Raw genomic sequence first — 72,089 nt, forward strand, 5'->3', positions numbered from 1 at the left:
TTGCTCATAATCTGGGTAAGGAGTGAGAACTCTAGAGTCCAGCTGGACAGACTTGAATTCCAGTCAGCCCTTTATCAGATTCTTAACCTTTCTGACCATCACATTCTTTACTCATAAGTGGGTTTAATAATAATACCCACCCAATACGGTTGTTGTGCAGCTTAATCATGACAATATTTATTAAGCAGAGAAAGCACTCAGTAAATGCAAGTATTATTGTTTCATTCACTAAACATATAGTAAGCGCCTACTGGGTGCCTGATATTGTGCTAAGAAGACAAAATAAGATGAAGTTCCTGTCCGAAGGCACTCCCAGAACAATGGAGAAGACAAATAAGAAAAGAGACTCTGAGAATCCAATGTGATGTGTGTGTGGTAGAAAAAAGAGCAAAGAAACCTGGTGGGAAACCAGGCAGAAGAATTGCTTTTGGGTATATGTGGTGTCAGCAGACACCTGCTTGAGATGAGTCTTAGCAACTGGGAATGGGGCCAGGAGGAAGAGGGAACAGCATGGGTAGAAGCTGAGATGCATGAATGATCCTGCTGTGTGCCAGGGACTCAGGTGTCCAAAGTGCCTTGGCAGGAAGGGTGAGGAGGGGAGAGGTGAGAGATGTACCTGAACAGGTGGGCAGGGGTTGAATCTCGGCATGCCATTCACTCATTCATTCATTCATGCATTCATTCATTCAATGAATATGTATTGAGCACCTATTATGTGCCTGGCAGATGCTGGAGATATAACAGGGAACAGACAAAAACTCCCTGCCTTACATTCTGGTAGTGGAGACAGACAATAAAGAGAATAAATAAGTAAAATTATGAATAAATAAGTAAAATTATAGTAAATAAGATGGTGATAAGTGATAAGCAGAAAGATAAAGGAGGGAAAGGGGTTAAAAGATCCCGTGTGTGTGTGTGTGTGTGTGTGTGTGTGTGTGTGTGTGTGTGTGTGTGTTTAGGTGTTTGGTCTTACATGAGGTGGTTAGCGAAGACCTACCTGAAAAGGAGATATGTGAGCAAAGACATGAAGAGGTGAAGCGTGAGCCATGTGTATAATAGGGAAAAGGATCATTCATGGCAGAAGGAACAGCAAGTGCAAAGGTCCTGTGGTGGTAGCATGCCTGGTGGGTTTGAGGAACATCAGTGTGCCTGGAATGGAATGATCAAGGGGGAGGTGTAGAAGGGATGAGGTTTGAGTTGCAAAGAGCAGGAGGCAAATGGTGTAGCGTTTTGAGGACTACTGTTAAGACTCTGGCTTTATGCTGAATGAAATGCGGAGCCATCAGAGTTTCGAACAGAGGAGGGACGTGGTCTGACTTTCATTTTAACAGGATCAGTTTCATTTTAACCGGCCCATGGCTCACTCGGGAGAGTGTGGTGCTGATAACACCAAGGCCATGGGTTCGGATCCTACATAGGGATGGCCGGTTGGCTCACTGGCTGAGCGTTGTGCTGACAACACCAAGCCAAGGGTTGAGATCCCCTTACCGGTCATCTTTAAAACAAAAACAAAAACAAAAAACCCAGGATCAGTCACACCAGCTGCTGATGGAAAATTAGATTAAAAGCAGAGGGTGGGAGTAACAGCGGGAGGAGAAGTGGGAGTTCAGTTAGGAAGCTATTGCACCAGTCCAGGCGAGAGATAGGGCAGCGTGTAGCAGAGTGGTAGCGGTGAAAGTGGGGAGAACTAGCATGATTTAATTTTTTTATTATGGAAAACTTCAAACATAAGCTAAACTGGAGTATTATAATGAACCTCCACGTACCATCACTCGGCTTCAACAATTATCAACCTATAGACAATCTTGTTTCAATTATAATCCCATCTATATTTTCCATCCTATATTATTTGGAAGCAAATCCCAGACATCATATCATTTTAAAAAATCAACAATAGTGTATTACTTTCTGTCTATTTTTAGCATTGCACAAGGATCAAACATCATCCAAAAGTGAAAAATCCAGCCCATTATCTGGATGTTCATAGCATCTGGATGGAGAACAGAAAACTTTTTCAAGGTTTTAACTCTCCTCTCCAATCAACAAGCATGCTGCATGGTAAAAAAAAAAAAAAAAGTCTGGGGAACTGTGGTTTAAACAAAATTCAAAGATTCTCTACTACAGAACTTCTCTTAAACCTTGCTGATGCTAAGATTCACTGGGAATCTCTGAGGAGACTATAGGAAAAAACGCTTTTCCATTATATTTGATCAGAGAACTGTTTGAAATCACTTAGCTTCTCTGGGATTAATACTGCGGGGAGATTCGTTTAGGAAGTGCTGATTTCAAACAACTTCAAGAGACATGATTTCCTCCCCCCCCACCCCCGTGACCTGGTTCATCAAGCCAATGCCTCAAACAGAGGAAGAGGGACAAATCCTTTGGAAATTATTTTCACTATTATTCCTTCAATATCATTCCCAGGAAAAGTAAGTCATTATTTCTCCCTAGTCCAAATGCAGCCCATCATATCATTTTGCTGAATATATTGACTATACGGCTGACAGCTCTTGCTAATGGATAGAGTATGGTGTGAGAGAAAGACTGGAGTCAAGGGAGACTCCAAGGCTTTTGGCCTTAGCAACAGGAAGGATGGAATTGCCCTTAATTGAGGTGATAAAGACCGGGGAAGGGCACAGTGCAGACATGAAGACTGGGAACTCAGTTTTGGAACTGAAGTTTGAGGTGTCTGTTAGAGATTCAGGTGCTGACGTGGGGTAGGGGGTTGGATGTATGAGTCTGGATTTCAGGGAAGAGGACTGGATCCGGACGTGAGATACAAATTTGGGAGTCACCGGCATAGAAATATTTAAGGCTATGAGACTGGATGAAATCACCAAGGATGATTACAGAGCAAGAAGAGAAAAAGACCAAGGACTGAGCCCTGAAGCCCTGGATATTATTCAGAGGTCGGGAGTTGCAAGAGTCCAGCAAAGAAGAATGGGCAGTAGTGAGGTGGAAGAAAAGTCAGGAATGGTGTTTTGGAAGCCAAGTGAAGACATTGTTTTAAGAAAGAAGAAGGGATCCACCAGGTCAAATTCCAGGTGAATCTGCTCTGACTTTGTCCTGAGGGCAGTGACATATTAGGGGAGTGATACCTGGTGAAGTTAGATTCTAGAGAGATTGGTCTGGCTGCCTCTGTGGTGAGGATGGATTGCAGGGGGCAAGAATAGATGCAGGAAGACAGGTCAGGACACTATGCAGTGGCTCAGGTGAGAGGCAGTGGTGGCCTGGAATAGGCTGGAAGCAGTGGGGGTAGAGTAGGGGTTGGATTCTAGGTCTATTTTGGGAGGAAGGTGGATAGGACTTGGTGACTATAGGTGGGAGGTGAGGAACAGGGAGAATACAGGGATGACTACAGCTCTCTGGCTTGGGTTCTTGAGCAATGGATGGGGTTGCTATTAACAAAGAGAGAAGGAGGAGTGGGTATGGGCGAGATCTAGGAGAATATCTCTGGATGATGACTTGGAGGTACCCACAGATTATAAAGGGAGAGATCAGCTACCCAGGAAGACAAATTTGGTTTTCCTCAGCACACACATGGTCATTAGTACCTCGGGGAAGGCTGAGTCATGTCACATGTAAGCGATGGGCAGAGGAAAAGAAACTCAGGCAGAACTGGATGGGGTGGCCGAAGAGGTGGGAACAAAGCCTGAGAGTTTTAAAAAGTAGTCAAATGCTTCCAGTGAAAAGTACAGGTCTGAGAAGTATTCAAGAAGCTACTGGTGACCAAGGTGGGTGCAGCTTTAGGGGAGAGGTGAAAGCAGAAGCCAGATTGGGGTGAGTTGAGAAGTAAGTGGGGTGAAGGGAATGGAAACCAGGAGTATAGACAACCCTCTCAAGAAGTTTGTCAACCACGACACATTTCAAGTTAAACTTTCAAATAGGCTAACCCCAAATGGAAACATCACATTTCTATTGCATAAATTCTGAAAGTCCTTATATTTGCAATGTTTGATAGCACCTTGTCCTTAAGCAATACCACATTATGACAGCTTAAAGAGAAGTGGAAATTTCACAAACCTAAGTCAACAATAAAGCCTCCAGACATTTGTCATATGTTTATAATGACAGATAATTCAGTTCAAGGAAATATAAAAGACAATAAACATTCAGACCTTACATATTAGTTTTTACTTAGCTTCATGAAATCTCTGGGAGTTAAGCAGCTTTCAATTATTTGGTCACTAATACATTGGATGACATTTGAAGATTTTAAAAGGGTACATGGAGTCTGTAATGTGCTGATTTTTTTTTTTAAAGATGACTGGTAAGGGGATCTTAACCCTTGACTTGGGGTTGTCAGCACCATGCTCTTTAAAGTGAGCGAACCGGCCATCCTTATGTGGGATCCGAACCCACAGCCTTGGTGTTATCAGCACTACACTCTCCCGAGTGAGCCACAGGCCGGCCCAATGTTTTGGCTTTATGGTTGATCAAAATACCACCCAGTTGAGCATGCTTCTAGGGGAAGGGAGAAAAGCCAGTGGATATAAAGGGGTTGGGCTAGGTTTTGGGCAGGAGGGAGATACATAAAGATGGGTGTTGTCTTAGCTTGGATTCCCTGCAATGCAGAGCATGAGACAAGGGCTTGCATGAGGGTGGTTTGTTCTCAGAAGTGATTTCAAGGGACAAGTGTGGGGGATTGGGAAAGAGAGAAAGCCAATCCAAGGAACTTATGATTAAACTTAATTAATCACTGCTGCCAGCAACTGGGGCTCAGTCTCACTGGGGACCCTCTGAGGAGCTGTGTAGAATGTGCCTTAAAATTATCTGCCTAAGACAAGGGAAGAGGAAGCACTGGTCCCTGTCATCCCACTAGTCAAGCATTGTCCCATGGGATGTTCATACCCTTGAACTTCCAGGTTTGCTCATATATTGTAATGGCTGAGTGGGTGCTCACAGACGTTCCTTATGGGTAAGCAGCGAATGGCCTGGTAGAAAGCAGGACCATTTTCCTGTCATGTAGAGGAAGATTATCCAAGAAATCCTGGAACAATGCTGTCAAATTCTTGAGGGCTTGGGCATGCAGCTTGTTTTGACCAATGGGACATTAGTGATGCAAGCAGAGGCTTAAAAAGTGTGTGTAATGTTGGAACTTGCCTTTTTTCTTGCTACTGTTAGAACCCAGTAACAATGTGAACATGCTCAGGTCAGCCTGTTGGATAATGAGAAACACATGGTTCAGGCATCCTTATTTTTCCAGCTGATATTCAAACAATTGTTAGATATGTGAGTGGGGCCGCTCTTGACTTCTAGCTTTGGCTGGGCTGGATCAGATCAGGAAAACTGTTTAGCCAATTCATAGAATCATGAGCAAATAAATGGGTGTTTTGGGGTGGTTCATTAGGAAGTATAAACTAACTGACACACTCTCTAGCATCATTCAGACTCCTAGACCCATGTGAAAGTTAATTTTAGGTGTCAACTTGAGTTAAGAGATGCCCAGAGAGCTGGTAAAACATCATTTCTGGGTGTGTCTGTAAGGGTGTTTACAGAAGAGATTAGTATTTGAATCAGTAGACTGAGTAATGAAGATCTGCCCTCACTGTGTGGGCAGGCATCATCCAATTGTTGAGGGCCTAGATACAACAAAAAGGTGGAGGAAATGTGAATTTGCTCTCTCTCTTCTGCAGCTGGGACATCCATTTTCTCCTGCCCTTGGACATTCAGATTCTTGGGTCGTTGGACTCCAGAACTTACACCACTGGCTTCTCTGGTTCTCCAGCTTGCAGACAGCATAATATGGGATTTCTCGACCTCCATAATTGTGTGAGTCAATTCTCATAAGAAATCCCCTCTTCTATACCTACATATACATCCTAGTGGCTCTGTTTCTCTAGAGAACCCTGACTAACACAATCCAGTTGTGCCTGATGTTATCTACCTCTGGACTCTTTTCTTTGTTTTACATCAGGGATTTTAATTAAAAAGATACTTTTGAGAGAAAATAAGTTACTTGTCTGTAGTCCTCTCAAAAAAGCAATGTGTTATTTAATTGGGGGCAAGTATTGCAACCGTTGAGGGCACCTTGTCTTCTATACACAGTAACTCTCCATTTTTAGGCAAAAATAAGCTTTGCTCTTTTTTTTTTTTCCTTTTTCTTTTCTTTTTAGGAGGGATATGTCCACTGAGACAAGATGCCAAACTCCATTTCTCATGAGATGGTTCTTCTTGTCAGGATCACGCACAACAGCATGCCCTAATGAGACTGTTTCATTGCAAACATTTTGCCATAGCCAGTATGTTCACACACAAATGGGTGCTTTTCCTCATGAAAAGAGAGAGCAGGCTCCGGAGATGAAACACAGTTGTGTAGGATCTACCACAATCTTCCCTTGGACATCTGCATAAATGCTTTTCTGACCTATGAGTTTTCATAGGTTTCTTAAGATAGTTTTTGCACGTAAATGTTTTCTGGCATACTTCACATATTATTTCCTCTTTGTGGGTTTCTCTCTCATGTTTCAGAAGTTTCGTCTGTGTTTTTGCCACAAAAGAACATCCTTTTTTGACACATATAGCCCTCAAGGAACTTTGCGTGTCTTTTCAGCCCACTGGGTGAGCAAAGTATTTCCCACATCCTTCCTGGGTACGCTTGAAGAGTGCTTCATTGCTATGCTGGCACTGATAGAGTTTTAGCTAGTGATGTTTCTTGAAGGTCTTCCTATAATCTTCAAAACTGCATACAATATTGTCTTTGCTGATTTTCATGTCTGTGTTCAAAATGTTTCCCCAAGTTTGATTTTGTGTTGAATTTTTGATCATAGCCACTAGTTACCCGCACAGTCGGCTTTTCCCCACTATGAGTCCCGTGACGACTCAGATGGTAGTCCTTGATGAAGGCTTTGCTACACTCTTCAAAGTCACAAACAAATGGTCTCTCCCCTGTGGGCTTCCAGGCCTTGTTGTAATTGATGCTGCATTTGGGGAAGGAGCAGATGAACCTCCTAGTGAGTGTGGGGGGCAGGGGGCCTGGGCTCTTACCAGCTGCCATGAATGCATTGGTAAGGCACCACCATGGCGATGGAGGCCAGCACCTTGGGGCCTCCACGCCCCAGGCCAGGTGTGCAGCCTATAGGCCATTACATTCTACTTATTTTTCCTTAGATTAATTTGAATTGGGTCTCTGTCACTTGCAACCCCAAAGGTTTTTATGATTCAAGAATGAATGATCTGTAAAGACAAGTGGGCAGAAAGTTGAAGGCATGTACTAGGCTTAACCATGGGTTTTAGGCTCGATAAAAAGGGAAGAAATTTCAATGTGCAGAGGAAAAGGAAAGGTCAGTAGTTCAAGGTCCTTTCTCCTTGAAACCCTAGGCTTTCCTTTTCTGAATCTCTTCGTGGAGCTGGATCAAATTTGGTTCCTCCTGTTCTCCCCCAGTGACAGGGGGCTCATGCTAACTCATACCAGCCTGTTTCCCACAGGCCCCCCAAGTCCACAGAATTGTGAACATCTCTTGTTTAAAGGTAGACAATCTAGGGAGCCCCTTGCCTGATCATTGTCATAATTCATCTCCCTGGACGAGTGCAACAACCTTCTAAAGTAAGTCTCCGCTCTTGTCCCCCTGCCCTGACACCCATTCTGTCAGTTCTTGGTCATGTCAAGCTCTTTTCTTACTCCTGGGTTTTGAGGATCCAACCCCATCCAGATGTAGTTTTCCCAATTTGCTTTTTATAGCCCTTATCAAAATTCTGCTCTGGTTCATTTATCCTTTTATAAAGTCCATGTCTCATGCTAGAATGTAGAACAAAATCGCACCTACCAGTTCAACACAGCAGCTATAAGTTCCATTCTTGTAAGTTCCCTTCTTGTCTTAGCCCCCAGGCATTCAATGTTTTTGTATCACATTAGCTCATATCGACCCAGGGCCTTACAGTTTATAAGTGTTTTCGCATTCATCATGTGATCCTCACAATGACCTTGTGAGATGAGTTTTCTGTTCCATATATGAGGGAGTTGTGGTCAGTGAGACTGATAACTTGCCCAAGGACTTACTGCTAGGAAGTGGCAGATCCAGGGAAGGAGGAATAACACATGCAAGGACTTAGAGGAGAGAAATTGTGATACATTTGGGAGACAGCAGGTTGCTCAGTATAGAAGTGAGAATTGGAGTATAGAGCATCGGGGTGCAGGAGGGAGAGCTGAGGTCCACTAAGAGAGGCAGCATCACATAGTGGTTAAGACCCCAGTCTCTGATATACAGGAGCTTGAATCTCCACTCTGCTACTTAATGACTGTGTGATCTTAATCAAAACCCTTATATCACCCTGTCTTCTGTTTCCTCAACTATAAAATATGGCAATGGTTATTAATCTAATTTTGTTGTCAGCATAAAATGAATACCAAGTGCTCTGTGCTATTCTTGGCACATAGAAAATGCACAAGACATAATAGTTCACAGTATCCAGAACTCATAATCTGATCGGTTTAGCCCAGCCAATGGGTTTATTCTATCCTGGGTCAAGTGACCATCCATGGTTTAATCAGCTGTGACCAGAAAGTGAAGTCATTCGGTGTGTACAAGATTACTGAAGGTATTGCAGAAGGCTAACAGGATAACCTAGAACTCAGGGCATGTACCTATGGGTGAGGCCCAGAATAGGTGGGAGAGAAATGTATTCCTTCCAGATGATGTATGAGAACTCTAGGATGTCCCTGCTGAGATTGTCACGGTTTCTCTTTCAGAGAAGTTGCCCTCTGGGCAGTCCCTATCCTCCAAGCCTCAGTATTCTCATCTGTAAAATGGAGGAGGGTTGTTAATTCTATTTGTCCATCCAACTTCCAGGGTGGCTGAGAGGATAAGAAGCAAATGATGTAATATCTACAGAGATTCTTAGTGTAAATGCCATATAAGTAGATAGAATTACTAATTTATTGAGGAATATAAAAAAGAATTTTATTGAGTTCCGGAAGCATATCTTAGTCAAGACTCTTGGAGCAGAAAAGACACCCACTCTGATTCACTCAATGAATGGCTGCTCACTCATTTTAGGTTGATGAAAAGGTATAGGGGGAGTTTGATAGGAAACAAGTCAGGACTAATAGCATCCTGGTGATGCTTCACTCCCCAGGGATGGCTCTTTCTTTACTAAAGTATGGGCTGTAGTGGCTCTACTTGGGCTGTTCAGCCCCCTCCAGTCTTGACTGTACTTCTGTTTAGACGTTCACCCTCATTTAACTGTACCAGGAGCTCCCTGTACCTGGCCCCACTCTCCAGGATTCAAAACCTAAGTACACCCAATGGATAGAGTCTACCCTGGGCCAGGTGATCACCTTTGGTTCAATTAAGTTTAGACAGAGGGGTAAAGGCACTGGGTATGAGCCCAGGTCTACCACTTCAGCATGGGGCTGCATAGGTGACCGTGAACATTTTCAAGGAATGAGACATAGGTTGGGGGGCACCCCAAACAATGTGGATTCCAAAATGGCACTGGACTGAGAACCTCATGAAGACAGCAGTGAAGAATTAAAAGACATTCTTTCGTTCATTCATTTATTCAATAAGCATGTGCCAAGCATTTGCACTGGGCAGCTAAGTACTGTTCTAGACCATGGGGACACAAGGAATAAAGCACAGTTTTTGTCAAGTCCCATTAGACCAGGGAGATAGATGACCCAGCAACACAATGAGAGTCCCAGGTACTTTCACAGAAGTCTGACCTGGAGGTAGGGAGAAGATAGGGACAGAAGATGATTTGGTCAGCTGTGTGGGGTTTGTAGCAGTGGCTCTCAAACTTGAGCGTGCATCAGAATTACATGGAAGGCTTGTTCAAGACACAGATTGCTGGGTCTCACCACCCAAGAATCTGGGTCAGGTTAAGTCTGAGAGAGCTGTTGAGAATTTTTCTTTCTAAGAAGTTCCCAGGTGATGCTGATTCTGCTGGTCTGAGGCCCATACTTGGAGAATCAATGACTTAGCGGTTTGAATGTTGGAAGATGAAAGCATGGGATGGGGCTGGGGGTGAAGTTGAATCAAAGTGATGGAGTTATGACCCAGCATTCAGTGTTCTGGAATTGCAAGGGCTTGGGCACATCTGGAGTGTTTCCTGAGTGGTGAGGGAAGACAGAGGAGTAAACGAGGGCTAGATTGTCAAGCAACCTGAATGCCAAGGAATTTGAACTGTATTCTGTAGGTAATGTGGAACCATTGAAGGATTTTAAGCAGGGAAGGGGTATGTTCATATTTATGCTTCAGAAAGAGAACAGTGTCTGGGTAGAAAGAGGTGAGATGGGGGCAGGGCAGCACCATCGGAGTCTACATTATGAGCAACCTGACCATGGGCACCCTTAGGGACTTTCAGCTTCTCCTGATGAGCATGATGGTGTCACAGTCTTTGATCTGCAGGTCTGCCAGTCTGCGATGATCCCACAGTTCCCGATCCTGGAACTCTAGTATCTGATACTCCACCCGAGGTCCTCCAGCTTCTTCAATCTTTTCTTTCAAGTCATAGATGGAGGCATCAGGGTCAATGGCGTAAGGCCTGTTCTGGCCACCACAGTCCTCGATGAAGACCTGGATCTCAGGAGGGAAGGTCTCCAGTACCCGGACGCTGACTTTGGAGAAGATCCTGTAATCCGCCAGAGTCCGCTGGCTGCTGAGTGGTTGCCGCCGCCCTCCTGGCTCCTGGAAGGAGAGACGCTGCTCCCCATGGAGGGCACACCTCCTCTTCATCTCTGTCTCCATCTTCCAGATGGGCCAGTAGGGGTCCACTGCGAGTGTCCAGGCCTCCTGCCCTGTCCGTTTTACTGTCACCTGGATGTCCCTTGCTCGCTGGAAGGAAGGGAGGAGCAGATAAGGATATCTGGGTGGTGATGGCTATCTCCTGTCTCCAAAGTGTCCCCCTTCTGGCTACCGATGGTATAATTTATCGCCTACTGAGACACTTTTAAAGGTAAAAGGAAGTGTTATTAATAATTATGTGAGACAGTGACATAAACTAGGATTGTCCCAGGCAAAGGAGACTATTTGGTCATCTTAGGCTTACAGGACCATTGGGGCAAACTCTGTCCTCTGACGCACCCCAACTGGAGTAACAACTGGCAACAGTTCTCCAAATAACACTCCTATGTGCAACAGTTCAGAGTCCTCACCTGTCACATGGAGAAAACATTAGTACCTTCTCCATAGATACGTGGTAGTGCTGTTGTGAGGTTAAATGATTCAGTGCAGGTAGGACTCTGAGATGTACGAAGGTACTTCAAAAATTTCATGGAAAGATTCATATTATCTTTTTTTTTTCTTTTAAAAAAAGATGACTGGTAAGGGGATCTCAACCCTTGACTTGGTGTTGTCAGCACCACGCTCACCCAGTGAGCCAACTGGCCAGCCAACTGGCCATCCGAACCCATGGCCTTGGTGTTATCAGCACCGCACTCTACCGAGTGAGCCATGGGCTGGCCTCATATTATCTTTCAATTCTATTTTTTCCATGAAGTTTTTAAAGTATCCTCATATGTTCAAGGATATTCATTGTAATGGCAAAAGTCTAAAAGCATCCTAAAAATCTACCAGTAGGGTACTGGTTATACAAATTAAAGTACTTTGATTCATTGAATTATGATGTAGCTGTTGAAAAATTGATTGGATCCAGGATGACTTTATATTCTCATATGTGTGGGACAGTCCTGGTGTATGTCCCTTGTCCTGGCATAGTAAACATCGCCTCATTTCATGTTTAAAAGTGTCCTGATTTGATCTTTATGTTACATGGTTATGCCTATTAAGTCTATAGGTGACGATATGAAATTGTCTTTAAGATAATTTAATTTAGTAGTTAAATAACACATAGAATAATAATTTAAATAAAGTAAAAATTAAAAAAACAAAACCAGGAAGTACTTTCACACAGACATGTGCTTGTGTGTGTATATGGCCTATTCATGGAAGGAGATGCACGCAATTGATAAGTGAAGATCTGGGAGGGGGCAGAACTGAGAGATGAGGGGGTCGGGATGAGAAGGAGGCTGACTTTAATTGTGTACCCTTTTCAAAAGTTTGATTTGATTTGATTTTTTTTTTTTTTTTTTTGTGAGTCTCCTGGTCCATTGGACATTCCCAGCAAACAGGACATGGCTGGGTGGTGGCAGGTCCTTCTGATAGATTAGTTACTTGCATTGCTTCAGTTGCTTCAGGGTTGCCTTTGAGGCCAGACTCACAATTTAAATTCAGGATATGAAATGCAGGATTTCTCTGGGAGTGGCAGGTTGGGGGCAATTAGATCTTTCAGGGAGTTAGCATAAGCAGAGTGCTGGTCTCTGAACCCTGGATTCTTATTAGTGTTCAGACCCTGGACTGCTGTGATCTGTGTGGGAAAAGCTATGCAAGAGGATGCTGTGCAGCTGCGGTTGTCAGCAGTGGAATCCTATGATCCCTACTTACTGCTTTTGGATACATCTATTAAATCTCTTATTCTAATAGCAAGAAGTTGAACTTTTGACAACCATAATAGGGGAAACATTACTCCATAGAATATATATATATGAGTAAATTCTTCGACTATATTCCTCAAATGGCTACAGAGCAGGGCAGAAATTGCCCATTTTACAGGTGGAAGAACTGGGGCCCAGGCATTTGCAGCAGAAGGCAGAATTGTACACTTGGTTGGCTGGAATGTCCACATGGGAGGCGTTGCCTATCCCAGGTGCTGTGGCAAGAGTTGGGAGGATTTATGTGAAATTAAAGGGAAGTCAGAACTGAGTCATGACAATGGGCTGGGGAGTCATACCTGTACATGCCAGCCCTGGCGGGGGTCTTCAGTTCTGCGGCAGGCCTGCTGCAGGCAGTAAACAGCCTCTTGGGCCGCCACGTCCCATCTTTTTTCTCTTCCCAGGTTGTTGGTGGGGTCAGTTGGGTCTAAGATAATGGGCCTGGGAGAGACAATGGGTGCGAGTCTCTGTCACACTCAGGACTCTGGTCTCTGGCACTCAAATCTATGGGATTGTGCATGGCTCTGTATAGGGAGGCCTCCCTGCAAGCTGAAGCTCTTGGTTCAGGATTGAAGATGTAACCCAAAGCTGGCCCAATCTCAGAGATTTTCCTTGGAATGCTCACTTCTGTACAGGAAAGTATGTATCCAGACGACAATCTTGGAACTGATGCACTCGTGAAGGAATTTACCTGAATTCAATGGTAAAGCCCTGAGAAGGGCAGAGCTGAGCAATTCACAGAATGGGACCCTGATGATATAGTGAACATCCGGATCACACCATACCTGAAGCTTATTTTATCTTTAAATTTTTCAGTTACAAAAGCCAATCAATTCTCTTTCTTTTTTAAGCTGTTCGAGCTGGACTTTTTTTTTTTTTTTTTTTTTTTTTTTTAAAGATGACCGGTAAGGGGATCTTAACCCTTGACTTGGTGTTGTCAGCACCACGCTCTCCCAAGTGAGCCACGGGCCATCCCTATATAGGATCCGAACCCTTGGCCTTGGTGTTATCAGCACCACACTCTCCCGAGTGAGCCACGGGCCGGCCCTTGAGCTGGACTTTCTATTCCTGCAGCTGAAAGTAATGTAACCAACACACTCACCTGTACTCTTTCAACTGTTGTTTGATAAAGTTTCTGACAATCTCATTCTGGAAATCATAGAGCTTGGCCCAATATATGCAGATGTCTTTATAATCTCTGAGGAGCTCCATCACAGCTACAAACCCTTCATCCATGTTGAAGTTCTCACTTTTGTCTGTACCCATCTCCCAGGCAAAAATAGTCAGTAGTTCCAGGGCATATTTTGGGGGCAATGCTTCTCGTCGATATTTACGTTTCAAGTTCTGGAAAAAGGGGTGGAGGGGGCAGAGAGAGGGAAAGAGAGAATCCCATTGATCCTTGAACAACATGGATTTGAATTGCATGGGTCCACTTACACATGGATTTTTTTCAATAAATACATTGAAAAACTTTTGGGTAGGTATGTCATTAATGAAGGACATACCTAACCAAACAGATAAGTAGCCTACCTAACAGTAGGCTATTGGCTGTTAAGTAGTTAAGTTTGGGGGGTGTCAAAAATTACTCTTGCAGCCAGCTCCCTGGTTTCTCTGGGCTGCCCAGGTTAGGGCCCCACTATCCTGCCACCCCCACTGCTGCCCTCCCTGAGCCGGAGTCCTGCCCGGGCCGCTCCATGCTTTGCCCTGAGGCTTGGGACATGACCTCCGTGGAACACAGCAGGTGACCCTGATAGCCACCCCTTGACAGCGCACTGACCCCTGACCCTGCAGCTGCCGTTTAGGGGCAACTTTGAGGAGATTGAAGGCCACAGACCTTATTCCCACTGGTCTGATTAAACCTTATACAGTAGATCTGCAGGGCTGAGATGCTAGAGGACAGAGAGTGTCACCCCCTAAACCTATGACCCACCACCATCTTTGACTCTCAGCCCAGGTGCCCTCTCTCATCCTTCCCATTCCTTCTCCCACTCCTCAGTTCTAGGCACCCTGACTCCACCAATCCCACAAAGCTCGATAAGTACCAAGAGATCTACAAAAAAAAGTTATACTTGCATTTTCCACTGTGCAAGGGTCAATGATGCCCCTAACCCTTGTGTTATTCAAGGGTCAACTGTATATGACATTGATGTTCTGGGAATTTCCAGTCACTCTATTGCATTACGTAGTACAAGACATGAAATGGCTTGGGGATCTAGATCTAGGGCTTATGTTCTGAGGCCATCAAGATTTCAATAAAAGAGGAAGTTGGGGTCTCTTATGGACTTTCTGAGCGTTATCAATCCATGTTATTCAGTTGGAATATTTATTGGAAGGCAATAAAATATAGTGCATATAGGAAATAATCAAAGAAAACTAAAACATATAGACACACTGAAAACATAAAACAAAATCAGAACAAATTGAAAGATGGAGGGGAAAGAGAAATATGTGAAACATGAAATTCCTCCAAAATTGATTTAGAAATTTGTTGCAATCTCAGTTAGAATTCCAGTGGTGTTTTTAACAGGATAAAATTATCTTAAGATTCATATAGAAGAATAAATGTCTAGGACAAGCCAAGAAGATTATGAAAAAGAAAAATAGAAAGGTTGATATTTGTCTTCTCAGATACATCATACGAAGCAGTTGTAACAAAAACAGTACACTTTTGGCATAGAAATAAACAATTGTAAAGTGTTTAGTGACAGAAGAGATAGTCTAGAATTAGTCTCCAATAGATATGAGAATTTAATAATTGACAAAGGTGGTACAAGGGTACTTCAAAAAATGCATGAAAAGATTCGTATTACTACGAACTCTATTTTTAATTCTATTTTTCCATGAACTTTTTGAAGTATACTTGTATTTCAGTTCGGTGGGAAAAAATGCATAATTCAATAAATGCTGCTGGCATAACTTGTTAGCCATATTGAAGAAAATAAAGTAAATAAAAGTGACCCCAATGTGATACCATATCCCAAAGTAAGTTACAAATGGAATTAAAGTATATATTAAATATATTGAAGACAAATTAAGAGACTATATATATATATATATATATAGTGGGTCTGATAGGAAACCTCTCACTTATAAAAGAAAGTCAGACATATTTGTCTATGTAAAAATTAGAAATCATTATGTTGTGAAAGATAGTATAACTAAGTCAACGAATGGATAATATATTGGTAAAAATATTTGCAACACATATGAGAAATAATGGTAAATATCTACCATTTACAAAGAGGTCTTACAATTGATAGGAAAAGACTACTCAAATTACATTAATAGGTAACTCCCAAAAGTTCAAGTCCAAAGGTCAATATGAAAATGTATTTTTTTAAAGGTGGACTACAAAAACAGTATGCATGATATGTTTCCATTGATGTAAGCTGTATACGCTAGATGCGTACATATAGATTTAAAGTGTGGCATGAAAGAATAGCCCTAAGAATGTTATCGGTATTATCTCAGGGATTTCATGTGAATTTTACCTTCTTATGTTTTTTTGTATAGTTTGAATTTTTTATAAAGAGTCCATTGTAATATTCAGATAATCAGAAAAAAATAATTATTACTATGAAAAATATTTAGTATTGTTGATTAAGAGCACAAGTTCAAGAGTCAGACTCCACTGTGTTCAAATCTCAGCTCCACTTTAGCTTTTGAGTCTTGGTTTCGTCATCTCCAAAATGGGGGTAATGAATAATAAGTACATTACAGAGCTGTTGGAAAAACCAGATGAGAAAAAATATGCAGAATACTCACCATAGATCATGGAATATAATTAACACTGAATAAATGGTAGCTTTATTATTAACGTTGGTGTTTGTTTTTGTTATTATCAGAATTGCCTGAGGTCTGAAGCCCATTGAAAATCATATTGTGTTCATCAGGAACAATTTAACTACACTTGAGGAATGTGTCATTGGAACCAGGAAGCTCTAAGCAGGACATTATGCTTCAGGAAATAACAGAGTCCAGCAACAACAAACACCACACCACCAACAAAACATTGCCCAATGCCCATTACAAATAGCTTCCAATTTTACTAGTTCGCCTGCCCTACTTAACTTGCCTCCTATCCTTAGGCAATTAGGTTTTTTCCACTTTTCCCCTTTTTAAAAAATGCTGGGATGCACCCACCCTACTCTTCCCCCTGTCCTTGAACCTCCCAACCCAGCACCCACAAACCTGCATGTACCAATGCTTCACCAGCCGCAGAAGGCTCTTCAATTTAGTAGGGCAGCTTTTCACAAAGTGCCTCTGCAACTCTGTGAAGCTTGGCCAGAACTCCCCAGGGCGGCTGGTGTTGGTTATTAAATTTTCATAGATTTCTGGTGCTGGTTTAGAGTCTGGGCAAAAGTGTCCTAGGAGAAGAAAAGTACCTGTCAGGAAAACCTACCCTTTGAGGTGAGCTAGATGGAAAAAAAAAACTACTGAGCACAGTGTATGCATAAATTGTTTCATGCAAACCTCACTACAGCATTATTTTTTCCATTTTACAACCAAATAAGTGGAGGCCTAGATATTTTGGTAGAACATACAAAAGCCACATAGATTTTAAATAACTCACATTGACCAAAGACTTACCATGTGTCAGGCACTGAACTAATCTCATAGAATCCTCAGAATAGCTCCACAAAGTAGGTGAATTTAAGTGGAGCTATAGGAAATTGCCATTTTTGTGGGTCATATATGGCTAAAAATTGTCAATTTCCTACGGTTCCACTTAAATCTGTTATTATTATCCTATTTAACAAGTCGGTAGGCTGAGTCCTGGAGGTGTTAAATAGTTTGCCCAACGTCATGCAACTAGTAAGTCTAGGAGCCAAAATTTGAAGACATTAAGAGCTTTGTTTTAGAGATGATCCCAATCCAGTTCTGACTCCAAAGACCTTGAAGTGCCTGTATGACTTGGTGTCTTCCAGAGGGTCAGAGAGGAATCGCCTCCTTGGGTTGAGTGGGAATCTATTATTTGGGAGAAGTCCCCTTTGCCCCATGCAACATTGGGACATGGCAACACATGCATTTACGGGAGGACTTCATCTTCAAGGTATAGCTCTAGTCCCACCTCCCCCCAAAAGACCAATCTCCACTTTCCCCCCAGCGGTTTCCACTTTCCCAAACCTCTGCTGAGGCCAGGTTGGTGAAGGAGCCCTTACTAGTTTCCAATCTATTGCTATCTTTACCCAAAGCATCAAAAGCTGGGAGCACGTTCACCCGAAAGGCTTCACTGCTCTTCCTGGACTGGATCCAGAAGGACAGGGAGCGAGGGGACTTGGCCCTCTCTCTGTGCTGGACCACAGTGATGTTGTAGGCCAGGCTCTCGCTGCAGTAAACAAGTTTCGCCTCGATGAATCTGATGATGCATCCTTGGAGCTGTGCCTGGTCTTGGAAGCTGGAGAAACAGCTCAGGAACAGAACCAGGTCCAAGTCGGAGCTGTAGTTCAGCATTGTCCCCTTGCCTGAGGAGCCGCCCTGTGGAGGACCACAACGCTGAGCTTTACCTCCTCTGATGCTTTGAGGTTGGGAGTAAAGTCCCGAGGCACCCATGTGAAGCTGTTTGCACAGGTTCCAAAAGGAGCCCTTACTCTCCATCATACACCATGGCCTCTGTTGTGGGTGTTACTACATCTTTCCATTGATTAGAAAAATTAAATACCTGGTAAATGAGCAAAGAATATAAATGAAATGTAAAACTGCATTTCTCCCCAGGCCCTAAACTCCTTCTTCAAAGGCAACCACAGTTATCAACTTTTTACATATTATTCCACAAAGGTTGTACGTTGAGATCTGCACTATCCAGCATGGTAGCCAAGAGCCACATGTGGCTATTGAAATTTAAATTAATCACAATGAAATGAAATAAAAAATTCAGCTCTTCAGTCACACTACTCCCATTTCAAGTGGCTGTTATACTGGACAGCACATACGTAGAACATCCGCCTCATTGTAGGAAATTCTATTGGACAGCTCTGGCCTGAACAAGCATATTTTTGTAGATATGTTTCGTACACACGTATTTTGTATGTATAGATGCACGTGTGTATGTCCAAAAAATGGTTTAGACTTTTACTAACTCACATTTTGGAATAAATATAGATCCAAAGGGGGTTGTAAAGATAGTACCGAGGGGTCTGGTGTGTCCTTTGCCCAGTGTCCCGCAATGGTCACATCTTACATAACTATAGTAGAATATCAAAACCAGGAAATGGACACTGATACGATGTGTGTATTTGGTTCTGTGATGTTTTATCATATGAATAGATTCCTGTAACCACTACTGCAATTAAGATACAGAATCATGCGTCACTGCAAGGGTCTTCCTTACACAGCTCCTCCACAGGCACACCCATCTCCACCCTCCCTGAGCCCTGGAAACCACTAATCTGTTTTCCATCTCTATAATCTTGTCATGTTATATAAATGGAATCACCTGGTAAGTGACTTTTTGAAATTCATTTTTTCCTGCACTTAGCACAGTGCTCTTAATATCCTCCTACACTGTCACATGTCTTTTTAAAAAAAGTTTTGTTTTTAAATGACACATAATAATTGTATATATTTTGGGGGTGCAGCATGATGTTTTGATGCATGTATACATTGCATAATGATCAAATCAGGGTAAGGAGTGTATCTGTGCCCTCAAACATTTGTCATTGTTGTGAGAACATTCAAAGTCCTCTCTCCTAGCTATTTTGAAATATACGCTAAATAATTGTTAACTATAGTCACCCTACTGTGCACTAGAACACCAGGACTTATTCCTACTAAATGCACCTTTGTACTTGTTGACCAATGCCTTCCCATACCCCCCTCCCCCACTGGGTGTCTCAGTTTCTTCCACCATAATCAGGTTATTCAAGTTTTGACTTCAGTCTCCAATCTGCCTGCTATAATTTGTTTACTTTTCAGAGTCCTCAAATACTTGTTTTTTGATGTCTGTCCAGAGTTTTAATTGTAATTTTTGAGTAAGATAGTTTGTGAGGGGTTTACTCTATCTTGGCTGGCACCAGAAGTTTACAATATCTTTTGAAAGAAATATATTTATAAATACATATGAAGGAAAATATTTTCTAGTTATTTATAAACATTTAAAATGTGATCATAGTGCACTAAAATGTAAATAGTGCTTATCTATGAATAGTAAGGCCATTCATTTGGTATTTTAAAATTTTTCCTTATTTTTTGACTATATATATTGCTTGTATAATTTAAAAAATCCACAAAGCAATATTGACCTCAGATTCCTATGTAATCTTAATTTAGACATTGGGTTCCTTAACCTGAGGACACAGAATAGTAGAAAAGAAAGAATATGGGTGTCAGATGGAGTTGATGATTAAGTACTATAACAGACATTCTTGCAAAAATTACTGCTGGTCTCAGAAGACGTTTCAGGCCACTCATGGTAGGAAATCAAATGTGATTAGCACATTTGACTTTAGAAAAATACAGCACTCTTATCCTAATATGTATGGATAAAACCAGGGAAACTAGATGGAACTAAGAAAATTTAGTGCTTAAAAAGGTTGACAAAGGCAGAGAGAAAATAAATGGTAGATTATGTGCAATGTGCAATGTACCTCCTTCCTCCTAATGCAGAAATGAAATGTGATGAAAATATGTCCTTCCTGCCATTGATTGTTTACCAATGTTTGTTCAAGTAGAGTCTTTAGCTCCATAGATACTTTGTTCTACACATTTTCTGTGCTGCTCAGAATACATGGAGATAGTTATTCTAGGGTTGTTTCAATTTCTGGAAATAGAGATCGTTGAGAGAGCAATAGGTAAAGTAATTTCATTTTTCCTCTATAGACAAATAGTCTCTACAGGTACACAAGTACCTGTAAAAAGTGGGCATAGGAACTTCAACATCTGGGCATTTGGAATAACATAAACGGCATGTCTCTCATTCAGACAGCACATTTGAATCCACAGAAGAGCTTTATATAGAACGTATGTTAAAATACTTGAACACCTTCAACCCTATCCTTGAGAGAATATGCATCTCCTTTCTGGTTCTGATGGGGATTTCCTCTTTTTGGCTTCAGATTCTGAAAGCAAAGATGTCGATACAGCTCTGCTGCAGAGGAGCGCTACAGCAAGTTCAGATGTGTGGAAGTGTCAGAGCCCAGACGTGCAAAGTTGTACCTTTTTAAGCAAACACAGGAGCTTGAGTTTCTTCAGTTTTTGTTTTGAAGCTCATAGTTTGCTAACACTCCTGAATATTTGGTTTCAACTCTTTATTTAAAGAATTTCTAATGCTGCATGTCCTTCCTTTCCAGTCTTACCCTCAGCAGCCATTACCACTCCCAGGGAAAGCTTGATTTACTTAAGTTAATGTTAGAAGTTTTTTATTCTAGAAAAACAAGTAAAATCTAGACTTATGGTCACTTTTGATTTAGGATGATATTTTAAAAGTTGAATCACAATTAAATACTTTCCCAAGAGAAACCATGCCATAAATAGGTGTTGGATTACATGGTCAGACCCTAAAAACCCACTGAACCCATAAAGTACCCTCTGGTATTACCTAATTGCTAGGTAGTTTCTAATATAACCAGTCAGTACTATTTTAGAAGAAATCATGGAAGATTATCTTTAGAATGTGGGGTTGGAGTTTCTTAAACAAGAAACAAAAAGTATAAATTTTACAGAAACCTGCTATCCAGATCCTAAGATGGCGGTGGCTGCGGCGGTTGGAGCAGAATAGCTGAGGTGGAAAAGGTGGCCACTGGGCCTTAGGCAGCTGGGAAACTTGTGGACCTTCCTCTTGCCGTCTCTTACGGGAGGACCGCTGCTGGTGGCCGGTCGTGGGGGCTGACTGCCACTTTGCCCTTGGCAGGAGAGGCTGCCTCATTTACAGGCAACAGCTTTGAAGTATGGAGCAGAAAAAGAACTGTTTCTTAGCTGCAAAAGCGAGTCTCTAAACAGGGAACACAGCGCCGGGGCTGCTGTTGATGCTGTCAGGATCCCGGAGGCCAGGGCCACGCTGAAGGTGGCCAGCTGCCCTATTCAGGATTCGAGGTTTCAGGCCGGCATAAAAGAAGATTCCTGGGAGCGCCCAAGCTGCGCCGCGGGACCGACTGAGCAGCCCGAGGCGGCGGCAGCCGAGAACCGGGACGACGACAAAGCAGAGGCAGAGAGGGAGCCGCCCGACCTGGCACAACCCTGTGAGTGACCCCCGGCCCGGCCCTGCTCGGGAGGCGGACACCAGCCTGGCCTCTGCCTGCCCCACCAGGCCACTCACCGGCCTCGGGGCTGCCTCCATTTTCTCAGGTGGTGGCCGCTCCGGACCGGCTTGGCCAAGCCTGTCCTCCTCGCCTGGTTCGGCTCTTCACTGAGCCTTCCCACTTGCTTGCCCCGGAGTGGGGCTTCCTGGGGCCTGAAGGCCGGCCTCCCCTCCCACTCCCTCCACGGTTCTCTGGAGGGGCTGGTAGCGTGGGGCATCCCCGGCCAGCGTTGGGAGGGCAAGGAAGTATGGGCTGGGCCAACTGTCACTCCACCGCACCCTGGGCTCCGGCTTCCTATAACTTCCTGTTACCGGGAGGCAGATACCATCTCTGTGGCCACCAGTTCAGAAAAATGCCTAACCGATTTCTGGTTAGGAATAGTGTGGTTGGAGAGTTCCCAAGTTTGCTTGAACCTGCTGGAGAGCTGACTGCGGGCAGGCACTGGACTCGGTCCGCGCCGGGGGGGATTCAAAGGAGAACCGTGTGCTGTGGGCTCCTCCCCCGAGGAGCTCACGCTCTGGTGTGGGAGATAAGACAAGTACACAACTAACCGCGATACCAGGAAGAAGGTGATAAGTCCCAAGAAAGATCTACACAGTGCTACAAAGGCACCCAGAGCGACCGGTCGTCTGCGCCTAGCAGAAACCTGGTAGACTTCCTGAGCTAGGCGGTGCCGAGCAGGGTCTTGAAGGCCCAGCTGATAGACAAGGGTTGCAGAAGACACGTCCCAGCCCAGCCCAGTGCGGACAGAGCAGGGGGACATCTGGCTAGGGAGGCGGAGACTCGACAGAAACCACACACCCTGTGGGGTCGCCACTGCAAGATCCAACAGCCCAGGCCAGAGCGCACGGAACAGGGAGAAGTCCTGCACGGGAAGTGGAAGCTCAGCAGAGACCAAACACCCTGCGGTACCTCCCCGTGATCCAGCAGCCCAGCAGAGTCCAAGCTGACCAGAGAGGTCGCTCCCCGGAGAGGCCCAAGACCCGAGGCAACCACACACACAAGACACTAGAGGCCAACTGAGCAGTCAGGGAGGTAGCCATACCAAATTGGGAACCACAGCAACATCTTAGTTAGTCAATAGTCTCTGTGAAACCCCCTGCCACAATGAATAAACATAAAAAAAAAGATACCAGAAATACAAAAAATCAAGAAAGTACACCACCAAAAGTTAATAAATCTCAAACTCTAGATCCTATAGAACAAGAAGCCCTTGAAATGACTGACAAGGAATTTTGAGTGATAATTCTAAATAAACTGAATGAGATACAAGAAAACTCAGCTAGACATCATGATGAAATGAGGAAAAGTATACAGGACCTGAAAGAGGAAATGTACAAGGAAATCAATGTCCTGAAAAAAAAATGTAGCAGAACTTGCTGAACTGAAGAAGTTATTCAGCGAAATAAAAAACACAATGGAGACTTTAACCAGCAGGCTTGTCGAAGTTGAAGAGAGAACTTCTGAACTTGAAGATGGGCTATTTGAAATAACACAAGCAGACAAAAAGAAAGAAAAAAGAATCAAAGACATTGAAGAAAATCTGAGAGAGATATCAGACAACCTTAAGCGCTCAAATATCCGAGTCATGGGTATTCCAGAAGGGGAGGAAAGCAGAGATTGCATTGAAAACATATTCAACAAAATAGTGGCAGAAAACTTCCCAGGTATAGGAAAAATCACAAATCTTCAGATCCAGGAAGCTCAACGATCTCCAATCATATTCAACCCAAAAAGGCCTTCTCCAAGACATGTTATAGTCAAATTGGCAAAACTCAGAGACAAAGAGCGAATCTTAAAAGCTGCAAGAGAGAAGTGTCAAATCACCTATAAGGGAGCCCCAATCAGGCTAACATCAGACTTTTCATCACAAACCCTAACAGCTAGAAAGGAATGGGATGATATATTCAAAATACTAAAAGACAAAGATTGCCAGCCAAGAATACTCTACCCTGCAAGGCTATCCTTCCGAAATGAAGGGCAAATAGTATATTTCTCAGACAAACAAAAACTGCGGGAGTTCACTACCACACGACCACCCTTACAAGAAATCCTCAAGGGAGTACTGGGTTTGGTTCCTGAAAAATAGCTACCACTGCCATAAAAACCCAAGAAAAATCAAAACCCACTAGTATAATAAAAATGGCATTCATGAAGAGAAAACAAACAAACAAAAACGCTATCTACAACCTAAGGAACCAACAAACACAGAAAACAAACAGTAAATCAGAAAGCAAGGAACAAAAGACACCTAAGACAACCAAACAACCAATAAAATGCTAGGAATAAATCAACACCTTTCAATAACAACTCTTAATGTAAAAGGTTTAAATTCCCCAATCAAAAGACACAGACTGGCTGACTGGATCAAAAAGGAGGACCCTACTATATGCTGCCTACAAGAGACCCACCTCACCCATAAAGATTCACATAGACTAAGAGTGAAAGGATGGAAAAAGATTTACCATGCAAACAGAAAAGAAAAATGAGCTGGAGTAGCTATTCTTATATCTGACAATATAGACTTTAAACTAAAAACCATAAAAAGAGACAATGAGGGACACTACATAATGATAAAAGGACTGATGCATCAAGAAGACATAACAATGATAAATATGTACGTACCGAATGTTGGAGCAGCCAGATTTATAAAACAAACTCTATTAGACCTAAAGAAGGAAATAGACACTAATACCATAATAGCAGGGGACCTGAACACCCCACTGTCAATATTAGACAGATCATCTAGGCAAAGAATCAGTAGAGAAACACAAGATCTAAACAAGACTCTAGACCAATTGGAATTGGCAGATATCTACAGAACATTCCATCCAACAACCTCAGAATATTCATTCTTCTCGTCAGCACATGGATCATTCTCCAGGATAGATCACATATTAGGTCACAAATTAAGTCTCAATAAATTCAAAAAAATTGGAATTATCCCATGTATTTTCTCAGACCACAATGGATTAAAACTAGAAATTAATAACAAACGAAACTCTGGAAACTATACAAACACATGGAAATTAAACAGCATTCTACTTAATGACATAAGGGTCCAAGAAGAAATCAAGCAGGAAATCAAAAAATTTATTGAAACTAATGAAAATAATGATACATCATACCAAAACCTGTGGGATATTGCAAAAGCAGTATTAAGGGGGAAATTTATTGCATTCAATGCTCACCTCAGAAGAATGGAAAGATGGCAAGTGAACAACCTAACACTTCACCTTAAAGAACTAGAAAAACAAGAACAATCCAAACCTAAAGTTAGCAGACGGAAAGAAATCCTTAAGATCAGAGCAGAACTGAATGAAATTGAAACCAAAAAAACAATACAAAAGATCAATGAATCAAAAAGTTGGTTTTTTGAAAAGATAAATAAAATTGACAAACCATTAGCATGGCTAACAAAAAAAAAGAAGAGAGAAGACTCAAATAACAAAAATTAGAAATGAAAAAGGCGATATTACAACTGATTCATCTGAAATACAAGGAATCATTCAAGACTACTATAAACAACTATAAGCCAACAAATTTGAAAATCTGGAGGAAATGGATAAATTTCTGGACACACACAAGCTCCCAAAACTGAACCATGAAGACGTAGAAAATTTGAACAGACCAATAACAATAAAGGAGATTGAAGCTGTTATCAGAAGGCTCCCAACAAAGAAAAGCCCAGGACCAGATGGATTCACAGCAGAATTTTACCAAACAATCAAAGAGGAATTGACACCGATTCTTTACAAACTATTCCAAAAGATTGAAATGGACGCAAATCTCCCAAACTCATTCTATGAAGCAAACATCATCCTGATACCAAAACCAGGTAGAGATATAACCAAAAAAGAAAACTACAGGCCGATATCCTTGATGAATATAGATGCAAAAATCCTCACGAAAATACTAGCAAACAGAATACAGCAACACATACGTAAAATTATTCACCACGATCAAGTGGGATTCATCCCAGGGATGCAAGGTTGGTTCAACATACACAAATCAATAAATGTGATACACCATATTAATAAAATCAAACACAAGGACCATATGATCATCTCTATAGATGCTGAAAAAGCATTTAATAAAGTTCAGCACTCATTCATGACAAAGACCCTCTATAAGTTAGGTATAGAGGGAAAGTATCTCCACATAATTAAAGCCATATATGATAAACCCACTGCCAATATCATCCTGAATGGGCAAAAGCTGAAATCTTCTCTTTTAAGAACAGGAACTAGACAAGGATGCCCACTCTCACCACTCCTATACATAGTGTTGGAAGTACTAGCCAGAGCAATCAGAGAAGAGAAGGAAATAAAGGGCATCCAGATAGGAAAAGATGAAGTCAAACTGTCCCTGTTTGCAGATGACATGATCCTATATATCGAACAGCCTAAAACCTCTACAAAAAAACTGTTGGAATTGATAAATGATTTCAGCACAGTAGCAGGATACAAAATCAACACACAAAAATCAGTAGCATTTCTTTTCTCCAATAGTGAACATGCAGAACGAGAAATCAAGAAAGCCTGCCCATTTACAATAGCCACCAAAAAAATAAAATACTTAGGAATTGAGTTAACCAAGGAGGTGAAAAATCTCTGTAATGAGAACTATAAACCACTGCTGAGAGAAATTAGAGAGGATACAAGAAGATGGAAAGATATCCCATGCTCTTGGATTGGAAGAATCAACATAGTGAAAATGTCCATACTACCCAAAGTGATATACAAATTCAATGCAATCCCCATCAAAATTCCAAAGACATTTTTCTCAGAAATGGAAAGAACTATCCAGACATTTATATGGAATAATAAAAGACCACGCATAGCCAAAGCAATGCTGAGCAAAAAAAAATAAAGCTGGAGGCATAACACTACCTGACTTTAAACTGTATCACAAAGCTATGATAACCAAAACAGTATGGTACTGGCAAAAAAACAGACACACTGATCAATGGAATAGAATAGAGAATCCAGAAATCAACCCACACACTTACTGCCATCTGATCTTTGACAAAGGCACCAAGCCTATTCACTGGGGAAGGGACTGCCTCTTCAGCAAATGGTGCTGGGAGAACTGGATATCCATATGCAGGAGAATGAAACTAGACCCATACCTCTCACCATATACTAAAATCAACTCAAAATGGATTAAAGAATTAAATATACACCCTGAAACATTAAAACTTCTTAAAGAAAACATAAGAGAAACACTTCAGGAAATAGGACTGGACACAGACTTCATGAATATGACCCCAAAAGCATGGGCAACCACAGGAAAAATAAACAAATGGGATTATATTAAACTAAAAAGCTTCTGCACAGCAAAAGAAACAATTAACAGAGTTAAAAGACAACCGACAGAGTGGGAAAAAATATTTGCAAAATATACATCTGACAAAGGATTAATATCCAGAATATATAAGGAACTCAAACAACTTTACAAGAAGAAAACAAGCAACCCAATTAAAAAATGGGCAAAAGAGCTAAGCAGGCATTTCTCTAAGGAAGATATCCAAATGGCCAACAGACATATGAAAAAATGCTCAACATCACTCAGCATCCGGGAAATGCAAATCAAAACCACACTGAGATACCATCTAACCCCAGTTAGGATGGCTAAAATCCAAAAGACTCTGAACGATAAATGCTGGCGAGGTTGCGGAGAAAAAGGAACTCTCATACATTGTTGGTGGGACTGCAAAATGGTGCAGCCTCTATGGAAAATGGTATGGAGGTTCCTCAAACAATTGCAGATAGATCTACCATACGACCCAGCTATCCCACTGTTGGGAATATACCCAAAGGAATGGAAATCATCAAGTCGAAGGTATACCTGTTCCCCAATGTTCATCGCAGCACTCTTTACAATAGCCAAGAGTTGGAACCAGCCCAAATGCCCATCATCAGATGAGTGGATACGGAAAATGTGGTACATCTACACAATGGAATACTGCTCAGCTATAAAAACGAATGAAATACTGCCATTTGCAACAACATGGATGGACCTTGAGAGAATTATATTAAGTGAAACGAGTCAGGCACAGAAAGAGAAATACCACATGTTCTCACTTATTGGTGGGAGCTAAAAATTAATATATAAATTCACACACACACACACACACACACAAAAACCGGGGAGGGGGGGAGAAGATATAACAACCACAATTACTTGAAGTTGATACGACATGCAAACAGAAGGGACATTGGTGGGGGGGGAGGGGGAAGGGAAGAGGGAGGGAGGTTTTGGTGATGGGCAACAATAATCAACCACAATGTATATCGACAAAATAAAATTTTTTTAAAAAAAAAGAAAAAGAAACCTGCTATCCATGTTCCACCTGACTCCCTGGCACTCAGAGTTGGATCCCAAATCATCAGCATTGTCATCATCACCCTTCAGACTTGTAGAACAATTTACTGCTTAAGAGCACTTTTCCACACTCCATCCCATTTATTGCTCAAAATAAACCTGAGTTAAAGAGGAAAAAATGAGGATCAGAGGGATAAAGTGACCCATCCCCCAGGGTCCTGCAGTCCAATGGGGTAGAGCTGGAATTTGAACTCCAGGGTGCCCAAGTGCTTATCTTTACCACCTTCAGCACCTTGACTTGATCCCAATGCAGTTTATCATGGAAGCACTGATTCTGCAAGAACTGCACGATTCTCTGCACAACATCCTTCACTTGCTTCTTCCAGTCCCTCTGGGGCTGAAGGTTCTGCTCTATGAAGGCATCCAACCTGTCCCCAGGGGTCTCATACAGATCCTGAAAGGGTTCCATCTCTGCAGGACCAGGCTGCCCTTTGGAATAAATTCTCTCTGCTTCTGCCCAGCCCTTTAAGGGGCATCTTCTAATCTTTCTCCAGCAGGCTAAAGGACTGCAGAGAGGGAAGGAGACAGTGTGGGACAGAGGGAGATTTATCCTCCTCTCTTTGGGATGAGGAGAGGGCTGGGGGCCCTTCCTGGCAGCACACTACTGCTCTCTCCCTGGGCTGCCTTAAAGTCAGTAGCCAGCTCTTGTTTAGTTGGAAACTGAAACTGAAACTCAGCTTTCTTCTTTTTTTTTTTTTTTAATTTGAAATTGAAATTTGTTGAGAAGAAATTGCCTCTTTCTGTTTAAGGCTGCCAGGAAAATGGCTCTGCATACCCTCTCCCCCCATGGGCCTCCCCACAGGCTCTCAGTTTGGGAATTTTCTAGAATGTCCTGGAGCTGCCTGCCTCCCTGATCTCCCCCCACCGCCCTGCCATTCCCCATTTCCTGCTGCATGGAGAGGAGACCCTGATCCCCGGTGGGAACTGGATCATGTCTGCTTCTGGGGTCAGGAGGTGCTTACTATCTGGAGTGAGAGGATGAGGGGCTTTGGCTGAGCCTGAGGGGTCCTGAGGCCAGGGATTGACTGAGCAGACATACACACCTTTTATTGCTTGTTTTGTTCCTTATATCTAGGTGAGCCCCCACCTCTCTCCCAATAACCCATAGGAATGACAAAACAATGATGTGGCTCAAGCAGGCTGTCTAAAACTTAGTTACTCTGGGGAAAGGTCTTATGATCCCAGGTTGACATCCCACTCCTAAGTAAAGAATTTGTGTAAGTTCTGGAAATTGTTGATGTACCAATTGACTTATAACCTACTGACTTTATGTGACAGTGAGCTGTTTTTGAAAGTAGCCGAGGCATGAAGTTTACTGCCTTTTCTGCACATAGACATTTTCAGCCTATATGTCTGTAACCTGTAGCCAATAATTGTAACTTGTGCATTTTACCCACCAATGAAAATGGGACAACTCCAGTGTGAGGAGTCCCCCTCACCTTTCCGAACTTTCCTATAAAATCTTTCCAGCCTGTAACAGATTTTGGAGCACTGCCCAACTCTGTAGGCTTGCGTTTCCAGGGTCGATCCTCAAGTTTGGCTTCTGATAAACCTTTATAAAATTATTTCTGCCTCGACAGCTTTAATTTCGGTCCATGGGAAGGAGGGAGTCTTTAGAAAGTTGTCTTCAGAGGGGCTGTTCTCTCAAGAATCTCATTTCGAAGAGCAAAGAACAGTTTGGAGAAGGCACATTGCCTTAAAAGATCTCAATTAATGCAAATTTTGAAGGCCTAAAAAGGTGACCCTGATGAAATCCAGAAAACAAGGGGCAGAAAAATGGAATTCAGGTTTAATCATTTTTCCTCGGAATATGACTTATATTTGCATGTGTGGATGGTGTTGTTCACAAGTGTTTTAACAACCGTTTTAAGAAAGAACCCAACACTGGTGTGGTGGAGGTCATAAATATACACCTGCCGGATGCACTTAAAAGATATCCTCATGCCACATGAATGCATCACAGCTGTTTGTCAAGAATTTCAAGATTCAAAAAGGCCTGTCTCTCATTCTGCTCGATGGACGAGAAGATGCTGGGTTCTGGTAAACATGTCATTGTGACATCTTGTCAATTTTCCTTTCTCTCTGCTAGGTGGTGCTCTATATCCACCTATAACAACTACCATTTCTAGTTCCTAGGATCCCACTATGGAAGAGACAGAGGTGATCTTGTCAAACCTCGGTTTGTAGAAGGTGAACTGAAGACCAAGTGTTTTCCAGGGCTCTTTGACATTATGGTAATGACATTAACTCTGATAGCTATAACTTGTCAAGAACTTAGTATATGCCAGGCTCTCTTCATGGATTAGCTCCTGTAACCCCACAGGACCCTGTGCTGTAAGTTCCCACCCCCCTACGTATGAGGAAATTGAGTCTCAGAGAGTTTATGTGACCTGTCCAGCGTCTCACACCACAGAAGAGGATGGGCTGTGACTCAAACCCACATTCCCTGATTCTAAATACCAGAGGACCACTGCCTAAGGCAGTTGCTATTTACTGAGCACCTCCTATGTGCTGGGCACTGGGCAAGGCTTGGAGGATACAGAGATGAATAAGACAGACAGATTCTATGGGTGGTTTGTCATATGTCCTTTCCATTGTGAATCTTCAGGGTGAGACCCATGTGGTCCCAGTGGCTAGCACAGAGCTTGCCACACAGTGGGGCCTCAGTTAAGATTGACTGAATAAATGAATGAACCATACCAGATTGCACAGGAAGAATTAGCACTTCAGTCTTCTATTTTTTAGTCCATAAAAGACCTCCACAAATGGCGGAGGACAGCGGATTTCCTGATGACTTTCTACCTGTCCAATTAAGGCATTCATCAAGGGTTCCCATCTTTGGGTCTGTTGGCTCAACCACACTGGACCATCCCAAAGGTCTCTCCCGGTTGGGCAATGCCCTCATTCTGTGGATGGCGTTTAGGATTACCTTTCCCAGGAATAATTGCTTCTTCATTTACCCCAGTGTTTCTCAACTTCTTTGGAGTCATACACTGTAGAAAATATGATGAATACTGTGCCCCCTCCCCACAAAAGGACGTTTATGCCTATATTTTGCATATAATTTCAGGGTCTTCCTGGACTCCAAGTTAAGAATCTCTGCTGTGGAAAATTCTTGAAGACCAAAAGACATCCTAAACCAGAAGAGTCACATCTCAAATAAGGAATTTATTTCTTATTTGAGATGTGACTCACTCAAATAAGAGACCCGTGGCTCACTCGAGAGAGTGCAGCACTGGTAGCGTCGAGACTGTGGGTTCGGATCCTATACAGGGATGGCTGGAGCGCTCACTGGCTGAGCGTGGTGCAGACCACACCGTGCTGAGGGTTGCGATCCCCTTACCGGTTAAAAAAAAAAGGGGAGGGGGATTTATTTGTTCAATCCACACATTTTTATTGAATTTCCCCCACGTGCCACGCACCGTGCTGGGGGCTAGGGATACCACCGGGAACAACTGCAGCACTCACATCAGTCGGGAGGCAGCTCTTGGGCAGCAGGGGGTCCAGTCAACTGGCCTCTCAGCTCTCAGGCCACACTTGGGTCTGGGGTTAAGGTGGTTCCCACCTTCCTCGTAAGCCTGTGACATTTTCTCCCTCATAGCTGCTATTTTACAGCCTTGTGCAGGTAAAGCCAGGGGAAGCCTGGATAAGGCTGAATGATTTTTCACTGGTAGCCACATTCTTTAATGCTTACGTTTCCAACGAATACCCCCAGAAAGTGCAAAAAACAGCTGTGATCGGTGTCGTAAGTTCAAAGATGCCCTCGTCCCAATCCCCTCAACAAAATGCTGGGGAGATTTTCCTCTTCTTTTTGTTAATGGCAGAAATCAGATTTTGCCATTCATTGAGATATATAGAGAGCACATTTGGGGAACCTGTGACTACGGAGAGAATGAGGTTGGATTTTTGGAAATGTGGATGGAAAATTTCTCCGTAGCATGCGATGGTGTTCGATAGCATTTTACCCACAGTAGAACTTTCAAAATTGGAGTCAATTCTCTCAAACCTTGCTGCTGCTTTATCAACTAAGTATATGTAATATACTAAATCCTTTGTTGTCATTTCAACAATGTTTTATAGCATATTAACCAGGAGTGGATTTCATCTCAAGAAACCCCTTTCTTTGCTTACCCGCAAGAAACTCCTCCTCATGCCTTAAAGTTTTATCATGAGATTGCAGTAATTCAGTGATATCTTCGGGCTCCACTTCTAATTCTGGTTCTCTTACTATTTCTGCCACATGTGCAGTTACTTCCTCCACTGAAGTCTTGAATCCCTCAAAGTCATCCCTGAGGGCTGGAATCAACTTCTTCGAAACTCCCATTAATGTTGATATTTTGACCTCCTCCCACGAATCACAAATGTTCTTAACGTCATCAAGAATGGCGAACACTTTCCAAAAGGCTTCAATTTATTTTGCCCAGATACATCAGAGGAATCACTGTCTATGGCAGCTACAGTCTTACAAAACGTATTTCTAAAATAATAAGACTTGAACATCAAAATGACTCCTTGATCCATGGGCTGCAGAATGGATGTTGGGTTAGCAGGCAAGAAAACAACATTAATATCCTTGTACATGTCCACCAGAGCTCTTGCATGACTAGGTGCATTGTTAATGAGCAGTAATATTTTGAAAGGAATCTTTTTTTCTGAGCAGGAGGTCTCAACAGTGGGCTTAAAATATTTAGTAAACCATGCTGTGAACAGATGTGTGCTCATCCAGGATTTGTTGCTCCATTTAGAGAGCACAAGCAGAGTAGATTTAGCATACTTCTTAAGGGCCCTAGGATTTTCAGAATGGTAAATGAACATGGGCTTCAACTTCAAGTCACCAGTTACATTAGCCTCTAATAAGAGAGTCAGCCTGTTCTTTGAAACTTTGAGGCCAGGCATTGACTTCTCCTCTCTAGCTATGAAAGTCCTAGATGGCATCTTCTTCCAATATAAGGCTGTTCCACCTATATTAAAAATCTGTTGTTTAGTATGGCCACCATCATCAGTGATCTTGGCTAGAGCTTCTGGATCACTTGCTGCAGCTTCTATACGAGCACTTGCTGCTTCACCTGGCACTTTTATGTTATGGACACATCACCTTTCCTTAAAACTCACGAATCAACCTCTGCTAGCCTCAAACTTTTCTTCTGCATCTTCGTCACCTTTCTCAGCCTTCACTGCATTGAAAGAGTTAGGGCCTTGCTCTGGATTATGAAGATGCTAAGTATTATTATATTATAGTACAATACTAAATTATAATAAGTATATAATAATACAATATTATAAGTATTATAATATATAATGTTATAATAAGTATTAAAGTATATATAGTATTTTGACCTCACAAGAATAATAATTAGTATTTTCTTAGTAGAAAATAACTTTGACCTTGTGAGTGCCCTGAAAGTGGTCACTGGTACCCGCAAGGTCAGTGAAACATACTTTGAGAACTGCTGCACTAATGAATACACCAATCATGGTCAAACACCAAGTAACAAAAGAAAATGGATTCTGAATGAAACCATTAGTGGAATACTATTGCATTTTGAGATTTGAAAATAAAAAACAGGTTAAATAGTTTCTAGAATGGCAAGTATGTGGGGAATCTTGTTCTTTCACGTATAGCTTGTAAAAATATAACTAATATATCCTTCTGGAGAAGTTAATTTTATAATATTCATAAGCATTTAAAAGTTATGGCCTTTGATTCAGCAGTCCCATTTCATCTCACATAAACATTTTCCCATGACATTGGCACGAGAATATACATGGCAGCATTGTTTATAATAATAAATTTTGACAAACAACCTACTGCCCACCAGTGTGATGCTGGTAAAATGTTCATAAAAACAATACAGTGTGATTAAAAATTATGATGCATATAAGAAACAGATAACTAAGCAGACATTAAAAAGGAGATAGACATATGAATTGATAATGGGGGCACACACCAAGTCATTTTGCTAAGTAAAATCAGAGACAGATGCAGAACAGTGTGTCTAGTATGTACCATCTGAGCAAAAAAGTAGTTATGCAGCTTTTCTATGCCTAAAATGTCTCCGGAAGGACACAGTCAGCATAGTTTAGCATTGGGTGGGAAACTGAAAAAATTGGGAATGAAGAAACTAGTTTTCTCTTTATGATCTTTTGTATTTAACTTTATTAACATGTATGTATGTTGTATGTACACAACCTTTCATAACTGAAACAGAAACTGAAATGAAAACCAAAAGAAAGGAGAAAAACCAAACGTCTGGGTCCTGTCTGAATAAGCACCAGGCAGCAGAGGTGACTGTGAAAAGAGAAGGAAAACAAAAACAAAAACAAAAACAAAAAACAAAGAATTTCCCAAACTCAGCATTTTAATTAAAAAAATTAATTTTCCTCCTTCATCTGAAATTTTTCCATTTCCCCTCACAATTGCAAACAATGATAACTGCTTCCTTCTGAGGACATTCTAAGAATACAAAAGCTGTATAACCACTTCTTACAATAACAACTTTATTGGGATATAATTCACCCATTGAAAGAGTAAAATTCAATGGTTTTTAGTATATTCACAGAGTTGTGTAACCATCACTACAGTAAACTTCAGGACTCTTTTTGACTACAAAAGAAACACCATTCCCTTTAGTTCACTTTCCTCCTCTCAGCCCCAGGTGACCCCCAATCTACTTTCATTCTCTATGGATTTGTCCATTCTAGAATTTCACATAAATAGAATCACACAGTAAGCGACCTTTTGTAATTGGCTTCTTTCACTTAGGGTAATGTTTTCAGTGTTCATCCATGTTGTAACACGTATCAGCACTTCATTTTTATCACCAAATTATATCCTATTGTATGGATATATGGGTTGTTAACAAAATTTCACTGAAAAGGATTTTGGACATAAAGAGAGACTTTATTTTGGTGAACAGTTTGCAAACTGAGGAGACGCAGTCTTCGGTACAAAACAAAAGTGCACTCCACTAGAACAAAGAGAGGGATTGTCTTTCACAGCAAAAGTTGCCACCCAGGTTCCCACTCTGGCCCTCTGAGGGGTTCAAGCTTGTTCAGTCCTAATTGGTTTGGCCTGATATGCAAAAGAGGAATTTCACATATAAGAATCTTTTAAATTTATTAAAAATTGGAAGGAGAATCCAACATGACAAAATCCACTCTAACAACCTAAAGTCAATTGCAGGATGTTGCCAATATTAACCAGAGGTGCCAGGTCACATTATTTAATATAATATTTTAGGAAAATTCCTCTTAAAACATAAAACTCTTATATTTTGAGGTTTAATTTCACATATTTGACCTAACAAAAGAACACCATTGCAAGAGGAGTTTTTGTCTGAGATACAATTTACACTAACTCATAACTGTTACAATCTTCCAAGGATAATCAGTCATGTATTATGACCCTAAGATATTAGAAAGAATGTGATTTAGTGAATAACTTTACATAAAATAGCAGATGAAAGACCTCCAAAAAAGCAACAGCAAAGCTGTCAAAAATTGTCACCATTAACATTTTCTGAACTCTGGAAATTACCAAAACTTGCAATAATCCAGAAGGGTGTTGATTCCGGAAAAAAACTAAAACAAAACGAGCCGAATCTCAGTAAGAACAGTGAGTTCCCTGACAGTTTAGCTTTCTCTAGCTACATATCTTGCTCTCCAGTTCCACAGTAACCCAGAAAACTAAAGCCCACATTTGTGGTGAAAACCAGCAATCTGCAGCCACGGAAGGTAGCAGAATGGGGCTGGAGCTCCCTCAAAGCCTATTCCCAGAGAATTACTACTATTTTAAGTGTGTGATAGCTCTTTGTAAGTTCCCACTTGCTAGACTTGTATTTGACCTGATCTGGAGCTTGTCCAAGGCAAAAAGCCTTTCCTTTGGCACAGTTGTCAAAAACAATTAGAAGCAGTTGTTTAACTTTCTGGCTGCATGAAGTTGTGGATAACAGTTGGAGCAAACAATAGACTAACCAAAAAAGCTTAAAAGGAAACCTGGGAAATGAGATAGGGATCTTGACAAGCTCTGACATTCCTGGGTATCTAGAAAATGCATAAGTGCAACATTCTCTGAGCTCACTGTGCCTAAAACGTTTTCACAAACACTGTGGTTTATGCCAAACATATTTTTCCTTCTGGGATACTGGAATTTAGGTTATGTTCTAGGGAAAGGGCACCAAATAGCCATTGCCCATTAAAAATCCTGGGCACTCAGTCTTTAGTCAGCTTCTCTAGCAGAAAACATTTCATACATATTGTCACAACTCATAGATGGAGGAATTTAGTGTGCTTGTGTGACTCGTTTAGGCAGGATTCTTGGAAGCTTGTGCCTGGTTTCCCCATGTACCTTTTCCATATTTATTTTGCTTAGTGTGCTTTCACTGTAATAAATCATAGCCATGTGCATGACTATATACCGAGTCCAGTGGGTCCTCCTAGACAATCACTAAACCTGGGGGTGGCCCCCCCATACAGGCTGATACACAAGAAACAAAGCAACCGATAGATACTGCCCCTGAGGAAGTCCAGACGTTGGACGTACTAGACTATATCAATTACTTTAAATATATTCAAAGAATCAACTATGTCTAAAGAACTAAAAGATAGTATGAGAATTATGTTTCACCAAATACAAAATAACAACAAAGATATAAATTATAAAAGAGAATGAAGTAGTAATTTCTTGAATTAAAAAGTAAAACAACTGAAAAATTTGCTAGAGGGGCTTGTATTGGTTTCCTATGGTTGACAAAACAAATTATCACAATCTGAGTGGCTTTAAACAGCAGAAAGTTATTTGGTTACAGTTCTGGAAGACAGAAGTCTGAAGTCAAGGTGTCAGCTGGGCCATGCTCCATTGGAATTATCCTTTTGGGCCTCTTCCTAGCTTCTGATGGTTGCTAGAAATCCTTGGCTTGCCTTGGCTTGCAGCTGCTCCACTCCAGTCTCTGCCTCTGTCATCACATGCCCTTCTTCCTTCTGTGTCTATGTGTCCAAATTTCCCTGCTCTTATCAGAACAACAGTAATTGGATTAGGCATCTTCCCCCCCCAACCCGCCCCCAATACAGGATGACTTCATCTTAACTGATTACATCTGCAAACACCCTTGTTCCAAATAAAGTCTCATATACAAGTACTGAGGATTAGGGCTTGAACGTATCATTTTGGAGGACACAATTCAACCCACACAGGGCTGAATAGAAGATTGAGCAGTCAGAAGAAAGAATCAGTGAACTCGTAGATTGGTCAGTCGAGATTATCCAGTCTGATGAACAGTAAGTTAAAAAAAAAAAAAAATGAACAGAGACCTGTGGGACACTATCAGACCTATCAATGTATGCACAAAGAGTATCCCAGAAAGAGATGAGAGGGAGAAAGGGACAGCAAGAATATGTGAAGTAGTAATAGCCAAAAAACTTCCCAAATTTTATGAAAAACATTAATCAAAATATGCAAGAAGTTCAGTGAACTCCAAGTAGTATAAACTCACATCATAATAAACTGGGTGAAAGCCAAACACTAAGAATCAAGACAGCAGCAAGAGAGAAGTGAGCACGGATAAGATAAACAGCCACAAACTGTCAGTTAAAAGATGAATAAGTTCTGAGGATCTAATGTATAGTATGGCGAATAGAGTTAATAATACTATATTTTATACTTGAAGTTTGCTAAGAGAGTAGATCTTAAGAATTCTCAAAAAAAAAGTCACTTTGTAAGGTGATGAATGTGTTCATTAATTTGATTGTGGTAATCATTTTACAATGTATATGTGTGCCAAATCATCATACTGTGCACTTTAAATATATACAATTTTAGTGGTCAATTATACCTCAATAAAGCTGGAAAAAAAAAAAAAGAATCCATAAAAGCCAAAAGGCAGTGGGATAAAATATTCAAAGTTCTGAAAGGAAAAAAAAAGTCAACCAAGTATTTTATATCTTGCAAAGATGTTAGTCAATAATGGAGATATTAATATATTCACAAATAAGCAAAATTTGAGAAAATACATTGCTATCAGACTAGCCCCACAAGAAACACTAACCATTAAATAGAATCCTTCAGGCTGAAATGCAAAGACAATGGTGAATAACTCAAATATGAAGAAATAAACAGCACAGGTAAAAGTTACATAAGTAAATATAAAAGACAGTGTAAATAAATAAAAATATATAGTAAAAGTTAATAATAATAATAATAAATATATATATAATATTTTCTATCTATTTTAAAAGATAAATGCATAAGGCAAATATTACAATTCTATGTCCTTGAGCATGCAATGTGTAAGGATGGAATTGTCCAAAATAACAGCATAATAGGTGGGACATGAAATAGATCTGTATAGGAGAAAAGGTTTTGTATGCTATTAAAATTAATTAATCAGAATTAGAATGTTAAGATATTAATTGTAATACCCAGGGCAACTGCTAAAACAAACAACCAACCAACTCCCCCCCCCCCAAATATCTGTAATAAAAGAAACAACATAAGGATTAAATTGGCACAATAGGAAATATCTATTTAACACAAAATAAGGCAGTAATAGAGGGATATCAGAACAAAAAGACAACACCAATAAAAAAATAGCTAAATAGATTATTTCAATTCTATTAGTATCTTACTCAGTCCTTATGAGTAATTAAATTAAATGTACATTGATTATACACTCCAGTTAAGAGGCAGAAATTGGTAGAATGAATAAAAAAATATAATCCACTTATATGCTGTTTACAAGAGTCACACTTTATTTATTTATTTTTTCGTCTTTTTGTGACCGGCCGCACCGCGCTCAGCCAGTGAGCGCACCGGCCATCCTTATATAGGATCCGAACCTGCGGCGCGAGCACTGCCTCGCTCCCAGCGCCGCACTCTCCCAAGTGTGCCACGGGGTCAGCCCAAGAGTCACCCTTTAAATCAAGACACAAAGAGGTCGAAAGTAACAGGACGGGAAGATATATACCAAACAAATATTAACCAAAAGACACCTGAAGTAGCTTTATTAATATCAGATAAAATAGATTTTATGATGAAATTGTTCCTAGAGACAAAGAAGAACATTTTATAATAATAAAAATGTCCATTCTTCAAGGACATAGCAATTATAAAGCTGTCATAAAATTATAAATTTATAAATTATAAACTTGTATTTTGCACTTAACAGAGCTCCAAAATACGTGAAACAAAACTGACAGAATTAAAGGGAGAAATAGACACTTCAACAATAACATTTGGAGACTTTGATACCCAACTGTCAGTAGTGAATAAACAAGGAGGCAGAAAGTCAACAAGAAGTAGAAATCTTGAACAACACTATGTCAAAGAAACCTGACAGGCATCTACAGAATGCTCTACCCAGCAATAGCAAAGCACACATTCTTCTCAAGTGCTCATGAAAAGTGTTTTCCCAGGATAGTATAGTTAACAATAAAGCAAATCTCAATAAGTTTAAAATAATTGAAATCATACAAATTATGTTCTCAAGCCACAATATAATAAATTACAAATTAATAATAGGCAGAAATTTAGGAAATTGACAAATATAGATTAATTAAACAACACACTTTTATATACCTTGTGGGTCAAAGAAGAAATCATAGAGGAAATAAAAAAATACTTTACATAAATGGATACAATAAAACAATATATCAAAACTATTGGATGCAGCAAAAGCAGTGCATGGAGGTAAATTTGTAAATGCCTATAACCCATATTAAAAAATAATTAAATACCTCAAATCAATAACCTAATCTTGCACCTTAGGAAACTGGAAAAAGAAGTGCAAACTACACTCAAAGCAAGCAGAATGAAGTAATAAATAAAGATTAAAATGAAAATAAAATGGAGAAAAGAAACACAATAGAAAAATTCAATGGCCAAAAGTTCTTTCTTTGAAACATCAAGAAAATTGACAGACTTTTGGCTAGACTGACTTAGAAAAAAAAAAGAGAAAACTCAAATTACTAAACTCAAGATGGAAAGAAGTAACATTAACACCAACCCTACAGAAAAAAACAGATGATAATACCATGAACAATTATATGCCAACAAATTATATAACCTGGATGAAATTTTTAAAAATCTAGAAATACACAAACTAATAAAACTGACTCAAGAAGAAAAAGAAAATCTAAGTATACCTATATATAGACTGGATTAGTGATTTTTTTAAAACTTTCCCCTCAGAAAGGCTCAGGACATGATTTATTCACTGGTGGATTCTACCAAAAGTTTACTAGAAAAATTCAGATTTTTCACAAGCTTCCAAAGCATAGAAGAAGAGGAATCATTTCCCAACAACCCATTCTATATGGTTAATATTCTGTTAGCAAAACCAAACAATGACATCACAAGGAAAGAAAACAACATCTCTAATGAATATAGATGCAAAAATTTTCAACAAAATACTAGCAAACCAAGTGCAACAACAACGATGAAAAATATTATAAACAGTGACCAAGTGGGGCCAATCTCAGCAATGCAAGACTGGTTCCAAAAATTAGTATCAATGTAATATACTACATCAATAAAAAAAAAAAAGAGTAAAAAAACCCATGAAAACCCACATGATCATCTCAATAGACTAAAAAAGCATTTAACAAAATGCAACACCCTTTAATGGCAAAAACAGTTGATGAACTGGGAATAGAAGGAAACTTCCTCAGTCTGATAAAAAGCACTATGAAATACCCATCATTATTTTACACTTAATGGTAGAAGACTGAAAAATTACCCCCTAGGATTAAAACAAGGCGATGACGTCCACTCATCACCTTAATGGAGATTCTGGCCACAACTACTAGATAAGAGAAAGAAATAAAAGACATCCAGATGGAAGGGAAAAAGTAAAACTATCTCAGTTTGCAGATGATATGACATTGTATATAGAAAATTATAAGGAATAAATGAAAAACTATGTGGACTAATAAGCAAGTTCAGCAGTATTACAGGATACAAAATCTGTATATAAAAATAAATTGTTCCCACCACAAAAATGATATTCGAGGTGATAGATATGTTAACTAGCTTGATTTAATTATTCCACACTGTATTCATAAATCATAGTATCACTAGGTACTCCATAAATATATATGAGGAGTCTTCAAAAAGTTCATGGAAGAATTCAAATTATTTTTTAATTCAATTTTTTAATTCAATTTTTTGAAGTACCCTCAATACAATTATAAATTGTCAACTTAAAACTTAAACAAATAAAATATATTCTTTAGAATAGAATTACTGTGTCAAAGGATATGAAGCATTTTAAGGATCTTGATAATTTATCAATGTACTTTCCAAAAAGTTTATACTAATTCATTCTTTCATCTGCATGTAGGGAACATTTCAAGATTCTTTGGGCTTCATTGAACATCACTGAATATTAAAAACAAAAACAAAAAAATCTGGAACAATTTGATAGCTGGAAAAAACTGTATTTCTATGAACTTGCAATGAATAATCTGAACTTGAAATTAAGAAAACAGTTCTTTTTTAAAATTTTATTTTTCTAAATTGACAGATAATGTTGTATGTTTTTATCATGTACAGCATATTTTAAAGTACATATACATTTTGAATGGTCAAATCTAGCAAATTAATAAATGTATTACTTTACATAGTTATTTTTGTGGTAAGAGCACATAACATCCACTATCTTCACATTTTTCAAGAACATAATATATCATCATTAACTATAGTCATCTTGCTGTACAATAGATCTCTTGAAATTTATTCCTTCTATCTAACAGTAATTATAGAAAACAGTTCCTTTTGCAATAGCATCAAAAACAAATACTTGGGAATGAATTCATCAAAAGAAGTGCAAGACTTGTACAATGATAAATATAAAACATCACTGAAAGAAATTTAAAAAGACCTAAATAAATGGAAAGACATGCATGTTCAAAGAAAAGGATACTTAATACTGTTAAGATGCTATACTCCCCTAATTCATCTACAGATTTAACAAATTCCTATAAAAATTTCAGCTGCCTTGAAACTGACAAGATGCTCCTAAAATTTATATGGAAATAAATAGGACCCAGTATAGAAAAACAAATCTTAAAAAAGAACAAAGTTAGAGGACTCAGACTTCCCAATCAAAAAACTTAATATAAAGCTCCAATAATCTATATTGGGTGGTACTGGCATAAGGATTGACATACAGATCAATGCGATAGAATTGAGAATCTGGAATAAACCCTCTCATTTGCAGTCAGTTTATTTTCAACTAGGGTGGCAAGGCAAAATAAAGAATATTCTTTTCTACAAATGGCTCTAGGACAACTGAATATCCACGTGCAAAGAATGAAATTAGATCTCTACCTCACACCATACACAAAAGTTAATTAAAAATGGATCAAAGACTCAAATGAAAGAGATAAATTATACAAATATCAGAAGAAAAAAGGACATTAACTTTCATAATTTTAAATTTGAATATGAATTCTTAGCTATATCACTAAAAGCACAAACAGAAGGAAAAACAAATAAAATTTCATCAAAATTAAAATATTTTGTGCTTCAAAGAACACAATCAAGAAGGTATAATACAACCCACAGAACTGAAGATAATATTTGTAATTTACAAATATGTTAAGGTCTGTTATTCAGAACATATGAGAAACACTGGCGAGTCAATGATAAAATGTCAAATAACCAAATTTTAAAAATGAAAAAATTTGCATAGATATTGCTCCAAAGAAGATACACAAATTGGCATTAAGCACATGAAAACATGTTTAAAATAATTAGTTGTTAGGAAAATACAAATTGAAATGGCAGAATAGACGGTCCCCAACATCTCTCCCACAAATCAACCAATTTACAACTATAAAAAAGCAACAACAGCCCAGCTGGAGCCGCTAGAGCTCAGGGGAAGAGGAGGAGAGACCTACGGAGTGCATGAAGGTGGGAGAGGCCACGATGAAAGAAAGAAAGGATTGTTCCTACCGTTTTGAATCCTGGCTGCTCCCAGGCTGGAGCTGCCGAGTGCACAGAGCAGGAGCCGGAAAAAGCTGCAGCTGCGCACTTCAGATGGAGTTGCTTGGAGGCGGCAGAGGAGAAGAGGGCTTTGGTGGCTCCCAGGACAGCACAACCACTAACAGGGTTCCCGTGGACCCACATAGGAGTGAGGGGCCACAACAACTGAAAAAACAAAAGGAGCCACTCAGAGGCCAGTGAGTCATCGCAAGGGACTGGAGCATGGCCTGTCCCATGGGAAGTGTTTGGAGCACAGGCAGTGGGGGAGACGGGCCAGCTGGGGGAGCACTGGGGCACAGCAAGGACAGCTGATCTGCCCCCCAATCAGCATAGGACCACTCAGAGGAGACTGGTCAGGAATATAGAATTGCGTGGGGTACAGTTTAATGAAAGGACTCAGGCCCAGACCAGAGTATCTACACAACCCAGATGCGCTGGATCTCATGAGAGCTGGAAGTACCTACAAAGTCAACCATTAAAACCTGAGCTTCACAGAAAGCCTTCTCTAAGGAATCAGCAGCAAAGCAGCAATTTAGCTCAACACAGCTCAAGTACTGGTCCCCACAGGACATTCCATCATTTTAGAAGTAAGCAAATGACAACAAATTAGTTCCAGCTCAGAGTTTAATTGTTGAGAACAGCAAATAATCCAACACAGAACTGAAAGAAAAAATAAAGTACCCACAACCAAAGACCAAGTTTGATATTAACTAGTAAAGGTCTCACTTCACAAAAGAACATCCATAACACCTAGAAGGACTGGAAGTTCCCTGGGCCACCAAGCCAGAAAGTGCGGAGGGCTGGGGGTCTCAGCCATGCCCTGACACCTGCAACCAGTCCTTAGGGTGGGGGCTGAGGGCTTTTGCCACACCCCCTGACATCTGCACCCAGCCCAGCAATGACCAAGCCACCGCTGGAAGCTCCCTGTTCTCCCCTGTGGAAAAGAGGGGGTGCCACAGGCCTCAATCCCGCCCCTCCTCCTTCCTCCTTCTTCCATCCCATTTCCTTCCCCTTTCCCCTATCTCTCTTCCTCCCAGCTGCTCTGCAACAACATCATAGAATGTAAAAAAAATAATGTTAATAAAAAAACTACCTTTTCAAAAAAAAAAAAGACACTAGAGGCAGACAGTAAGATTCTCAAGGGCAGTAATCATGTCTTATATTTACCTCTGTATTCCTAGTAGCTGGTTATGGAATATGAGCTTGATAAACGTTTGCCAAGCAAATGCATTTTTAAATCAATTCACAGTGTAAAAAAATGGAAAATGCAAATCAAAACCAATGAGATACCGCTTTAGACCCAGTATGGCTATCATTAAAAAACAAACAAGTGTTGGCAGTGATGTGGAGAAATCGAGACCTTCATACACTTCCTGTGCAAATATAAAAAAGAAAAGAGTTTGGCAGTTCCTCAAACAGTTAAACACAGAGTTACCATATGGCAGCAATTCTACTTCTAGGTATACACCCAGGAGAAATAAAAAACATACATTCACACAAAAACTTGTACATGAGTGTTCGTGGTGGCACTATTCATAGTAGCCAAAAAGTGCAAATAACCCATCTGTCCATCAACTAATAAATGGAAAAACAAAATGTGTTCTATTCACACAATGTATATTATTTAGCCATAAAAAGGATGAAGTATGGATGCATATGCTACAACATGGGTGAACCTTGAATACATTTTGTTTACTGAAAGAAGTCAGACACAAAAGACAATGCATTTTATGGTTCTATTTATACGAAATGTCCAGAAGAGAAAAATTCATAGAGATGGTAAGTAAATTAGAGGTTGCCAGGGCAGGGAGAGAATGAGATTGACTGATACTGGGAATGGGGTTTCTTGTACTAGTGTTAGTGGTGATGATGGCAAAACTTGAATATACTAAAGACCACTGAATTGTATACTTTAAAATTTGTGGAATGTAAATTATATTTCAATAAAAAGAATACGACTTTAAAAATTTGTATAGTTTGTGTCTAAATATGGTTCACTGAATAAACTACAATCAGTTCTGAATTAACTTAATGATTGAATTCCCACAGTGACTTCAATGGAGTAGGTTTTATGAGATATTTGCGGCTTGACCCCGTTCTTTAGCCAGAGCCCAGTTTGGTGCTGCTGAATGACTACAGGGCCAAGCAGCACATTTTCTTCCCCAAAGATCAATCTCCATGTATATCTTTTATTTGAATCCGTTATTATGTTTTTCTTTCGTATTCCTGCAGTGAGGCACTGGGACTTGCGTTCACAAGAGAGAGCTGTTGACAGCCTCCTGGCAAAAGTATTCATAATTTATTCCCAGGTCAAACTTTGGATCTCCGGTCCCTAGCTGCCTGCCACAGCCACCTGAATCAAAGTAGGGGTTAGGAAGAGGTATCTTTGCAGTTTGGCATGCATTAAAAATATCCCACAGACTGTGTAAGAATAATCACTTTATTTAGATGAGACAATATAGAAAGTCAGCATAACACAGTGACCAGGAGCGTGGGTGCTCATGCCTGATGGCCTGAAATCAAAGCCACATGTACCTGGAGATGTTACCTAGTCCCTGTTTCTCAGCTCCTTGTTCTGAGAGGTGAGAATGTTAATAGGGCCTGTTTGTTACTATTATGTTAGCCATGAGGCTAAAAATTAAGTACAGACAAAGCCTGAAGAAAAATGATGAGAACTTCTTAAGTGTTACCTAAATAAGTGTCCGATTATTACACGTCTAGAAGAATAAGCAGGACACGCAGTACTGGTGGCCTCCAGAGAGGTCACATGGAAGGTGACAAGTCAGGGGAGGACAGAGTCTTACTTTTCCACATAGGCACGGGTATGACAGATCTTTTCCATGAGCTGTATGTCTTGTGATGTAGGATGGGCGGAGTAGAGCTGTGATTCCTATTTTATGGTTCAGGGCACTGAAATTTAGAGACATCAAGTGACTTGCCCAGAGCCACAGTGCTGATGAGTAATGAATCTAAGGCAGGGAATATAGTTGGTTCCCTGGGGATAGAGATCCCTGAACACCTGAGACCACTAGATCATGCCCTGGACCCCGAAACAAGGACTTTCTTCATTCTCTTTCCCAAATCCTCCCACCCACAAGGTTGCTGCAGGGAGACAATAGATGCCTTGGAGGAAGTGCATGAGCTGAGAGAATGACCCAAATCCTGAGTCAACTCCTGGCTCTACAGTTCAATCTCTGACCCGAAATGCAAAGCCTTCCCCCAAGTGAAGCCCTGCTGAAGGCCCAGGGGTCCAAATTTGTGTCCATCCTCCGCCAGCACTAGACTCTATCAGCTGCCTTGCAGTGAGACCTTCCTGTGGTCAGGTGACCGCCCTGAATGACCAGTGGTCTGCTGGACTCCCAACTGCCTCAGAACCCAGGACATTCCAAACCAACTGCCCACAGGACAGTTGCTTCGCCTCCAACTGACCAAACCTGGATGATGAGCAGTTAAGACTAATTAACTGGGAAGTGGCCTGCAGGGCAGGTGCTCAGGTGGCTCAGTGAATGGTCTACACAATCCCATGTCTCTGTGACTATTGATTTGAGCAGCTGGCCTCAGGCCTGGCAGAGAACGGACAGTGGCTGCTCCAGCTCCAAGCGTGCTCCTTTCTGCTCACGTCCTTTGTCACCAAAGCCCAGTCCCTGCTATAAAAACTGCACTCATTGCTCTGCAATCTACTTAATGGCTTCATGTCCAGAGCATCCTCACTGGAATAGACAGCAGGGGGCAGTATTTGTGGCTCTGCCCTGCCATTGGCCAGATGCCCATTTGGATGCTGCTGACCCCCTGCTGGGCACGGGCAGTATATTGGCTTGGCCACAAATGACTTTTCTAGTGTATCCTGTATTTGAATCTTTTGTGATCTTTTCTTCTTTTATCCTTGAGCCATGATCCTAGAAAATATATACAGAATAGAGACAACTATTGACATGTTGGAAGTAGAAGACCATGGGAAAGTGTTAATAATCTTTTCCCAGATCACACTCCTCTTCTCTGGTTCACCAGCTGCCAAGGGGAGCCAGGTGAAACAAAGTTGGGCTTAGAAAGTGTGGGGTGCACTTAAAATGCCCAGTGGGCTGGTGGCATGAGGTGTAACACAATGGAGACCAGTCGCCGTAGAAAGGCAGCAGAGTACAGTGCCCGAGGGCAGGGGCTGGTGCCTGAAGACCTGGACTCAGTTTCCACTTAGAGCCACATGAGCCTGCAAAAGTGACTCTCAGCCCCTCTGTCCCCAGGTCGCTGTTCTGTGACATGGAAATGTTAATAGGGCCCGTTTAGTATTAGTTATGAAGCTTCATATAAGCAAGTAGAGATAAAGCCTGAAGCAAAAGGGCAGGTCCTCTGCGTGTTACGGAGGAGGTCAAATATTAAATGTCTGGAAGAGTAAGTCATGTGTGTGGTAGTGTGGCCTCCAGAGAGGAAGCTTGGGAGGCTACGAGTCATGGAAGATGGAGGTTATTTCCAGCCTTCCAGTGGGCGTGATGCTTTACAGCTCATAGAGAATACCTGCTACCACCTCCTGCGAGCCCCACGTCAGCTCTGCGGGGTGTGCAGAGCAGGGGCTGCGGCCCACACTTCACAGTCGAGGGCACTGAAATTTCGAGGGTTTGAGTGACTTGCCCAGAGTCACAGCGCTGATGCACCTGGGGAGGGAATGTAGTTGGTTCCCTGGGGACACAGATGCCTGAGCCCCTGACCCTGAGTCCTCTAGACCATGTCCTGGACTCCTGAACCAAGGGCTTCCCTCACCCCATCTCCCAAATTCTCTAGTCCAAGGTTGCTGTGGGGAGTTGACAGCCTGTGGGAGGTGCGTGCACCAAGCAAAGGGGACAGAACCGACCCAGCCTCCTGCCTCTGCATTTCAATCCCTGACCAAAAGCTATGCAGCTTTCCTGAAAGGAAGCCCCTTGAAGGATTCGGGGTGCCCACTCTGCGTCCCTCCTCCCTCAGCATCTTCATCCTAGCAGGTGCCTCAGGGGAGCCTCCTGGAGGTCAGGTAACCTCCTGAGGGACAGGTAGTGCTTGGCTCCCAAGTGGTTCAGAACCCAGATCTTTCCAAACCGACTGTTCACATGGCACCACCATAGTGAATTGGCTTCGTCTTCAACTAAGCAACCCTGAAGAGTGAAGAGGAAATGAAGGGTGACAAGGAAATGCTAACTAACGGGGGAAGTGGCCTGCTGGGTGGCAGTCCATGAAGTTGGCACGCCCTGACGGTGCTGACTCTTGACCCGAGCCAGTGTCTGAGCAGCTGGACTGAGGCCTGCCTGACGATGGCCAGTGGCTGCCCCAGCTCTGAGTCCACCTTCCTGCTCACGTCCCTCCTCACCAGAGCTCAGTCTCTACAAACTCCTCATCCCTCCCTGGACCCTGCAGTGGCAGGAGAGAACTCCACCTCCTCTTAGAGGGACCCTTCCATGGGCACGACCTGGAGACTCCACCCCAGGACTCTCCTTGAGGACCACCCAGGCCCTCGTTCCCTCTGTCATCAAATGTCCGTCCCACTAACCCAATGGCCCTGGCCCTTCGCACCACTCTTCCAGGCAGCTCCCAGACATCCTGTCCTCATCAATCTTGTGGAAATCCCACAATGAAATCCCAGTTTCTTTCCTTTCTAAAAACCTCTCAACCTTGATAGCTAACGTCTGGTTTCAGGTTCTGACATCTACATTCAGAAGCATTGGTCTGTCATCCTCCCTTCCTGTCATGTCTGCTGCTGGGGTGCTATCAAGATCCCCCTGACCTGATGAAAGTGGTGAGGATATGTTGCCCCTGTATCCCTCATCTCCGCAAGAGGGTGCAGGAGATTGGCATTATTTCCATCTTAAATCTTTGGTAGAAATCAGAGGAAGCCACCTGGACTTGAAGTTTGATTGGTGGAAGGATTTGCTTATATTTTCTGCTTTTCAGTTGATGCTTATGTTGCATATTGCACAGTGCACAGACATTAGGTGTACAGCTCTATGGCTTCTTCTAAAGATAAATATGTATGTTGCCAGCCCCAGTTCAGCACACAGTGTCTCCAGCATCCTGGCAGCCTCCTGTGGATGGAGATTAAAAACTCCTAACTTGTTAGATTACAGGAATGGAATCAGTTACTCCATGTACATTCTGAGCACAGTGATTACACACAGCACAAGTTTAGCGTGGCCGCGCCCTCCCAAGGTAGTGGAGCAGAGCAGGAGAGCTGCCCTGCGGGATTTTCCACCTCGGAAGTCCAAGGGCAGTGCTGGAACGCTGAGGGAAAGTTCTCAGAAGCATTGGGTTTCTGCAGAGTGAAACACTATGACTACACGAAGTGTAGTGCCCATGTTAGTTCATTAGGGTCTATTTTGTTTACGCTGCTTTTCTATACATGCGTATTACTTCATATAAAATATTAAAAAATAAAACTATGAGTAAATCTGTTTAATGTAAAACATCCAACATGAAAAACACATCTCTAAAACTAATACTAAATCTATGCAACTCATAAATGAAATAACTGGAGCTAATTTAGCTGATGAGCAGCCAGGCAGCTCCTGGTCTGTGGCCCCATATATGGTTCAAGCTTCCCAATGCTCACCAAGCTCCAGATTCTCTAAGGCCCACGCCAAGATCAGCATGTAGCGGCCTTTCCAGGTATCAGTACAGGAATCAGCAATACACAGGAGTGGGGATCACTGGGGAGACACAGAAGCAGAGGGAGGAGGCTTACTGGGCAGGGTGTGCAAGACCCAGAAGGCTCCTCAGGCCCAGGAAGGTGACTTTGGCCCATGGTCTCCCCAGGGTCAGGTCCATGGGGCAATGAGGTCTGTTTGCTGCTCTCTTCTGAGGGTGGTGTCTGTCTGTAGAGACTGTCTATAAATGTCCTACAGGAGTGATTTAATCTGAGCATTCAGCTAGGCAGCCTCAGGGAACTGGTCCCCTGGACAGTGAGACTGATGCAGAAGGGGGAAGTCTCTAGGATTCCAGGAGGAAAAGGCTGAGTCCCAAACACCTGGGCCCTGCAAGGAGCAGGAGGTCTGCTGACTCAGGGGTGGGAGTAGTGATCTTGCCCCTCCACTCCTACAGTCTGATCCAGTCACTAGAGCTGCCCATTAAATACGGACACCGACCTGAAACACTTTTCTTTTTCCCCCAATAATATTATTTTTTATAACAGCACCACCAAACTTTGCCTATGCTTTCTAACTTAAAAAAAAAAAATCATTATGCTGTGGGAGGATCTTCTCAGGGCATCCTTCACTTATGTTCACAGATTTTAACCATTCTCTTGTTTCCCTTGCATGGTCGCATGCAGTAGCAGCCACCCCAATGCTCTCCTTGGTTTTGTTGGTTTTCCTGAAGAGCCAGAGAGAAAGTTAGGAGAGCGACGGGGAGCAGGTGCCATACTTGCCTTTTGTTTCCTCTCCTACCTGCTCCACACTCACGTTTCCTCTTCAACCTCTTCACTTTGTGCACGCAGGACGCCTTCTCTTGAATCCAGGACAGTAGAATGTCTTGACAACAGGAGGGAAGGGAACAATCGTGCCTGCCCTGAGCCACCCAGTGCAGGAAAACCCCTGGGTGGGGTGCCCAGAGCAGAACCAGCCTTTCCAGGTGCACCCTCCAGCAGGTGGGGCCCAGCTCTTCTGATCCCCAGCCCAGCTCCCTGCCTGGGCCATTCAGGGCTGCTCAGCACGATTCAGTGGTGCAGACTGTGGATCAGAAACCAGGACCATGCCAAGAAAGTGGGTAAGGAGTCTGAAGGGAGACTTAACAGGCACTGAAGACACAGGGACACCAACTGCCTGGATGCTACCAGGTCCTTCAGGATGAAGATCATAAAAAGAGGGAAAGAGGGAATGGGGAAGAGCTATGAAGAGGAGCTCATGAATAAGAAAGAAAAAAAGTATAAAACAGACACAGAAAGAAGTGATAAATTACATGCAGATTGTAGCTTAAGATCTTCAAATTCTGCAAAGTAATCTTCTGAGTGTACAGGAGCAGTAGCGGGGATGGGGTGGCCATGGGAAGGAAAGGGGAGAGCTAGAATTGAGGTGAGAACTCAGGCCTCTGCAGCTCCTAGGATTATGTAACCCAACTTCAGGACTCTGCGTGTCCTCATCTCTACAGCCTCTCCTGGGGCCTGGATCGCCTCACCTCTGCAATGAGGGAGTGGGTCTCTGATCTCCAGTGTGCTTCTCCAGCCCTCAGATTCCATAACTGTGACCAGGAAGAGATGCCTGTGTCATCCTGTTCTCCCAAGAGGCACCCACTGTTTCCATGACTTTCTGTGCATGACATTGACTTCTCTCCCTTCATTGCTTGTTTTCTGAATAATGTACAGTTCCTTTCTCCTTGTCAACTTCTACCCATCACAATGCTTTTCAATATGAAAACATTGGTGGAATAATCATGGATGGAGTGCCCCCTCTCCAAGCAATTCATTGATCAATTAACCAAGCCTTCCAACTCAGGAAGCACCTCCCATGGGCCTGGGATTGTGTTGGGTCCTATGGCAGAGATATTCAACCAACTCCACGTATCAAGTGAATTTTCTTGGCCTGGGATGACCTTAGGTATTCAGGAAATATTTGATCTTCACAACAGTCCTGCAGCTGATTAGAGAGGATGAACACAAGAATATAGAGAAATATAACTTGTTGAAATTCCCTTAGTCTGCAAGGGAGACAAGCAGTTGTAGCCACATAAATAAACAGGACCTGCCAGGGCTTGCATTGAGCCGTGGAAAACAGGGAGGGAAGGGCACGTGGCAGATCTGAGCACAGGGAACAGGGTAGAGTCTGACTGGCTGGTCAGTGGGTCTGAGAGGAGCAGGGACCCCTGACCCTGCTGCCCAGAGGCTCTGTCCTGGGCCGGGTGGATTCCAGGAGCCAAGGTCAGCAGGACTGTGAAAGCCAGTGCATGCAGCAAGACCAGCAGCCCTTCACACTTATCCTCTACAGTTCCTGCCCAGCCATGGAGGGTGCAAGGGGCCACCTAATATGGGCCTCTCAAAGGGAGGTAAATCCAGATTTGTTCCTATTCCCAGGAGTTGGGCATTGGATGAGGAGAGGAGGGGAGAAAGGTGGCCGAGGTTGTGCTTCCCACCTCGCTTCCACACAGGCGCCGCAGCGCAGGCAGCCAGAAGAAACGGTCCTTACGTTGCCCCACCCTGGGAGTGCCCTTTACACCAGGACTGGACAGTGAGGTCAGAACATGAAGGTGCTGCTGCTACCAGACTGAAAGTGCAGAGGGAGGGGCCAGCTTCTCACCCCCATCTGCCACAGCAAGGAGAACTTTGTCTCCACGTTCGAGTTTGTGTCCATGCAGGAGCTGTCTCCACCAGATACTCTGCATCATAGGTCAACACCCAAAGCCCAACCAAAAATCTCTTGTGCGTAATTCCCCAGAGATGCTGACCAAACATAACCAAAGAAACTGATGTTTGCTGTGGCAAAGGTGGGAAAGATCTGATCTTTTGGGGAAGATCATCTTTAAAGACCAATGCAAGAAAAGATGTGTTACAAACACAGCACACTCCAAGCCCAGAGCCACAATGCCTCTTACTACCATGTCATTAAAACATGGAAGAACAAACCAGACTTCTACACATATTTCCTTTTCCTTTCTGATTTCATAGCCCCGTTTGTAAGTCTCCAAAACAGCAGGTGTGACCCAGCTGCTCTGGGCACCCTCCCTGTAGGTCCTGCCTCGGGTGTTGTTCCCAACCTGGAGCATCTTCAGCCTTGCTGCTCGAGGCACACCTGCTCTCGAGGGTCCACTCTTAAAGACACAAGCATGGTGAGAAAGTTATTCGAGAGCATGGCTGCCCACTCCTCCTGCTCCAGCTGAGGCCATGCTGGACCACACGAGATCACCCTACTCTTCCCTATGGGTTCTCAGACCCTTCCTGGGCTCTGTGGAGTTGGACGCTTCAACAAGGCTTCGCTCACAGCTGCAAACCCTCAAATGAGAGAGAGGAGCTGGAGGGATCACCTTTTGACTCCTTGCTTCCCCATTTCTGCTGGATCACGACAGCTCTCACCTGCCAACACATCCATCTGGAACTCCAGCAGTGACGGAAAAACCTTGTGTAAGATGAGTTTAGTGAACAGACCCTGTGCCAGGCTCAGAGCAGCCACCTGAGGGGGCATCTGAGGATGGACATGTCCTCTCTGCATTGTCAGATATGGTGACGAGTGGCACATGACTCTACGGGGCACTAGAAATGTGGCTAGTGTGACAGGTGGATTGAATATTTCACTTCATTTTAAGTAATTGAACTAAATAATTAAATTAGTTATAAACAGATGCAACTTGGTAGTGGTCACCACACTGGATAGCGCAGTCGAGAGATCCAAAGATGAGGAAGACATGACCTCCTCCCCTGCTGTTTCCTTGTAAAGCAATTGGCCAGCCTGTTCTTATCATTCATTGCTAGGCTCTCCCTGGGCACATGCATGAGGGCCAGGTACTGCGTGAGGCCTGGGGACACTAAAACAGTGAGGACAACATCCAGGAGCAGAGGGGCTCCCAGCAGGGCCACGTGAAGAGCATGGATGGAGAACGTGGCCCGGCAAGCCCTGTCTAGACAGGATCAGAGCAGTGGATCAGATAAAAGGGTGACATCTCGATATCTTCAGAAGCGCACCCTCATCTCCCATGACCCTGGATCACAGCCTGGGGCCACCTGGCTCAGTGTGGGGCCCAAGAGGTTGGACACGCTGAGGAGGGACCTTTCCACACCTGAGCTCAGTCCCAGACCTGGGGTGTGTCCATCAGACACTTATGGGGCCTGTGACAGGCTGCCCAGGGCTGAGCTCTGGCAGGAGGAGGAATGAGGAGGACACAGTCCCTGCCCTTGCAGTGACCAGCCATGACCAGGATTCCTCCATCTAAGAATGGGAGGACATAGATAAAGATTAGGACTGAGGAATTCAAGACGCTTCGTAGAAACTCTCAGACTGATGTTCTCTGGGCCAGAGAAGGGAGCAGAAGTCCCACTTGGACAGTGGGATCAGCCCCCTCTCCTTGCTGAGCTCACCCTGCACTGCAGCCTATCCCCTCCCCACCCGCCCTGCAACTAGAATGTGCTACAGCTGCCACAGCTGGTGCTGTGAGGCTTTCTCCAGTTCAAACATGTTTCCAGGCCAGGCATCCCTTGACCAACAGTGTCTTTCCATCTTCTTGTGTCCTCTTTAGTTTCTCTTAACACGGATTTGTAGTTCTCGTCATGGAGATCTTTCACATCCTTGGTTAACTTTATTCATAGGTATTTTATTTTGGGGGGTCTTCTGAATATGAGCCTTCTTTCCTGATTTCACAATACATACCTCTTTCACTTGAGTCAACCCTGCACTGCAGCCCACACCCCTCCCCACCAGCCTGGCCACTAGAATGTTCCACAGCTGCCCCAGCCAGGAGTTGAGACTCTGGGGGGATCAGATCATGCTTTGTATTATTGATGGAGATCTCTTGTTCTCTTGGTGACTTTAGAAAGCCGGATGAGAAATCGCAGTTGAGTCAAAGGCCCTAACCTTTGAAAACACATGAGCTTAGAGAACACCTGTGGAAAAGCCGTGAGCTTTTCTCGGAGGATGTATCTCTTAAGCCCATTTAGGTTGGCAATTACAAAATTCTTAATCCAACCAGGAAAAATTGCTACTGAGCAAAAGGCCCCCTGCCGCACAGCTTATAACTGATGCTGTCATTTTTAAATGCCGTCTCAGATCAGGTATCTGTTGGTAAGAGACTCATCCTTCTCTCCATCACTGTGGGGACAGATTCTGGGCTGGGCTCCTCCCCACCAGGCCCCATATCCCCTCCCAGAAGCAGACAAGGGGTCAGATGGCCTTCAACTGCAGCCTCTGCCTGTCCTCGTGGCTTCCCCTGAGGTCCCCTGGTTGGATCCCAGCCCCTCTTCTTGCCCCATGACCACATCCCTCACTGACCCTTGTACTCTTTGTGGTGCTGCTCAGCTGGGACCCCCGAGCCTTGGGAGACCTGCAGGACAGCTGCCCACAGGCTGGGCCATGTGCTTCCTCGCCCTGTGGCCTCACCCTACTGAGCGACCAGGACATGCTCCTCCTGGGGACAGGGCCTGAGCCTCAGGCTGCCCCCTCCCCTGTGCAGAGATGGAGACCACACTGCTGAGCACCCACAGAACTGGCCCAGCCCCAGCTCCATCCCCACCCATTGTCCAGAGGTCCTTGGATAGACCACACAGCTCTGGCTGCACTAACCAGGGGAGGTGGAGGGGAGCCGGGCAGAAGTCCTGAGCCTGGTAAAGAGCATGGCTCAAGTCTGGGAGACATGTCCTCATATAGGCATTTACAAAAATGGAACCTTACCCCGAGATGAGACTTGGGGTGACAGAGAACTCACTGCAGAAACTTGAAGTGGCCTGTGATTTGGTAGATGGAAAACTCTTCAACCCAAGTTTTCCCTGGTGCCCTGGCTCAGTGGCCCTGTAACTCAGAGGAGTCCTAGAATGAAGGGACCATGGTGAAAGATGGGGAGCACAAGGGGTGTGGACAACCTATCCCTCCCCTGTGCCCTGAGGGAACCCAAGGCCTTCTGACCATGGGCACAGCAGAAGGGGCCAGGATTCATCTGCCTCTAGGCAGCAGCCTGATCTGTACTTGCTCATACTTCATGATGATGTCCAGTCACCCTTGGGCCAACAAGGTCTCCCTATCCTTCATGTTCAATTTGCAATCAAAATAATCCAAAGATGACTGTGCCCAAGAGCTTCAGAGAACATGTCTAATTGCTCACTTTGGGGCTTCCAGATGCTGGCCAGGAAAGCCTCGTTCCACCACTGCTCCCAGGACAAAGGGACCAGAGCCCCGCAAGGTCTCTGGGGTCCCTGGCCAGGGTTGGGCTCTTGCCTGAGGACCGGAGAACAAGGAGACTGGACAGGGAGGCCTGTTGTCTCCAGGGGCCCAAGACAGGCACATGCGTGCCCCAGAAGGACCAATGACGTCCACCTGCTAAGTTTGAAGAGCCCTTGATGGCTGTTCTGGGACTGGGAAGCAGAGTGGGGCTTGGAAACCAGAGTTCTCTGTATGATTAGTCTCCTAGCACCATTCACGGATCACAAAGATGGCCAGTTCTCTATAGGAAAAGAGAAATCTCATGACTACTGCATTCTACTTCAATTTTCATTACCTTTGGCCAGTAAATCAGCTTAAAGCATAACAGCAGCCAAGCAGGAAGGTTTTTGGTTTGGGGATAAGGATAATCTATTTGACTACAAAGCAGCTTCTATGCTGTCCAGCCCCTTTCTTTGGCTGGGGCGACAGTGGATTCCACAATCCTGAGCATGTCGATATGAGATACTATAATTGGAGTAAAATACTAATTTCTAAAAACAAAACAAAAAAACAACCAAAAAAACCAACTGCTGTCTGAGGCCAACTCAATGCCAGGCACAGTGTGTGCACTTAGGGACGCTGGGCCTTCTGCTCTACAGACTGTCGGCAGGACTAGCTTCTCAGTACCCAGGCTGGAGGTAAGACATACTCTTTCTTTATCAGACCACAGCTTGGGCTACTCCAGGAGATGGTGAAATGAGTTTCCCCCATGGACTTGGTCATCCCGGCAGATGCTGCTATGGGACTGTGCCTCAGCCAGGCTAGACCAGCTGGGGAATTGGAGGGACTCTGGGCCTAGATCAGCGAGTCCAATAGAAATAGAAGGTTTTCTAGTAGCCAAGTTAAATAAAGCAAAAGGCCAAAACAAAGTCAAATGATTTTAATTGGCAAAATATTATTTCAAGATGCAAATGTCTGAAAAATCTTAAAATGAGATAGTTTAAGTGGTTTTCCTTGTAAAGTCTTCAAAATCCAGTGTGCATTTTACGCTCACGGCACATTCAGATAGGGTGCGCTTGAGGTGCTCGATTGTCACATGTGGTTGGTGGTTACAATACTGGAGAGCCCCAGTCTACTTCCTTTCACCACCTCAAGATAAAGCTGAATTATGAACCATGTCCTTCATTCCAATCAGTATTTCAAATATCAGAAGTTCTGGGACAAGAGTCATGTTCATATTGTATGTCATTACCTAGTACAAGGAGTGGCTCTTAGTAGGTACATGATATATTTATGAAAGTAAAGATGATAGCACTGATAGTCATTCAAGTCATGGAAACTCCATTTTCATACACATTTTCCCCGATAGTTGCCATGGCTGGGCACATTAAAGAAGCCAGTAGAAATCTTGTCTGCCCGGCTTATCTTGAGAAGCCCATGTACCTAAAATGTGGATAGTCTGCTGCCTCCAGTGCATCAGTTCATTGCAGAAGGAGCCCCATGAGGAGGGTTTACTGTGTCTCCTCTGCTCAGTGGTTTCTCAGAAGAATGATACCAAGGCACATGGCCAGCTAGGGAAGCTGGTGTCCAGGATCAAGGAACTGGAGCCCACCCAAGAGCTATTCTGCACTTGAACCCAGGCCACTGAAGTTCCAAAGTAAGGATCTGTCCTAACACCACTCGCCACGAAGGGCCCAGCAAAGAGCAAGTCTGCTAATGGTCTCCATTAAACATGAGAATTGTCTGAACTCTGGCACCTAAAATTTTTATGCTGAGCAGCAATGCTTCTCACCCCTGAGTATAGATTAGAACCACCTGGAAATTTTAAAGAAAATATAATTTTTAGGTCATGCCCTAAATCTGTACTGTCCAATATGCTAGTTACTAGTGGCAATGGAGCACTTGAAATATGGATACACAGAGAAACTATAATATTTTGAATACATTGAGTTTAATATACATTTTATTAAAATTATTTTCATGTGTTTATAAGGAAATTTAAAATTGCAAATGACATTATATTTCTATTGAGAAGCACTGGACTCAACCATGGCTTCTCAAACTTGAATGTGCATTAAATTACCTAGAGATCTGATTAAAATGCAGATTCCGATTCTCTAGCACTGGGCTGGGCTGAGAATCTGGATTTCTGACATGATCGCAGGTGCTGGTCTTGCTGCTGGTTCCTAATCACACATTGAGAGGCAAGGCCTTGAACCAACTGAATCTGATGCCCTCTATGGCAGTGAAGTCAGGAGTCTGCAATGTTTCTAAGCCCCAAGGTGACTCTAATCCACACTGGGTGAAAGTGACCACTATGGTGAAGGAATCGTAGCCAAGTTAAATAAAGCAAAAGGTCAAAACAAAGTCAAAATGATTTTAATTGGCAAAAATATTAAAACTTTAAAAAATAAATTAAAAAAATTTAAGGCCCTCCAGGTAATGGGTGGTAAAGTGCATGTGATTGTTGTTCCTGTAGACTTAGGTCCATTGCAGACTCTGGAACTGACCACTGCAGCATGTGCTTCCCTTACTGACCAACTGATGTAGGAAATAATGCCTGATGCGATATCACAACTCTGATTTATTTTTGTCATCCAGTTTGAAGAAAGGTATGCATTTAAAGTGAATTATCACAGCTCAGCTCCATGTTCCAATGTCAGGATGCCAGGCCACACCTACCAGCTTCCTGAAACCAGGCTCAGTTGGATATGCCAAGTCTTGCCCATTTCCTCTCTGCTAGCAGTGTCTATTGTAATGTGTCATCTAATCAATGGTGGATGTGTTGTGTGTGAATAGGATGAGTGTGTTTTGGTACATATCCCAGTCCACAACATTGTGAAAAAAATGAATTACTTTGTTTTTTAAGTGAGTTTACTTCTTGCTTCATCCATCTAGCATTTGGGATGCAGAAACCTATCCCAGACATTTTGTCCTTCACAGCCCATCTCTGGGTGTCAGACAGCCTCAGCATCTTCTACTGAGCCCATCAACAAGTGAGCAGAATGAAGTAATTGGTAGTCGGTGCAGCGGGTTTATTTCTGAGGCTCCCATTGGGTCCATCCATTTAGTTGCATTAGAACCAGCAGCTCTGGGTTTGGATCCTGATTATTAGAGCCAGTTGGAGATGTTGGTAATCCACATGAAGAGGATGAATCCTTTTCAAGATTCCCAGCACTTCTGAACAGTGTCCCATGCAAGTTTTGGGTCTAAGTTGCTACCAAGATCAGAATACATTCCTACTCATGCCCAAGGGAATCCCTTCCTCTATCTTTACTCCCCTCGAGTTAACCCATCTTGTCTCAGGACTCCTAGAATTATCTACTCGTTTCTTTACAACTTCAGGAAAACAAGCCTGGAATACAATAACCTCATCAAGAAAAATAAATGGGAAAATGAATTTCAGATAAAAATCAAACTTTAATATTTCAATATTGTTCTACAATAACTAAACTCATTTTTCCATTATTCATTTACTATATGTCTGTACTTGGGCAGAGCCTGTGCTAAATTTTGTAATTGTTTTGATGGCAAACAAGAGTCATGGTCTCTCTCTTCATGGGTCATATGCACTAAAGGAAAGAAAAACATTTAATAAACTAATCAAATAACTTAACATAAAAAAAATCCTAATATGAATAACAGGGACTTGTTACAAATATATGTATTTATTCTCTGTATGAAATCTGACCTAATCAGGGAATCCAGGGAAGCTTCTCCCAGAAAATTCTGACTTAGGGAAGAAGACTAGGTTAAAGATGTAAAAGGGAATTAGGTAATTGGACCTTTGCGGTAGAAGTGAAGAGTGGGCTGCTAGTCTGTGTATTTGCTGATCTGCGTTTTTTCTTTCTTTCCACAGTGGATGTGACCTTGGATGTTGACACAGCCAGCAATCAACTCATCATTTCCATCATTTCTGAGGTGCGCCCGTTGTGAAAATTTCCGACAGAATCGCAGAGAGTGTGCTGAGAGATTTGAACGTGTCGTCTGTGTCCTGGGCTCCCCTCAGTTCACCTCTGGCCGCCATTACAGGGAGCTGGATGTGGGACAAGCAAAGAATGGGGTCTGGGTGTGTGCAAAGAATCTGTCAGTCGACAAGGGGCAGTTCTACTGTCTTCAGAACTTGGTTTCTGGACTGTGGGTTTGAGCAATGAAAAGCACCTCTCAGCCAGCACTAAGCCTTTAACCCCCCTGTGTGTAAGCCCCCCCTTATGCCGAGTGGGGATTTTCCTGGATGTGGATATGGGAATCATTTCCTTTTGTAACATTAATGATGGGTCCTATGTCTTTATATTCACTAAAGTTTCGGCTGCAGAGCCACTGTGCCCAGTTTTGCTCCTGCAAACGCAAGTAGATGATGATCAAGGCTTCCTGAGTATCTGTCCTGTGATCAATCTGGGATGCTTGTAGATTGAAGTGAGGGCCCCCAGAAGGGAACACAGGGTCTGCCAAATCATGGAATATTGCCTTGCAGATGTTTTGTCACAGCGCCTGTGCAACGTTGCTGGATACTTATTGGATGGCCTGCTGGTTGATCCAAGGGCATGAGCAGCTGGTTGGAGCTGGCCAGCCCTGGGAACTCGGCAGGTGTGGTGAGTGGGCTCTGGGTGTGTAGGCCCTTCTGGCAGGTCATTGGCCCCCAGGGCCAGGGGCAGAGGTGAGGGGCAAATCTCGCCCAGGTAACTGCCCATTGGAGCAGTTGGATAAGGTTGGCTCCTTGGATTAGAGAGCTGAGCTCTGAGCATCCTCCTTGAGCTGACAACTCAGTTAAGTGCGACGCATGGAATGTTTAGCCGGTTGCTGGGACAACCTTTGGAACGTGTGAGTGAGGAATGGGCGTGCATGCACAGAACGTGCAAGCGAATGCACGTGTAACAGATGTGCGAGGAAAAGGCGCGGGCAGGGCATATGCTAGGAGTGGGCGTGTGCAAAAGGTTGTGGAGGGACAGGTGCGTGCAAAGGCTGCGGATCTGCCACCAGAGCCTTGGAGCTTTCCCATCTCCTGCTGAGGGGTGAGGGTGTTCTGCTTGAAGGCAATAAGCTCAAATGTAGGGCAGTGGCCCTTCTTTTCCTGGTCATGTCCCAGAACTTTCATTGCACTGTCCAGGATGGGGTCCCGCCCAGCAGAGGGGGACATGCTGGGGAACTGTGTTCCTAGCTGAGCAGCTCCTGCAGGAGGTGGCAGCTTTGGGATCAGAGCCTGTATGTCCTTCTACCCTTACCTTGGGAACACTGGAAGAGAGAGCCGCTAAGAACAGAAGGGTGGACACCATGCAGATCCTGCTGGGGTGGCGGCTGAGGACTCTGCCAGGGCAGGCTAGGAGGGACATACTCACCATATGACCCACCTTGCCACTCCTGGGTATTCAATCAAGAGAAATAAAAACTTATATTTTCACAAAAACCTGTATATGAATGTTTCAGCGGCTTTATTTGTATCTTCTAGATGTAGGATAACTGAGGCTATCTGATTTTTTTTGTTTTTTGTTTTTAGTGAGTTTGTCATAGTTTTCAAGTTGTTTTTCTGGACATAATACTATGAATATATCTCAATCATTTCACAGTCTAATTAGGGTTAATAGTTTCCAACTGAAGTGACCAAGGCAGCCTTGAAGTTCACCTCGGCTTGACTGTAGGTCCCTGTGCTCCCTCTTCTTAGAGCATTTACTTTACACAACTTGTAAATGTGCGTTATTTCTCTGCTCCTTTGAGATGTAAATTTTTTAAAAAGCCTCTTAGCGGCAGGAATGTCTTTCTCAAAGACCTGGGAGCCACCCCCTTGAAATGGAATCATCCAGGAAGGTAGTGCCCCATCTCTTAGTCTCTGGGAGGGCAGGAGCCTAACTTTAGTGGGTACCGGTTAGTGAACACATGAGGCTTGATCACAGAGAACACTTGCCAACTAAGGAATAACTCAGAGTGCTGGGCACCTCCAATCGATCAACCTCCCCCCTAAAGTCCTCCAGTCCTTTCCCACCGCTCACCTCATTGCTTCAAAACCCTCCTGCCTTTTATTTCAATGCAGCTGAGCTCAGAGTGAGTTCTGGCCTTTTCCCCCCATTGCAAGAGCCTTGACTCACGTCGTTCTTGTCTGTTTAACTTTGGGGCGATCTTGGCTCTGACAAACGTAAAATGCAGAAGCCTTGCAGTTGTATAGATTCTTTTACCACCTGTTCTCTTTATTAGAGTTGTCATATGTATTCCGTCCACATTAATTAATCCCCACCTCTGAGATGGTGGTAAAATTTTGGCATTCAAAACTCATACACATGTTCAAGAATAAGAGAAGAATAGTCTATCTCATTGGTCTGGATAGTTTCCTATTTTGGTTATAAAAGGTTCGTTTCACATCATTTTGGGATGTCTGTCTGTGTTGTCTGGAGGTGAATTCTCCTGGTTTTCTCCCATCTGCATGAGCCTTTATGTGTGTTTGGTTTGTTTGCCTTCCCTCCTTAAGGACATCTCTGCTGCGTCTTGTGTCCTGGGCTGGTGGGTCTTTTCTTTCAGTACCTTCAGGATGTTCTTCTGATCCCTTCTGGCCTCCAAGTGTGAGCACTCACACACATCTACTTTTTCACTGGAGCATCTCACTGGATGTATAATTTAGACACCGACTCTTTTTTTCCCTTTCATATATTGCAGATCTGTTAACACACCAGTAAATATCCCCTGGGTCATATTTTTAAGGCCTAAATTTGTGTAGCATGGTTTGTACTAAAAATGATCAAATGTTTGCCTTGTTTCTTTTATCTGAATATAGTTGACTGGTCCCTAGAAGTCTAGCCCTAGTCTAGCTCTGAAGCTGCATGTCACCAAACCACCCCTCTTCTGTTAGGTGTGTCCTGGGCTGCCTCCACCTGCTCACTGGCCAATACCTTTCCCAATCCATGTGGCTATTTCTTCTTCAGGGAACCCTGCCTGGCCTCCAGACAGCAGCACCTGTCCCTCCCCTTTTCTCTTACCCCTCTCGTCCCTACTTCCCCTTTAGACCAGGAGCCCCAAGGAGCAGGTGGCATGTCTGTCTTTGGGCACCACTGTATCCCCAGTGGCCCTTGCAGGATGTGACACCTGGGAGGTGCTCATTGCTTGTTGAATGAATATGTGTGAATGATGAGACCTGAGAAAGAGGAAGCAGCTCCTGATGTCAGGAAAGGGTCTGATGATCCGGGATTGACCATATTGCCCTGACGGACATAAAAAACCTCACAGAACATTAACGTTGGATGAAGTCACTGTCATGGACTGAATGTCTGTGTCCCTCCAAAGTGTGTATGTTGAAGCCCTCATCTCCAGTGTAATAGTATTTGGAGGTGACACCTTTGGGAGGTAATTAGATGTAGATGGGGTAATGAGGGTGGAACCCTCACAATGAGATTAGCGCTGCTTGCTATAAGAAGTAGAGACACCGGAGTTGTGTCTCTTCCATGTGAGGACATAGCAAGAGGGTGGCTGTCTGCAAGCCAGGAAGACAGCACCTTGATCTTGGACTTCCCAGTCCCCAGAATAGTAAGAAGTCAATTTCTGCTGTTTAAGCCACACAGCCGATGGTATTTTGTTCTCACAGCCTGAGCCAACTAAGGCAGTCACTGAGACCATAAGAACAAAAAAATCCTGATGCCTGTACAGCCCACAAAATGCCAAACATCCTCCTCTCTTGGCTGAGATGAGTGGCTGCTCCCTCCCCATAGATATGAGTATTGCGATAGCCATTGATAGCATTTCCCCCACCTTGTGACAGCATCCAATCTGGAGCTTCCTTAGACTCTCACCCAAATTATACAACTAAAGCCCAATCCAATAATAGTTTCTTTTTAACACTCTCTTGCTGAGACTCCCCAGGGTTCCCCATGGTGCATGTTCTCCTTCAATGTAATGAGTAGTAAACCCAACTTGTTCAGCTGCAGGTGTGTTCCTGCAGGGCACTGACTGGGCTCTCACACACTTCCTGGGCTCTGCCCCTCTCTTGTCATGAAACTGTGATAATGAGAGTGATCAGGAGCACGTGCAGATCAGGAGCACGTGCACAGGGCTTACCATGTGCCAGGCACTGTGCCGAGTTCTCCCCATTAACTTGCATTTGATCCTCACAACAACTCTGAGAAGCAGGTGCTGTTATCCCGATTTTGCAGATGGTGGAATCGAGGCACACAGAGGATGAACCCCCTGTCCCAAGTCAGCAGCATAAGCTGCTTCACATCCCACGTATAAAAGTGCTGGAGAAGGATGTAAGCCTTGGTGGTCTGGTTCCAGAGTCCATGCTCTGACCTGGGCCTAACCAGGCTTCCAGGCCTGGGCAGAACTTGGATCCTGACCTGCCTTCATCCCATGTAGGTGGTAGAGCTTATTGGAGTGTGGTGGGAATGGGGATGAGATGCTGGGTGGCCCCCACATCAGGCCTGGGGCTGCCATATGTGTAGCATGTCCAAGAGGACCTGAGGTGGAACCTGACCCACACTGGGCTCACTCCTGCTGTTGTCCCAGGAACTAGGACTTGGGATTTATGGATTCTGGTATGTCTGTGCAGGAAGGTTGCACTAAGGGTGTGTATGCTCAGGAGATGAGAAGTGACGACTTCTGTCCTGGGCGCTAGGGAGGGTGGTAGGAAAATATGGAGCAGCAAGTAGAGAGAGAGGCCGAGATGAGAGAGCAGTTCAGGGGGAGAGGAAGAGATGGAGAGGGAGGGGGAAGGAGGCAGAAGGATGGAGTCAGGGATGGAATGGGAGGGAAGAGAGAGGGAGAGGATGGAGGGAAGGAGGGAGACAGACATACAGAAAGACACACACACGCGCGCGCACACACACACACACACACACACACACACACAGCCTGACTGGGAGGAGGTAAGAGCCAGAGGAGAAGAGGCTGCCTTGGGTCTTGACAGCTTCCAGGTCTTAACTTGGTGCCTTGGGTGCCTACACTTTTCCTGTTTGTTCTCAATCATTAGGTCACACTTGGAGAATTGTGACCAGCCCCTCTTTTCTCTACACATCAGTCCGGCTGGGTCTCTGTTCCTGCCTGGGAGAGCATGTAGTACCTGGACCCCTTAATGCCCAGGGCTGACGCATTCCCCAAGGGGCCTGGGCCTGGGACCAGCTCCTTCATCAGCTCCTTCAAGTGCCCCTGTGCCTTCTCATGGCTCAGCCTCCACCAGGAGCCATTCAGGGAACCATGAGAAGGTGTTGCTCTTAAGGGTCAGAAGAAGCTGTCCAGGGGGGTCGGAACATTTACAACCTGTCCTGGGAATGTTATTTCCCCTAAGTGCCCTTGTTGAGAGGACTGAAGGAGATGGTCACCAGGCCAGGCAGGGGCCGTGAAGTCACTGATGGACTGTGCATTCTGTGCATGTGGCTCGGGTGGAGCAGTCAGGAGGAGGAAGGCCATGACCGCAGATGCGGCCTCCTTGGGTTGAAGGGGTCTGCACTCACGGCGCATTTCCATGCATGGCCTCTCGAGCCAGTGCCCTGACTTCCATCTGATTGTGCTGCACCCACACGTATGGAAACTACTCTTGGCTCCCAGGACTGTGGAATGAAATCCGGGATTCTTCCAGGGTCTAAGGGATCCCGGTCCCTCACCTGTCTGACTTCCACTCCTCTGCCTGCCCCTCTTCATTCAGGTGTCTTTTTGTTTCCTCCTTTGAAACTTTGCCCTCCCGGCCTGTATTAGTCCTTTTTGTGTTGCTATAATAGAAATACCTGAGCCTGGGTGATTTATAAAGAAAAACAAAATTTATTGCTTACAGTTTCTGAGGATGGGAAGCACAAAGTCCATCTGGTGGTGGTGACAGTGACCCAGGAGCCTCACATTGCAAGATGGTGGAAGCAGAGAGCAGAGAGAGAGAGAGCAAGAGAGACTCTCCTCTCCTTTTAAAGTCCTCAGAACCATGTCCCAACCACCATTTTTAATCCTTTCACTACTGCATGATCCTACAATACAATCACCTCTTCAAGGCTCCACCTTTCAATTACTGTAATAGGATTTCCCACCCTCTTGACAGTCAGAGTTGGGGCTAAGTTTCTAATACATAAAACTTGGGGGACACAATTTAAGCTTCAGGGAGTTTTGGGGGGACACAATTCAGTCCACTACACCACCTTAGGGCCTTTGCTCACTCACCTGGGAGCTCTCCCCTCTCCTGCCCCTTCACAGGTTCTCTCCTTTGCCTCCCTCTACAAGTCAGATTCCTTTGTTTAACTCCCTCTGAGCACCACCCTCCTTCAAGGCCCATCATCCAACTGCCCGTCAGCACTGATCAAGTCTTTGCTTTGTGTTGGATCCCCACTTACTGCAGATTCCAGAGGAGGAAACCTGTGTGTGTTTCATTCACTGCTGGATCCCCAGGCCTGAAACCAGCTCTGTCACAAACAGATGCTCAAGAAATTATTTTTTCCTTCTACTTCTTTTTAACAAGCTTTTGCTTTGTTTTGTTCTGGAATAATTTCAGAATAAGAGGAAAGTAGCAAAGATAATACAGAGCTCCCTGCCACCCCTCACCTGGTTTCCCCCACTACTATCAGCTAACGTTACCACGGTCCGTTTGTCACAATTGAGAAGCCAGCGCTGATGCATTTACATTAACTCAACTCCAGACTCAATTCAGACTTCACCAATTTCCCCATCAATGTGGCTCCTGTTGCAGGATCCAAATCAGGACACCACCTTGCATGTCGTTGCCATGCCTGTCCAGTCTGCTCTGGTCTAGGATAGTTTCTCCTGCTTTCCTTGTTTTTCATGATCTTGGCAGTTTTGAAAGGTACTGGTCAGAAATTTTGTAGAATGTACCTCAAGTTGGGATTTTCTCAATAGTGAACTGGGATTGTGGAGTTTGGGAAAGAACAGCACAGAGGTGAAGAGCCCCCATGCCTTTTCATCACATCACATTGGAGGTACGCGAGATCCACACGAGCACTGGTGTTAACCTCCATCACTTGGCGAAGGTTGTGCGTGCCAGGCTGCTCCACTGGAAAGTTACTCTTCACCCCTCTTTGTGCTCTGTTTTTTGGAAGCATGTACTAAGTCTAGCCCTCTCTTGGGGAGAAGGGGGTTTAAGCTCTATCTTCTGAATTGGGGAGTCTACTATTTGGAATTCTTCTTTGAGGAAAATTAGTTTCTTCTCTGCCGTTTATTTGTTTGCTTATTCACTTATATCAATATAAAGTCATGTATATTTATTTCATACATTAGATTATCATTCAATGCTACATTATTAAGAAACATTTTTTGGATAACAGAAAACTATATGTGAATTTAAGCACCATAGCAACTGATTGAGGTTGGTACTATTATTATGCCCACTTTACAGGTGAGGAAACTGAGTCCTAATGTGGCAGAGGCAAGATTTAAATCCTTTCAGGTCAAGCAAAATTTGTCCCACCTGACTTGGAGGAATGGCTCTCTGCTCAACAAACAAGCTCTTTCCTCTCTCCAGATTTCAGACCTTGCCTTCCCAATTAGCTTTTTCCATAGCCCTCATCACAATTTTGCTCTGTTTATTCATTGGCACCTTTATAAAATCTCTATATCTGTCACCAGAATGTAGAAAACAATCACATCTGCCAGTTCCACAGTCATTATTTCTATCTTTTGAATTCCCTCCTTGTCCTAACCTTCATGCATCCATCATTTTGTACCAGATTAGTTCTTGTTGGTAAATGACTTAGTTTATAAGTGCTTTCACAAATCATCTGTTCTTCAGAACGACCTTGTGAGGTAAGTCTTACAACCATTTTGTTTCCTATTCTACCCGAGGAATTTGAGGTCAGTGACACTGAGAGGCTTGCCAAAGGACCTGCTTCTGGAAAGTGTCAGATCCTGGATGGGCATGAAACACAGAAGGAATAACATGTGGAAGGACTCAAAGGCAAACACCAGATGACCCATCTGGGCCACTGCATGCTGTTCATCACAGAGTACTGGAATGGAGAGTATTGGGGAAGAAGAGGGGCAGGTGAAGCCCACTAAGGAAGCAGCACCACATATTAAGAAATTTTGTGGTGCCACTCAGCCTGTGTTGCATTTCTTGAAAATGCCCACACTCACCCACACAAGCACCACACTGGAGTGATAGACCTGGTCCTCATGATCGTACCCAATAACTTTATGTCTCTGGTCACAGCTGTTTGGACCAAAGGTGATCATGTGACCCAGGACAGAATAGTACAGAGAGTTCCAAATTGCCCCATACCCAGTTTCCCCTATTAGTAACACCTTATCTTATTATGGTCCTGCTCCATGCCTACCTCAAGTGGGTGTTCTGAAATACATTTTAGTTCTGACACTAAGTACTTGGAGTTAGCACTACACTCCATGGGTTTAAGAACTCTGTCCTCCAGAGACTTCCCTTATGTCAGAGGCCTGCCACAAGTCTTTGGGGCACCCACTTTTCTGATCCACCAATTATAAATTCAAAGCTTCCCATGAACCTCTCAGGTTTGATAATGCTCTAGAATGACTCATGGAACTCACTGAAAACATGATTTATATTATTACAGTGTTATTATAAAGAATACAATTTCATGTCCTCCTCAATGTGTAGCCAGAGCATGTCCCTCTCTGGAACATTAGTGTGTTTACCAGCCAGAAAGCTCTTCGAACTTTGGGTGACTGAGCTCTATTGGGGACCTATTATGATATTGGCCGTGTGACTGAGGTCAGTCTACAGCCCCTTTCTTTTTCCTGGAGGTTGGGGAGATGCTGAAAGTTTCAACCCTCTAATCATGGGCTTGGTCTTTCTGGGAGAGCAGCCCCTTCTTGGAAAACTAAGGGCCCACCATGAATTACCTCATCAGCATAAACTCAGGTGAGGTTAAAAGGGTCTCATTATAAATAGCAACAACACTCTGATCACTCAGGAGATTCTAAGGGTTTTGACTTATTTTAGATCTAAAGACACACATAAGTTGAAAGTGAAAGGATGGAAAAAGATACTCCATAAAAATAGTAACCAAAGGAGGTCTAAGGTGGCTATACTAATATCAGACAAAATAGACTTTAAAATAAAAAAACTGTTAAAAGAGACCAAGAAAGTCATTATATATTGATGAATGGTCAATAACAAGAAGATATAGCAATCATAAACATATAACACCAAAGATTATAGCCCTAAAATATACAAGTAAAACACTAACAGAGTTGAAGAAATAGACAATTCTACAATAATAGTGGGAGAATTCAATACCAAAGTTATATATTGAATAGAATGTCTAGACAACATATCTTAACAATGAATAAGGAAATAGACAGTGTAAAAACTACCATAAACCTAACACTAAGGTCCAGGGTTTGGTCCATGGGTCAACCAGCTGCCACAAACAAATAAACACACCAAAGAAAAACAAACAAACAAACAAAAATACCAAACTACCATAAACCAACAAGATGTAACAGACATATTAAGCACTCCTCCCCAAAACATCAGAATATACTTTCTTCTCAAATGTGCCTGGAATATTCTCCAAGACAGAACATATGTTAGGCCACAATGCAAGACTCAAATTCAAAGCATTTGAAATCATACAAAGTATCTTTTCTGATGACAATGGGATGAAGATAGAAATGAATTATAGAAGGAAAACTGGAAAAATCACAAATTTTTATAAATAAAATAACACACACTTAAAGAACCAATGGGGGAGGGGAAACAACACCCACAAGGGGAATTAGAAAATTCTTTGAGATGAATGAGTATGAAAACACAGAATGCCAAAACTTATGTATTTCAGTGAAAACATTGCTAAGAGGGAAATTTATAGCTGTAAATGCCTACATTAAAAAAGAGGAAAGACCTCAAATCAATAACTTCATGCCATAAGGAACTAGAGCAAGAAGAACAAACTAAAAACAAAGAATATAGATTACCTGTTTCATTTTTCTCTGCTGTAACTTAGAATGATTATAGCAGAGAAGAATGAAACAGAATAGAAAACAAGACAAAGGAATTAATAAAACCACAATTTGGTTCCTTGAAAAAATTTTAAAAAATTGACAAACCTTTACTAGACTGAAGAAAAGAGAGATGATTCAAATGACTAAAATCTGAAATAAATCTGTAGATATTACTATTGATTTTGCAGAAATGTAAAAGATTATAAAAGAATACTATAAACAGTTATATGTCAGCAAATTAGATAAGCCAAGTGAAAAAGATAAATTTTTAGAAATAAGTAAATATAATTTATTCAAGAAGAAATAAAGAATATGAATAAATTTTTTTGATGATTTTGTAATGGTATGCTGTGTTTTTCTCTTTCTCTTTTGTGTATCTACTACATCCGTCTTTTTTTGTTCTTTACTATATGTTTTTTATATTTGTATACTGTGAGGCTTACATAAAACATCTTATAATTTTACAATCTATTTCAAGCTTATAACAATTTAGCTTCTATTGCATAAAAAAAATTTTATACTATCACTTCCCTTCTAAGCTTTGTTATTGTCACAATTTACAACTTTTATATTGTGTGTCCATTAACAAATTATTGTAGTTTTAGTTGTTTTTACTACTTTTGTTTTCCAACTTTTATACTACAGTTGAAAGTGATTTACAAATCATCATTACAGTGCTAGAGTATTTTGTATTTGCGTATATACTTACATTTCCAGTTAGTTTTATACTTTCATATGTTTTCATGCTGTTAATTAGCATCACTTTATTTTGCCTTGAAGAACTTTCTTTAGCATTTCTTGTAAGGCAGATCAAATGGTGATGAACTTCCTCAATTTTTGTTTGTCTGCGGAAGTCTTTATCTCTCCTCAATTTCTGAAGGACAACTTTGCCAGGTACGGTGTTCTTGCTTGGCAGTGTTTCTCTTTCAGGACTTAGAATATATCATCTTTCTGTCTTCTTATCTGCAAGGTTTCTGCTGAGAAATCCTCTGTCTTATGAGACTCCTTCATATGTGATGAGTCACTTTTCTCTTGTTGCTTTCAAACTGATCTCTTTCTTGGACTTTTGACAATTTGATTATGTATCTCAACATAGATCTCTTTAAGTCCAAAATATAAAGGGTCCTTTGGGATTCATGAGTCCCAACGTAATGATGTCCATTACTCCCCAAGACTGAAGAAGTTTTCAGCCATTATTTTTTTAACATAGGCTTTCTGCCTCTTTTCTCTTTCTCTTCTCCTTTTGCAACTCCTACAATGCATAGATTCATTTGCTTGATCGAGTCCCACAAGTTCCATAGGTTTTCTTCACTCTTTTTCATTCTTTTTTCTTTTTGCTCCTCTGATGGAGTAATTTCAAATGAACCTTCTTAAACTCAATGATTCTTTCTTCTGCTTGGTCAAGTCTGTTTTTGAACCCCTCTAGTGAATTTTTCAGTTAAATAATATTCTTTTATTTATTGTGGTATATACATATACATACATACATATATATATATATATATATATATCATAACAGTTGTCATTTTAAGCATTTTTAAACATACAATTGTGTGGAATTCATTAAATTCACAATACTGTGTAACCACTCCTCCATCTAGTTCCAAAATTTTTTTGTCATCCTAAACATGAACTCTGTACCCATGAAGCAATAATTTCTCACTATTCCTTCCCCCCAGTTTCTGGTAACCTCTAATCTACTCTGTCTCTGAAAATTTTTACATTTTATTTTATTTTTTCTTAGTTGACCCATGATAATTGCATATAATTAAGGAGTACAATGTGGTATTTGGGTACATTTATACAATGTGCAATGATCATATCAAGGTATTTAGCATATATATTCTTCAGCTTCAGTATTTCTCTTTGATTCTTTTCTCCATCTGCATAGCAAAGCCTCCTGAATCAGAGTTGGGTTTAGGAAGATTTGGCAGTGTGGCATGCCCTTAGGAAGATTTGGCAGTGTGGCATGCCCTTAACACCCAAAAGATTGATTGTGTAGGCAAATACCTTTATTGAAATGAGACAGTATAAAAAGGCAGCAGAACAGAGTGACTGAGAGCAAGATGCTGGTGTCTGATGGACAGGTTCAAATCCAAAGTAAAATCTGCATGTCACTGGAAAAGTTATATAGACCACTCTGTGCCTCAGTTCCCTGTTCTGAGATGTGGAAATGTTAATATGACCTTTATTATAAGGCTAGAAATGACTAAATATGGGTAACACCTTAAGAAGAAAGACTATTGCTTTAGAAGTGCTACAGAAGTGTTCAATCATTAAATGTCTGGAAGAACAAACTAGACACTTGTAGTGGCTGAACACAGACAGGACACTGGGATGGCCGCAGGGCGGTGGAGGATGGAAATTTTCTCTTCACCCTTTCCGTG

At 42.6% G+C, this 72,089-nt stretch overlaps 1 protein-coding gene and 2 pseudogenes across 1 annotated transcript; 1 reads left to right on the plus strand and 2 right to left on the minus strand.

The window, feature by feature from the left end:
• Positions 1–5,994: 5,994 nt before the first annotated feature.
• On the minus strand, positions 5,995–7,795 carry LOC134370736 (transcription factor IIIA-like; annotated as a pseudogene).
• Positions 7,796–10,301: 2,506 nt separating this feature from the next.
• On the minus strand, positions 10,302–28,462 carry LOC134370737 (2'-5'-oligoadenylate synthase-like protein 2). Its single transcript, XM_063087736.1, has 6 exons — positions 28,277–28,462; positions 17,620–17,908; positions 16,622–16,797; positions 13,533–13,774; positions 12,730–12,871; positions 10,302–10,775 (listed from the first exon to the last, which is right to left on the minus strand). Exons 1-6 carry the CDS (start codon positions 28,460–28,462, stop codon positions 10,302–10,304), a joined length of 1,509 nt encoding a protein of 502 aa, XP_062943806.1.
• Positions 28,463–57,192: 28,730 nt separating this feature from the next.
• LOC134370738 (ret finger protein-like 4A) lies at positions 57,193–60,228 on the plus strand (annotated as a pseudogene).
• Positions 60,229–72,089: the final 11,861 nt, after the last annotated feature.

This window comes from Cynocephalus volans, chromosome 2, assembly GCF_027409185.1.
Source record: "Cynocephalus volans isolate mCynVol1 chromosome 2, mCynVol1.pri, whole genome shotgun sequence".
In the NCBI taxonomy this organism is placed as follows: Eukaryota; Metazoa; Chordata; class Mammalia; order Dermoptera; family Cynocephalidae; genus Cynocephalus; species Cynocephalus volans.

Bases quoted from the DNA above. Each gene is read 5' to 3' on its own strand.
- LOC134370737 (XM_063087736.1), bottom strand. From the start codon at position 28,462: ATGGAACCCTTTCAGGATCTGTATGAGACCCCTGGGGACAGGTTGGAT. The intron at 13,775-16,621 runs GTTTGTGGGTGC...CCCTTTTTCCAG, and splicing joins TGAAGCATTGGTACATGCAG to AACTTGAAACGTAAATATCG. The intron at 12,872-13,532 runs GTGAGTGTGTTG...TGTCTCTCCCAG, and splicing joins CAACAGTTGAAAGAGTACAG to GCCCATTATCTTAGACCCAA.